Raw genomic sequence first — 72,089 nt, 5'->3', positions numbered from 1 at the left:
TATGCTAATTAAATAACGAAAAGTAAATTATTGAAGCAATTTCTCAATTTCTATAGCAATTATTGTTGCATACATGTTTTCCCAAGCAATTTAGAATATTAAAAAAAATCAAATATATATAAATCAGTTATAAAATATATAGCTACAATTATCTGGCAAGGCAAATTCGATCTTGAGTTACAAATAGATTATTGAAATATGCTTCTTACCATCTCTTACTATCTATCTTACATAATTCACGTGGGGCAAAAGACAGGCTTTATTGCAGATATGCATTGGCTGCGTTTGTAAATAGCAATTTGTTCGAACGTCAACATCATGTTAATAAATTTCAAGCGTTGATCCTCCAGACCAAGTTTATATTTCTTGATTTGTAGTGATCTCTCTATGCTTTAATTGTCTTAATTTATTAATTTGTGACTTTAAGGTTGATGCTGAGTGGTGAGTACTATAAATAGCGATTCACATAATGATATAAAGCAATCAGCTAAACAACAAGCATTCCCTGCTTTGTAAGCTGTAAGCCAAAAATGTCTTCCTCTAGTCCCATATCTCAAAAAAGGCGTTCCATCGCTAATTTTAGTCCCAATAGTTGGGATTATCATTTGTTTGCCATTACCCCTGCTCCTGTCCTGGTAATTACACTCTTCAACACCCTTTGATTTCTTGTGCTTTTACAATTTTTTTTTCATGTTTTTAAGCATTCAGTATGAGTTAAAGTTGAGATTAGTTTGACTTTAGATAGAATTAGAGTAGAAGAAAGATAAATAGATTATAAATATTTTTTATTAATATCCGTTTTGCTATAAATAAAAAGTATTCTTGAAGCTATCTCTCGTTAATTTTCATGTTACAGAATGGAGAGTTGGATATCGAACAACGACTACAACATTTGAAGAACCAAGTTCGAAAGTTGATACTCACTCAAGTTGAGGATCTTACTGAAAAATTGAACTTCATTGACAATATTAAACGCTTAGGGGTATCGTATCATTTTGAAAATGAGATTGGGGAGATAATGGAGAATATGAGTGAGAATCATCCTCCTTTTGAGGGCAAAGATCTTCACACTACTTCCCTCTGGTTTCGCTTGCTTAGGCAAGAAGGTTATCATGTGCCATCTGGTATGCTTATTTGTGCCACATGTATTTTATGTAAGTTCTTAATACACGCTATATATTAGGCCTTCTTGTTTTCTAAAAGTGAGACTACATATATATATTTATGCAGATGTATTTGATCAATTCAAAGATGAAAATGGTGATTTTAAGAAGTCAATGATTGAAGATGTGGTTGGAATGTTGAGCTTATATGAGGCTGCACATTTTGCCATTCATGGAGAAGATTTTCTTGACAAAGCTTTACACTATTCTACTTATAACTTGAAGTCAAGACTAAGCAACTTGAGCCCTACCCTTGAACGGAAAGTAATCCATGCATTGAACTACCCTATTCGAAGAGGCATGCCTAGATTCGAGTCCAGATATTACATTCCTATGTATTCATCAGAGGCTTCTCCAAATGATCCTCTATTAGAATTAGCCATCATTGACTTTAATGTTGTACAAGCATTGCACAAGAAGGAGCTAAACCAAATCATTGAGTAAGACCAATTTATTGATGAGTTGCTTCTATAAAGTCATCTGTTATTCTATAAGAAAAAGATTAACATTTATTTGTATTACAGGTGGTGGAAAAAGTTAGACTTCCTGACGAATGTGCCATATGCTAGGGACCGAGTTGTTGAAGGCTACTTTTGGGTATTGGGTGTATATTTTGAGCCTCAGTTCATGCTTGGAAGGACAATTATGACCAAATTAGGCACCTTAATGGCAGTGGTTGATGATACATATGATGCATATGGCACAATTGAAGAACTTGAACTATTTACACAAGCAATCGGCAGGTTAAATAATTCTAAGAATGATATTGACTAATAATTTATGTGTGTGTGTGTATGACCACTCTCGTTATTTTCTTGTATACTCGATCTAGGATATGCATAATTTTAAAATTAGCATTCTGCAGTTTTTGTTATTATATTATGAAAATATATAGATTTCCAAATAATGCTTTTATCATTTATAGTTAGCTGACAAAACAAATATTGTCACTTCAAATTGATTCCCAGATGGGATGCTAGTTCTCTAAAGCCCCTTCCACAATGCATGAAAGTCGTATTACAGGCTGTATTTGATCTATTTAATGTGATGGAGTTATTGACTATTGAAGCTGGAAAATCATGCTTTGTTCCATATGTTAAACGAGCAGTATGATTCTTTTCCCTAATATGCATTACATTTTTCAAATTTTGAATAAACTTAATTTGTAGGTTTGCTTAACTAATGTCTTTATTATGCTTATAGTTTCAACAATTCTGTGAAGCTAATCTAGTTGAATCCAAATGGCACCACCATGGTTACATCCCAACATATGAAGAGTACATTGAAAATGGAATTGTGACATGTGGTTGTCCTTTGCTCTTGACGACTTGCTTACTTGGCCTTGAGAATTCGGTAAACAGAGATGCATTTGATTGGATTTCTCAAGTACCCAAAATGGTCAGAGCATCATCAATTATCTTCAGAGTGGTAAATGACATGGGCTCTCACAAGGTATGATATTGCCTTTAAACTATTCTTTGATATGCATCCAGTGTTTTAAACTATCTGTATTAGCATTTTCACCCCTAAAAATAATTAAAACATAGCATTTTTTACCTTGACATTAAAAAACCACAAGTGTCTATTAGTTAAATACTCACAAAAATGGGGCCCACAAGGCAATGAGTACTAACAAACATTTGTAGATATTTAACGTCAAGGTAAAAAATGCTACGTTTTAATTATTCTATGGGTGAAAATGTTACGGCAAATAGTTTATGGCATTAGATACTCCTTGAAAAATAGTTCATGGGCAAAAATGCATCTTTACTCTTAATATTTCAATGTAAATAACATAACATTGTGAAGAAACTCCTAAAGTATTTTTCTAAGCACTAAGTTTATGGTTTTGGTTTGGCAGTTTGAGAAAACAAGATTACATATTGCCTCTACAGTAAAATGTTTGATGAATCAACATGGGATTTTAGAGCTAGAGGCCTATAAACTGTTGCAAGAGGAATTAGAAGATGCATGGAAAGATATTAATGAAGAATACTTGAAGGCAAAATTTATTCCAAAGGTTGTGCTTCAATGTGTTGTGAATTTCACAAATATTGTAGAGCTGCTATATGAAAACTTTTCAGATAAATATACCCATGGAGAACTATTAAAAGATCATATCAGAGCACTAGTCATCGATCCTATTGGCAATTAACAACACAAGTTAATGCTTCAGACATATGCAATGGCTTTCAAATACTAAAGTCTATGTGATGGATTGACAAGTGGAAAAGTTTGTGTGTTGTGTTTATATATTAATAGAGGAGTGAATCATGTTAATGTTGTTTTGTATTGATTAATGTTCTTTTACCTTGCTTGCTTCCTTTTACTTTTTCTTACATTGTATAACAATTATGCTTGTGCATTCAAAATAGTTAGTAGAAGTACTGTTCATGTTTTATAACACATGGGAGGTGTTTTTATTGATAGTTAATGAACTATTGGTTTATGGAAACACTATCATATAGCCTTTTGGAAAAGAGTCAAACCATTTTATGTTTTGTAATATTAAAAACATTGCACCAGATAAAACATTTCTTAAATATTAAAAAACAGCAAACTTTATAATTATACAGGTCACAACAAATAATAATTTAGACTTTCTAATGGAGAGGTGCCATATGTTAGGACCAAGTTAATGAATGGCTATTGGATATAAATTATGAGCCTCAATATATAATTTGAATTTCTTAAACTATTATAACATAGTAGACTTCATAATTATACAAGTCACAACAAATAATAAATTAGACTTTCTCATGGAGAGGTGCCATGTGTTAGGACCAAGTTGTTGAATGGCTATTGGATGTAAATTATAAGCCTCAATATATAATTTGAGGGACAATTATTGGAAAGTTATTTCCTATTAGAGAAAACTCTATTTTTGGTACCCATACTTTACTCGAGTTTTGGTATAGGTCCATGCACTTTTCTCAGTGTTCTAGGTCCCTAAACTTTTCTCCTTCTGCAACGTTGATTCCTACATTTTCATAAGAATGATAAAATGGCAGAAACTATATTAATAATTCTGACATGTCAATTAACACTTTTAATTTCGTACCTATAGATCAAATTGATGCTAATATAGATTTTTTAATGAGAAAAAATCATAAGATAAAATAAAAAAAAGGTTGACTTAGACTTTTAAATGATTAGAACAATGCCTAAGTTAAAAAGACCTAGGCCCACATTTTCTAAGACACAACAACCCCACTACAATTGGGACCTAAAGACCCCATGATAATGGCACCGAAAAAGAGCCTTGGAGGACACTAGAAAAGAGCATTCTATGATGCTAGAATAGTCACCTTTGATGGATGACCATCAGGCGATGTTGTGCCAAGTAAATGTTTGAAAAGTTGAAGTTCATGGATTTAAGTCATTCTCAACATTTGATTCATACTCCTAATTTTTCAGTGCTTCCAAATCTTGAGCAATTAATTCTTGAAACGGTGTGTAAAACTTGTTAAGGTTCATCCATCCTTAGGACAACATAAGAAAATTACTATGATGAATTTCAAAGATTGCAAAAGTCTTAAAGCTCTATTTAATACAGTAGAAATGGATTCTTTGAGAAAATTGATTCTTTCTTGCTACTCAAAATTTATAAAGCTTCCTGAATTAGGGAAAACATAGAGTACTTACCAATACTTGAGTTGAAATTTTACAAAAATCTTATGCGCCTTTCAGGTTCTGTTAGTAACCTAAAGTCCCCCAAAAGTTTCAATATAGATGGCTGTTCAAAATTTTAATCATTGCCAGACAATTTGGATGAAAATGAAAGTATAGAAGAGTTAGATTTAAGTGGAACTGCTATAATATCAATACCTTCATCCATTGTTGGTTTGAAACATTTGAGTAAACTATAGGTAGATAGATGCGATGGACTGCTATAACATCAATACCTTCATCCATTGATGATTAATAGTGGGGGTTGGCTGAAAACAATGATTCTTGGTGTAGGGATTAATGAGAGAGGTTTTGTGGGACAAAGAAAGAGTTTTAAAGGTTTCAAGGCATAATGATTTAAAAAAGTAAAGGCAACTAAAAATTATTTAAAGGAAACTATATAGTGGTTATTTATTTCAAATAACTGCTATATAGAAATTATTTATGAACAACAACTGTATAATCTATGTAATTAACAAATTTTGAAAGTCTATATGACAGTTACTTAAAGTAACCACTATATAGTTTCAGAGACTATATAGCAGTTGTTTACAAACAATCATTATATAGTCTCTACAAAAAAATAAAATAAAAAATAATAAAACTATATAAGGGGGATTTATATTAACTGCTATATAGAGCTAGAAACTATATAGCAATCATTATAAATAACTATTATATAGTCTTTCAAGTTAAATCTCACCTCATCTACATAATGGTTTTTGAAATAACTATTGTATAAGGGCATTATGTACATTGTTTTTTTAGCAGTGATGTTACCATGCTTGTATTATCAATTCTTTTGGTCAATGAGACAAGTAGTTAATTAGGAATGGTTGTTTGTCACTTTAGTCCCAATATCTAGGAGTATCATTTGTTTGCATTTACATCTGCTCCTATCATTGTAATTACACTCTTCAACACCCTTTCATTTCTTGCGCTTTCAATATTTTCTTTTTGTTTTTAACCTTTCTATATGATTCAAAGTTGAGATAAAATTAGAGTAGAAGAAAGATAAATGAATTATAAATATCTTAATTTAATATCATTTTTCACTATAAATAAAAAATATTCTTGAAGTTATCTCTTTTATTCCTTTTTGGGGAAAAGATATCTCTCATTGTATAATTTTCATGGTACATAATGGAGAGTTGGAAATCCAACAATGACTACAACTTATGAAAAACCAAGTTCAAAAGTTTATACTTGCTCAAGTTGAGGATCTTACAGAGAAATTGAGTTTGATCGATAATATTAAACATTTGAGTGTGTCTTATCTTTTTGAAAGTGAGATAGGAGAAATAATAGAGAATATGCATGAAAAACCTCCTCCTTTTCAAGGAAAGAATCTTCAAATCATTTCCCTCTAGTTTCATTTGCTTAGGCAACAAGGTTATCATGCGCCATCTAGTATGTTTAGTAGCACTATTTATATTTTATGCAAGTTCTTAAAGTTAGAATATATAAATGTGTGTGTGCGTGCGTGCGTGTGCGCAAAGATGTATTTTATCAATCACTATAAAAAAAATTGACTTTTAGTGATGACTTGAAAGAGAAAAAGTTGCCACTGAAAGTTTTCAATGATGACAACAGGTTGTCATAATATCATCACCTCTTATCACTTATTCTATTTGTGGAGACAATAAAAGTCGCCGTTTGTAACAACCTAGAAATTTAATTAAATATCATTTTATAAATAAATAAATTTAACTATCATATGTCTAATTATTATAAACAAGTAGTGTTATTGTTTAAAATATCAATTTAATTATAAAATATTTGAAAAAAGAGACTCATTACCACATTACATGGCATTCCAAATTTAAAAAAAAAATCAAACATTAGATTTTTGAATGAATTTATCACTTCACATAGGGTATGTGTTAGTCAATTCAGTTAGGTTTGAGATTAATTGACCAAAACCAATTAACCAAATTGGCCTAAATAGTTGGATTGAATCAAACCAAATATTACTTGATAACAAAAATTGATGTAAAATAATATAGTTTGGTTTAATTCTTTACTTTGGCTCACTAGCATTAAATAATACCTTAATCTTATCTTAACATAATTTCATTATTTTAAAGTTACAATTTAACCATAAAATATATTAAATGAAAACTCATTATGTTATTTTATATATTCATTATAAAATTACAATAATACAACAAAATTAATGTCTTAAAAAGTTGAATATTAGATTAAATATGATAAAAATACATATTTATTATAACTTAAATTTTTAAGAAATTATAATATATTTTAAAATATGTTACAATCAATGACAACTTTAAAAAGTCACTACTGATTGTCAACTTTTAGTGGCTACTTTTTATGTCGTCACTAAAACTTAGACCTTCAATGGCGGCATGCACTTGTTGCCGCTGAAAGTTTAACAATCAGTGATGACTATATATTGCCGTCGCAAAAAGTTAAATTTTCAATGGTGATTTTTATTGTCGCTACAGATTGATTATTTTCAGCGGCGATGTTTTAGAGTCGCCGCTGAAAGTCACCGCTGAAAGTGATTTTTTTTGTAGTGAATTTAGGTATGAAAATGGTGATTTTAAGTAGTCATCAATTGAATATATGATTGGAATGCTGAGCTTACATGAGGCTGCACATTTTGGCATCCATGGAGAAGTTCTTGACAAAGCTATACACTTTACTACTTATCATTTGAAGTCAAGGTGAAGCAACTTGAGCCCTACCCTTGAATGAAAAGTAATTCATGCATTGAACTACCCTATTCGTAAAGGTATACCTAGGGTGGAGTCCAAATATTACATACCTATGTATTTAGCATAGGCTTCTCCAAGTGATCCTTTGTTATAGTTAGCCATCATTGACTTTAATGTTGTACAAGTACTACACAAGGAGGAGCTAAACCAAGCCATTGAGTAAGAACAATTTATTGATGAGCTGTTTTTATATAATCAGACATCATATTAAAGAAAAAACTTAACTTATTTTATTTGCATTGTAGGTGGTGGAAAATGTTAGACTTTCAAACCAAGGTGCAATATGCTAGGAATTGAGTCATTGAAGGATATTTTGGCCATTAGGTGTATGTTTGGAGATTCAATTTATAATTGGTAAGACAATTTGTGGGCAAATTACTTGCTATTCTTTCCTCAGTTGATGATACATATGATGCATATGGCATAATTGAAGAACTCGACCTATTTGCACAAGCAATCTATACAAACACTAAAATTTTGCAATCAAGTATATTTGCAAACACCAAAATTTCGCAATCTCTTGAAAATAATTAGTAAAACAATTTTTAAACTCCAATCTTAATATGACTATCAAGAGTTAATAAAATATTTCTATCTTACCAACAAAACCATCAATTTATCTTTGTAAATTTCAAGTCCAACACTATTTTATCCAAATTCTATACTCAAATTAGCTCTCTTAAGCACAACTCAAGTGAACGAAATAATCTAAATGGTCATCAAGCACTTAAAAGCATTAAGCATAGGATAAAATAAACACATATATATTATTAACTACCAAAAAAGAGGAATATTCAAGTCTTAATCTATACAAAGGTTCAAAATAATCCTAGAACAAGAGAACTAGCTACTCATGTTCAGAAAAGAGCCATAAATGTCACAATGTACAGCATCCATATCAGAAACAAAGAGAGAAAAGGGAAGAGAAGACGAAAAATAGAAGGAAATCTACTTGAATCTCTTCAAATCTTCAATCCTTGGCCAAATTTCCTTTAAAAACCCTTAACCCTAGCAGAGAAAGCCTCCAAAAACACTTTCAAAATCGCAGCTCCCTCTTCAAAGTGCAACAATTTCACATATATAACCCTAGCTTCAAGTCTAGTTCAAAAACGCATAGCTTCAGTAAACGGCTTTTGGCTATAGCAAAAAGCTCTTGGTTAGGATCTCTAGGCTGCAACCAATTCTTCCTCAGCTACAACCAAAATGTGTCAGTCAGGATCTCTTGATTATAGCCAATTCTTCTTTGGCTATAGCCAAAATGCATAAGTAGTATTCTATCTCTGGCTTTCGACTGAGGCCGAAAGTGCTTGGGCTAAGGCTTAATTCTTCACTCTTTGTCTTGACTTTTTCTTAATATAATAACTTCATAACTCCTTCTTTAATCCTCAAATAGTGCTCCAATAACCTAAAAAGGCAAGAAATTTTATGAATCTAAGATTAATTATACCAAGATAAAGAATTATGCACAATTTACACCAAGATTTTGTGATTTAAACCCAATTGTGAGATATGGCACATTTTCCTATTATATGTACCAAAAGTATGCACAATTTCATTAAAAAGCATATGAAATTGTAGGAAAATGTATTAAGATGACATAAATTTTTATAGGTTATCACACTCCCAAACTTAGATTTTTACTCATTCTCGAGTAAAACAACAAGTAAAACAGCTAAATTAATAGATTATCCATCTAACAAGCATGCATGATTTTGTCCTCATCAGTTGTCCAAGCAAGTATTCCAAGTTAGAAGAAAGTAGAATATCAATGAATGCATGATTTATAAAATTAAATCTAGCTTTTCAACAATTTTGAAGTTTAAGTGTGTGAATAGAGTCAAGACATATTTATCATGCAATTGTTAAAATCAACAATATCAATTCAACTTGTATAAAGCAATTTCAATCAATGGGATTTCCACATCTCTACTTCTCCCAATCTCTCAACCCACAAGTTATCTCACTGGATTTAAAAATTAAAGGGACTTTATGAGTTTGTAATATGGCCAGAAGTAAAGGTAATTGAAAGAATAGGATCAAGAACTAAATCAAATATTTTGAGATAAATGCCCTTAAACTCTTCCTCCTTGAAAAAAACAAAATTTTCTTCAACTACACATATACCCTCCCCCAAACTTAAACTAAATTGATCTTCTACACCAAGCTTTATTGAATTCAAATTGCACAACTCTCTATTTTGTTTATATGTTTTTGTATGTATATATATATATATATATATCTTTTTTTCAATAATAGCTTGGATTACAAAAGCCCCACAATTTCATCCACATAATCCATACCTAACTAAGAATAGTGTAATTTGCTGACCACATCCAATCCAAATCACCCATAACAAATATCCATTTATCTCAAAGCCAAGGTAATTCATGGTTTTTCGGGCTTATAAGGTTTGGATTTCATAGGATAGCCAAAAAAATTTATTAAATTATTTTTTTAGGCTCAAATTATGGGTTCAAAAGGATAAAATCAACTTAGGTTAGCTTGAAAGGCTCAAATGCATTTAAAGATAGCCCTAATCATTTTTCAAAATCGAGTTAAACTAATAAAAGGTTTTGAGAAAGTTCAAAGCAAACTATGAAATCCATTAGTCAAAATAGTATTATACAGATTAACTTGTTGCAATTTCCTTGAACAACAATATTCAAAATAAAATTGACTCTATTGTGTGAAAACATTTCTTCAAAGATGTTGAAAGCCAAGATTTAATAATGTGAATCATGCAAACCTTAATATTAACCACAACTTCCTACACGAATACTCATTAAACAACTTTTCAATCATTGGTCAAATATGCAATTCAACATATAATCTATCAATTCAGCTCCACACTAATGAAATTAACAAGTAAAAATACAAGTTTGCAAAACTGAAATTCATGCCAAATTAGCCAAAATAATGCTATAACAAAAATCTATACTAATATGAGCATCCCTCACCCCCAAACTTAAAATAAACAATGTCCTTACTGTTTTAGAGAAAAATGAGGGTCATCTCTTAATCAATCATCAAGCTCCAAAAATTAAATATTGATTGTAAGAGAGGACAAAAAATTTTTGTGTCTTAACTTGTACAAAAATGTTCATAGTATAGCAACCAAAGCAAATTTATATAATAGCCCAACAAGTTGTCAACAATTAAACCACATACTAGGCTATCTCAAAAAGACAAGCAACACAATTTAGAAAATTCTAAAGGTGCCTAAATACCAAGCAATAACAAGGTTAGACAGGCCATCAATAGCTTTTAAATTAGAATCCATTATCAAAATAACCTAAAATTTCTACCATGTACAGCTAAGTCTTAAATCACAAAAGTACTACAAATAAACTAGAAACAAAACATAAGGTCAATTATCAAGATCATGGCTACCTGGCTCTTCCATCTGCACTCCATCCAGTACTACTGCTCCTTATTAAGGTCTAAAATTAGATGGTGCCTAAGGAATTTGAAGATGTTGGGTAATCAGATAGATACTATGTAAAGCTTCAGTCATGCTTTGTTGTATCATCAATTGCAATGAAGTGAGCACCCCTATTTGTGGAGGCTATGGAACCTTAGGCTTTGCTTGTAGCAATTGTTTGTCCATAACTACATCAGCAGCAGCAGGCAATAGTGGCCGTGGTATAGGAGCATTCCTTTGTTTAATACTCTTATAGTTAAAAGGTGCAACAGGAATGAGTGGATAGTCACCAACTTTATCACGCACCCCATTTTCCTTACAAAAAGTAGTTATTAGATGAGGAATTACAATATCACATGAGTGATCAATAATTGTAGTGCGTAAAGATTGATACATAAGATGCCTAAATCAACTAGTTCCTTTCCCATCAATAAATAATCAATAAGGCCTTTTCTCTAGCTAACTCACTCCTTTTGGTTGATAGCTAAATGTAATTCTTAACAAAATGAAGCCAAATCTTAGCTTCAACAGTGAAGCACTTTCTATCCAAGTACCTTTAACCACCATAAGGTATTAGCCATTCCACTCAACCCTCATAGTCAAGCTTTCTTGCAACCTCATCATAAGGTATCTTGTCCTCATGCTTAAGGTAGTAGGTGTATTTGCAATTTAGGCACTTAGGCAAGTTCACATACTTACAAAACTTAGCAATTGTGAAATCCAACTCAACATTCTACATAGTACACCTTAAGGAATCTCCAATACAAGCTTATAAAATTCTTGTACCACAGTCAAATTTGCATTTTGCTTTGGACCAAAGACCTTGCCTAAATGGTAGATATTAATTGCAATGCTATAAAAATCAAACTTGTCAGTGGCTGAAAATTCTCTCTCTTAGAAGGGTTTCCTCTGAGCAACTTGTGCCTTCACATCAGAGGATGTCGATGGAGTTGGTTGCGTAGATGAAGAAGCACTAGAGTGCTTAGGAGCCATGAAATCTGCAAAAGAAAAGGGAAAACAACCAAACACACTAAGCAACAAACAAAAAGGACAAAAAGGGAAAGAAAATATCTAAAAACAAAAACTATCTAAAAACAAACTAAAAGAGGTGAAAGGATCCTCTAAACTTAGACAACTCTAAACCTCTAGCAAGCTCAATTCTAATTCTTAATAGAAACAACAACTTTTATGCTCACAATATAGTATCATCACCTTTTAAAAACTACACCATTATTTAGACTCAATGCCAAATCTGTTTACCAATTTCCTAAATACAGTAGTAACAACATTAACCTATTCCTAAATGATGACCATTTAAATTTATACAGCCCACTCTCAAAGTTCTCAAACCATAGCACACTCAACAATCCAATAAAAATCTCTCATTTATTAAAAAAACAATCATCAGTAATTGCTTCAATTGAGAGATGTAATATATATTAGATCAGCAAATAATCACCATCATAAAGGTAGGCCCAAATCCTACTTAGAACAATTCCCAAAATGCATTTGTAATTAAATCATAAAAGCACAAAGCAGCTCCTTCGCAAGATATTAACTGCTAAATTTTCAAATTCTAAGTCCATGCCAGATCAGAAAATCAGCACAACAACCTAATTCCAGTGACCAAAATCTGCTTTAAAATCCAAATTGTTCACTTATACCCCTATTCAGTAACATCATCACATCAAAAATTTATTTAACAAGTTATCTCAAATGAAATTTAATCTAGTCCTCATTTTCAAAGACCACTCTCAATTGAAAAAAAAAACATTTATCAACCTAGCCTCTCTAATCAGCAACCTCAAGCTCAGAAATTCTAGCTATTATTTAGTCTTATTCTTATGCTAAACAAATCATAACAAAGTAATACCTTAAAAGCACAAGAACGAAGGAGCATATAGCTAGAAGAGAGGAGGAAGTCACAGATAGTAAACTCGAGCAATTAGCAGCAAACTCGAGCAATAGATGACCATGAGCTAGGCTTAGAGACTCACAGTCTTAGAATGCAAGGGTGGATGTAAGGCTGTTTGATGGTAATGAGTGCTTGGGTTCAATAATTCATAGCCTAGAAGGCTTGGTAGGCAATATTAGGAATGAGTCCCATGAACCTAAAAAGAAGGGCAAGCATACTCGGAGCTTAGGGTACAGGGTAGATCAATAGTATGAGAGTGACAGTGTGTGCAAAGAGGAGAGATAAGCTCGAGAGTTGCTTGTGGGTCAGATGAGGGAAAAGGTGAGGCTTATGGTGAGGAAGAGGGAGGTGAATGTGGCAAGATGGAGAGATGGTGTTTGGGATGAAGCTCTTAGTAAGGCTCACATAGGTCAAAGGTGAGGGTTTTAGGGGGAACAGACAGTGATGAGGGTATATGTGTGCAAACTCTAGAGATAGAGATGGGAAAGGTGAGGTATGGATTGTCAGCTAAGTAAAAAGAAAGAGAATGGAATAAAAGATGGGTGTAGGGTTACTCAACAAAGAGCCGAAGTAATCTAAATTTTTTCTTTTCACGTAGCACCTCTTGGTTGTGGCCAAGAAATAATTGGCCGTAGCCAAGAGATCCAAGCCTGCTATGGCTAATTATTTCTTGGTCGTAGCTTAAACCTCTCAACTAAGAGTCTTGGCTACAACCAATTCTTCTTTAGCTACAGCCAAAGGTTTGGCTGTAGCTAAAATTTCTTGGCTGCAAGTTAAAATTTGTTAGATTCCCATATTAGTAACTTAAGCCAACGTGGATCCCTACTATGCTAAAATAAAATCCAACACTACTCAATATGCCATTCCATACTAAAATTTCATTGAATGGCCATTAGTAACCATTCAAAAATATTCAATAACATTGATACTCAATCAAATTCATGTCAAATTCCTTGAATCAAGATCAAGCTTACATGAAAATTTTTAGCTGTCAATCCTTTACACAAAATACTCTAGATTAGCCCCAAATCCACTTAATATAATGATATGTAAGATTTTATTGCATTCACTTCATAAGCAACTTCGTACCATCAAATAAATCTAATAATGACATAACTCAATTAATAAGCAACTCTATATCAAATGCATAAGAGTCAATGAGTGCAAGTCATATCCCATTTTCTTTTCACAACTCCAATATCAAATTTAAAATGCAACACAGTCTAAATAGAAAAATAGACTTAGAATGAGATCACTTCCTTGAAAATGTATAATTCCATAAAACTTCATGATTTTTCTCCAGACACCCTTAACATGTATTTTTCCTTTATTTAGGGACATTTCTCCACCTACAAAACACAAGATCAAACATAACTCTACTAAAAAAATACAAAAATCAAACTAAACACAAAAGGCAAGTTTAAGAGCTTGGGTTGCCTCCCAAGAGCACTTGATTTATAGTCTTTCAGCCTGACTCTTTAATTTCTCAAGATGCATCAGACAATTAAATAGTAGATGTTTGACGATCCACTTCACTACCCTAATAGTACTTGAGTCGCTAGCCATTCACTTTGAATTTTTCACCATCTTGACCTTCTAATTCAATAGCTCCGCTAGTGAATGCTTGGACTGCAATAAATGGACCCAACTACCTAGACTTCAACTTTCTAGGAGATAACCTCAACTTCAAATTGAAGAGTAAGACTTGTTTTCCAGCTTCAAATTTCCTTGGAATGATCTTCTTATCATGCAACATCTTAGTCTTCTCCTCGTAGAGCTTTAAACTCTCATAGGCTTGCATGCAAAATTCTTCAAGCTCATTTAATTGTAGAAGTCTTTTCTCAACACTAGCTTTGGAGTCAAAATTTAGCTTCTTCATAGGCTAATAGGCCTTATGCTCTAATTCTATCGATAAATGACAAGCTTTCTTAAATACCAATTGGTAGGAAGACATGCCAATAGGAGTTTTATATGCCGTGTGATAGGCCTACAAGGTATCATCTAGCTTCAATAACTAATCCTTTCTAGTCTCTTAAATAGTCTTCTCTAGCATAGATTTAATTTCTCTATTTGAAATTTCAACTTGGCCATTAGATTATAGATGATAACTAATGTTACCTTACGTTTCACCCCATACTTCTTCAATAGAACTTGAAATTGATTGTTGCAAAAATAAGTTCCTCCATCACTCATAATAGCTCTTGGGGCTCCAAATCTCATGAAAACGTGTTTCTTTAAGAATTTTAACATGATTTGGGCATCATTTTTCACACAAGTAGCAACTTCCACCCACTTAGAGATATAATCAATAGTCACCAAGATATATTCACTGCTAAATGACTTAGAAAATGGTCTCATGAACTCTATCCCCTACATATCAAAGAGTTCAACCTCTAGCATGTTGTTAAGAGGCATCTCATTCCTCTTAGAGATGTTACTAATTCTTTGATAGTGTTCACATTCGAGCACAAAAGTATAAGCATCCTTAAACAAAGTTGGCCAATAAAAATCACATTAAAGGACCTTGTGTGTAGTCTTCTCTCCTCTAAAATGTCTTCCATACTCAGAAGAGTATACTATAAAGTATGTCATGTTACTTACACTCTAGCACACATCACCTTATCAACTAATCACAACATTGCCGAAAAAGATAAGGCTCATCCCATACATAATGCTTTACTTTAGATAAGAATTTCTTCTTTTAATGGGGTTTGAGGTCATGAGGAAGAGCATGGCATACCAAGTAATTTATAAAATCAATATACCAAGGTGCCTCATTGCACTTTACAGTAAAAAGTTGTTCATTCAAAAATTCTTCATTAATTCCTCCGTTAGCTTCTTGTTGAGTATTAGTACGCAACCACGACAAGTGGTTTGCCACTTGATTTTTAATTTCCTTAACAATCTCTAAATCAAACTCTTATAGCAATAACACCTATCAAATTAGACGAGCCTTTAAGTCTTTCTTACTAAAAAGATACTTCAAAGCCAAATGATCTATGTAAATAGTCACCTTAATGCCCATAATGTAAGCTTGAAATTTCTCACATGCAAAGACTACTATTAACAACTCCTTTTCTGTAGTGGTATAATTAAGTTGAGCACCATCAAGCATTTGACTAGCATAGTAAATGGATGCAACACTTTATCCTTATTTTGCCTAACTACTGTAACAACCATATAGTCACTAGCATCACACATGATGATAAAAGGTAAACTCCAATCTTAAGCCACAAGAATTGGCATAGAGATAAGCCTCTTTTTCAGTTCTTCAAAGGCTTCTAGACATTTCTTATCAAACTTGAATTCAACTTCCTTCTCAAGTAAGTTGCACAATGGCTAGGCTATTTTTAAGAAATCCTTAATGAACTAGTGATAGAATCCCACATGTCCAAGAAAACTTCTAATTCCCTTAACATTTGATGGCAAAGGTAGTTGCTCAACTACTGATATCTTGGCTTTATCTACTTCAAGACCTTTTTTTGACACCTGATGGTCGAGAACGATACCTTCTTGCACCATAAAATGGAATTTTTTCCAATTCAAGGTCAAATTGTTCTCCTCACATCTTTGCAAGACTACTTACAAATTGTCCAAACACATATCAAAGGAAGAACCAAAGATAGAAAAATCATCCATGAATACCTCAATGGTCCTCTCAATCATGTCAAAGAAAATGGACATCATACAACATTGAAATGTTGCTAGAGCATTGATCAAGCTAAAAGCCATACGTTTAAATGTAAAAATCTCATATGGGCAAGTAAAGGTGATCTTCTCTTGATCCTCTGGAGCAATAACAATTTGATTATAACTAAAATATCCATCCAAGAAATAGAACAATTCCCTGTTACAGTGCATGTAGGGATCAACTCATTATGGGTGTTAGCTACTACAATCATACCACCTTTTTTGGGGACACACTGGACTAGGCTCACCCAAGAACTATCAGAAATAGAATATACAATCCTAGCAAAAAGCCACTTCAAAATTTTCTTTTTCACTACTTTCATTACCAGATTCAATCTTCTTTGATGGTCAATCAAAGTCTTGTACTCATTATCCAAGAAAATCTTGTGCATACATATAAAAGGGCTTATACCCTTAGTGTCAGTTATGGTCTATCCAATAGCCTTTTTGTGCTCTTTTAGAACTCTTAACAATTTTTCCTCTTGTAAATTGGTTAAGATACATGATACAATTACCAACAACAAATTTTTCTTCCCAAGATACACATACTTGAGGTGTGGAGGCAGTAACTTCAATTCAAGTATTGAAGGCTCCTCAATAGAGGGCTTAAGTAGAGATGCCAGATTAGTCGATACATCTAGAGGCTCTATTAGACTAAATTGCTTAGGTGGAAAAGAGTCCACATCAAATATCCCTATGTAATCATCTTCCTCCATTTCTATAATGTTCTTCTGTCCTAATATTAGAGCTTCCAAAGGGTCTTTAACCAAGTGACCATTAAAGTTTTCATATATCACCTCATTAAGAATTCTTATGTAACAGCATTAAGAAGATTCATTTAGAAACTTCATTTCCTTGCTCATTTTAAACACCACTTGTTCTTCATTTAATCTTAATGTAATCTCACCCTTTTCAACATCTATGATGATTTAGGTAGTAGCTAAGAACAGTCTCCCCAAAATGATATAAATTTCCTAATTAACATCACAATCTAGGATAATGAAGTCTGCTTGAAAGATAAACCAATCTACCTTTATTATCATAACTTCAATAATCCCTTTAAGATGAGAAATGCTTCAATCAGCAAGAAGAAGCATCATTGTTACTGGTCTTGCCTCCCCCAAGCACAACTTGTTGAAAATGGCCAAAGGCATCAAATTTACACTTGCGCCTAAGTCACACAAGGCCTTCCTATTAAAGTGCTTCCCAATATTACATGGGATGTAAAAACTACCTGGATCTTTAGCTTGGGTAGAAGCTTTCTTTGTATGATGGCGTTGCAATCTTTGATCAATGCTACAGTTTCAAATTTACTAAACTGCCTCTTCTTATATAAAATATCTTTTAAGAACTTGGCATATTTGGGCATCTGCTCGATGGCTTTAGCAAAAAAGATGTTAATATGAAGCTACTTAAATATAGTTAGAAACTTCTTAAAGTGAGCATCGTCCTCCTTTACCTCTTCTTAGATAAAATATCTTTTAAGAACTTGGTGTATTTGGGCATCTACTCAATGGCTTCAGCAAAAAAGATGTTAATATGAAGCTACTTAAATATGGTCAGAAACTTCTTAAATTTAGCATTTTCCTCCTTTGCCTTGAATCTTTGAGGGAATGAAAGTGGGGGTATTGTAGTAGGAGAAGTAATTAATTTTCTCTTCTTTTCTTCTTTCTTTAATTCAACCTTTACATGTTCTTTTTCTTCTTCATCATAAGAAGCTAAAACTCCTTCTTCCCCTTTTTTCTTCTTATCCCTTTTTCGTTTCTTGTTGTCATCATCTTTACATACCATTTCTTCATCCACCTCCTCACTATCATCAAAATTGGCCTCACTGTGACTAGCCACTCTTAGGTCTATCACATTTGGTAGAGTCTTATGATTTCTTAAGTGTATAGCATTGCATTCTTCTTTACCTTCCCTCTTTGGATTAGGGATGGTGTCACTTTGTAAGCCTCCTCTATTTAAGGCATTCAAATGTACAACAACCTGACCCATTTATACTTCAAGGCTGTTAATGGCTATATCATGCAAAGCTAGAGTAGTTTTATTCTCAACTTGATCTACATCTTGATTCTTCAAAATTTGAGGTAACATTTGCTCCATTTTAAAATCACCTTCTCTTAATTTTTATGGTGCTTTAAAATCAAAAGGAATAATCAATCTAGGTCCAGAGGAGGATGTAGGATTTAAACTCTATCCTTGACTTCATGTGAAGTTTAGGTGATTTCTCCACCCTGGATTATAAGTCTGTGAGTATGGATTGTGTTGAGGAAGTCTTCATACATTATTCATGTAGCTCACTATTTTAAAAGTGTAGGGGTAATGATCAGACACATGTCCTTCACCACAATGCTCAAAGCTTAAAATGAAGCTTGTAGTGTATTTACTCCTGATGAACTTTCTCTTTTCATTTGAAGCTTAAGATTATATATCAAATCTTCAATTTATCACCTCTAATTGAGAAGTAATCACCTTAGAGGAGCTAGATTCATGCGAACCTCCCCTAGCATATCTCCTCTTATGAGTTTGTTACATGGTGCTAGAAGCAATGTCTTTATATAAGTTGTACAACTCATTAACCTTCATTTTGCCAATTCTACTATTAGAAGCATTATAGCCACTATTGCATCATCTAACCCATTCCAAAAAGCTTCTATAAGGACATACTTCTTTTACTCATGATTAGGACAACTTCTCACCAACTCCTTGAATTGTTTCTAAGCTTCATAAAAAAGTTCCCTCGATTGTTGTTTAAAATTGAGAAGCTCACCTCTCAATGTTTCTCTTCTACTAATCAGAATGAACTTGCCTTGAACTTAGCTACCAAATCATCCCATGTTTCAATTGAGTGCTCAGGAAGAGAATTCAACCAAGCTCTTGCTTTTTTCTTCAAAGATATTAGGAATAACTGCAATCTCAATGCATCACACCATTTTGCTTGAAATTCTCACACACCTCCACGAATCTTGCGAGATTATTATTGCGGTCTTCTTTAGCATTGCCCCCAAAATGTCCTTACATTAGTATTATTTAGATCATGACTTGCTTAACCTCAAAGTTTCTAACTTGAATTTTTGATAACTGAATGCTAGAATGATAAGATTGTTCTTCCCAGTCAAGAAAGTCATCCAAAGTGAATATATCATTCTCATCTTGATCAGCCCCCTCCATATTGTTACCAAGAGGAGGAATGTCTTCTCTAAATTTAAGAACAGCTTCCTCACTTGTTTGACCTTCTTCTTTAACCACTCCTTCAAGAACAACTTCAAGTTCACTAGGAAATAGTCCTTGCATGCATTAAGAAAGTACCTACAAGTTGAAACTAAAGGAACAATATCAAACTTATCAATAAAATTTTAAAAATATAAAATATGTAATAACTAACTAAATTACCTATACCTATGAAAATGTTAAACTAAAAGCTCAAGCGTAACCTACTAACATAATAGCAAAAATTAACCAACACAAAACAATCTAAATTGGATTTAGGCATTACCACAAGTGTATGAGTCGTTACAAGTGTAGAATATTCTAAAATTATCATTCCCACAAGGATTTAGGCAAATGAAGGTTAAAATTCACTATTAAGCTTTAAGATAGGTTGAGCAAAATTAAGAGTATGTTTGCGTAAAAGTAATGAAAATTGAATTAAAATTGTTTTAAAGCAATTAAAACTTGTTGAAATCTTGACTTTCAGAGGTAAGGATCTAAGATTATCTCTCTCCTTTATATTTCATCAAACTTAAATTAATTCCTCTCAAATACATTTTCAATGAAAATAAGTGTTAGTCTAAGATTCTAATTTACTTAAAAAAGCTTTCTCAAGTTAAAATCAAGTATATTTGAAAACACTAAAATTTCATAGTCTCTTAAAAATAATTAGTGAAAATAATTTTTAAGCTCCAATCTTAATATGACTATGAAGGGTTAATAAAATATCTCTATTTTACCAATAAAACCATCCGTTTATCTTTGTAAATTTCAAATCCAACACTATTTTATCCAAGTTCTACACCTAAATTTAGCTCTTTCAAGCACAACTCAAGTGAACAAAACAATCTAAATGGTGATCAAGCACTTAAAAACATTAAGCATAGGATAAAATAAACACATGCATCATTAACTACTAAAAGAGAGGAATATTCAAGTCTTAATCCATACAAAGGTTCAAAATAATCCTAGAACAAGAGAACTAGCTACTCATGTTCAACAAAGAGCCATAAATGTCACAATGTACAACATCCATATCAAAAACAAAGAGAGAAAAGGGAAGAGAAGAAGAAAAATAAAAGGAAATCCACTTGAATATCTTCAAATCTTCAATCCTTGGCCAAATCTCCTTCAAAAACCCTTAACCCTAGTAGAGAAAGCCTCCAAAAACACTTTCAAAATTGCAGCTCCCTCTTCAAAGTGCAAGAATTTCATATATGTAACCCTAGCTTCAAGTCTGATTCAAAAACACATAGCTTCAATAAACGGCTTTTGGCTGTGGCCAATTCTTCCTTGGTTGGGGCCAAAACCTCTTAGTCAGGACCTCTCAGATGCAACAAAAACATGTCAGTCAAGATCTCATGATTGCAACCAAAACGCATAAGTAGTATTCTATCTCTGGCTTTCAGCTGAGGCTGAAAGTGCTTAGGCTAAGGCTTAATTCTTCACTCTTTGTCTTGACTTTTTCTTAATGTAATAACTTCATAACTCCTTTTTTACTCCTCAAATAATGCTCTAATAACCTAAGAAGGCAAGAAATTTTGTGAATCTAAAATTAATTATACCAAGATAAAGAATTATGCATAATTTACACCAAGATCTTGTCATTTAAACCCAAGTGTGAGATATGCAAATTTTCCTATTATATGTATCAAAAGTATGCACAATTTCATCAAATAGCATATGAAATTGTAGGAAAATGCACTGAGATGACATAAATTTCTATAGGTTATCAATTGGATTTCCCATGTTCCCAAAATTGTAAGAGTATCATCTATTATTGTTAGAGTGATAAATGACATGAGTTCTCATGAGGTTCAATGTAGTTAGCAGGAAGAGTTAATATGCAAGTCCTTATAATTTTTCTCAATTTTAAATTAGATCTCTGTAATTTATTTCATTTTAATCAAGCACTTATAGTTTGATCTATTAAATTTGTTGATCCTTGAAGGTTAAATTTAATAATGAATTATTAAATTTTCCAAGCAAAAAAACTTTTGGAGTTCATAAACAATTTAATTTAATAATTTTAGCCAAAATAAAAAGAACTTTGTTTAAATTTTTATTGATTTTTCAATAAAAATTCTATAAGCACACAAAATATTTAAAGACAACCTAATTATATAAATTTTGAGTTATAAAAATTATGTAATTAATTATAAAGTTATATAATCATTTAATGAAAATATAAAAGTTCTCAATTTTAAGGGGTTAAAAAATTTAACTGATCAAATTATAAGGACTCAATTAAAATAAACTAAACTGTAGTGACCTAATTCATAATTGAGAAGAATTGTACATATATTTTCCCTAATTAACATTTCAAATTTTAGATAATGTAACATTAGGAAGAAATACCTAAAATGTTTTCTAAGCATTGAGTTTTTGGTTTTGTTTAGTAGTTTGAGAAAAAAAGATTACATGTTGCCTTTGCAGTAGAATGTTTGGTGCATTAACATGAGTTTTCAGAAATAGAGGACTACAAAATTTTGGAAAAGGAATTAGGAGATTCATGGAAAGATATTAATGAAGAATACTTGAAGGCAGAATTTGTTCCAAAGATTATGCTTCAATGTGTTGTGAATTTCACAAGTGTTCCAAAATTCGTGTATGGAAACTTTTCAGACAAATATACAAATGCTGAACTGTTAAAAGACCATGTTTTAGCTCTAGTCATGGATCCCAGTGGCAATTAACAACACAAGTTAATGCTCATGGATTACAAACAGCGAACCTATGCGATGAATCGATCAACAAGTGGAAAAGTTTGTGTGGTGTGTATCATTACAAGTGTGAACCATATTAATGTTGTTTAAGATTTCTTACTTTCTTGGATTGTGTAGTAACGTAGTTATGCTTGTGTTTGCATAATTGTAAGTAGAAGCAGTACTTATGTTTGATAACATATGTGAAGTGATGTTTTTGTTGATAGCTAAATAACTATTGGTATGTGGCAATACTTGGTAGCCTTTTAGAAAGGGATCAAATTAAACCATTTTATGTCTTGTGATACCGAAAACCTTGCACCAAATAAATTATTGCTTAAAATATTATAACACAGTAAATAATAAGCTAGAACTTCTAATGAAGCTGTGGTATGGTAGAGATCAAGTCGTTGAATACTTCTTTTAGCCATTGGGTGTATATTATGAGACTCAATATATAATTGGAAGAAAAATAACTGGCAAATTGATTTTTCATCTGCATCACACCTAATTCTAATTTTAATTTTATTTTTCTACGAGACCATACGCAATATTGTCATCTAAAATCTGTGCCCCTGAAAAAACAAAACAGTAATTTTGGGGCAAGTCGCCATCCCAACGGTTGTGTTAGATTTGTTTGGATATAATGGAACGTCAGCATATAGACCTGACAAGTTCATCTTACTTGTGGGGTAGTCCTCAATCTATCATCCTTGTACTTTGCTTGTGTCAATATATAGTCATGAAAAAAAAATACTATAACGTTATTATTATAATATAAATTTTATGATAATGCTGCATACATGTCAACTTATTTATAGTTTATTAAATCACATTAACGTTCTCATAAAAAATCACATTAATATTCATAAGTATAATTTTTATAAGGTTTAAAGTGTATTTTTGCCTCTAACTATTCCTCAAAGAGCACCCAGTATCCTAAACTATTTGTTATAGTAATTTTGCTTCTAAAGTAAATAAAATGCATCATATTTCTACTTGACATTAAATACCCTAACTCCTTGACATTGATCATTAAAAGTGTTAACTAGGACTTAAGTTTGATTGAAAATGTAGATTTCACCCTTAAAGTAATTATACTTTGGATAGTGCAAATTTAATATTAAAATTATAAAAAATTTAATATTAAATTTGAATCATCCACATTAAATCTTCACTGTTGATATTGGTGATCATAGTTAGTAAAAAATTTATAATTTTATATTTTAATTAATATAAAATAAAAATAAAATTTAAAATATTTAATTAGGACCATCTAGATTTAATTTGTTATGGGTGTATGTAGTAGAGGGTGGAAGGAGGGGAAGGAAATGGAGCAATTTGGGGTTTTTTAGAAGGGAGAGAAGAGAGAAAATTATAACTAAATTACTTGTTATTTTAAAAAAATTTCATCTATCATTGACATTAAAAATTATGCTTTATCTTCCCCTCTCTCTCATAATTAAATAAATTTTATCACCTTACAAAAATTAATATATATATATATATATATACATATATATATAATTTTTATTGTCTAAAATTTTAATATTTTTTCATTAGATACACAAATAAAATATAATATTAATGTATTTATTCTTCAAAACAAATGTTATTAATATAAGTTCATATCCTTAAAATAATAAAGTTACTAAAATATAATATAACTATTTTTAATAATAAATGACAGCAAAAAAATTAAACACTGTAAAAATTTAAATATAAGATGCCACAAAAGATGATGGTTAAAGAAAAATACATCATATATTAGAGAGACGGATGATGGTTAGGCCATAAATGATGAGCATTTAAACACCCGTAATTTATTCTTAGACCTTAAAATGACAAGTGTTTAAAATGCCCATCATTTAAAGGTGAAAAACCTTTCAATTTCTTAATTTAAAAAAATAAAAAAAGAAATTAACCTTTAAATAGCGGGTGTTATAAACACCCATCATTTAAAGGTCTGAGAATAAATGACAGGTGTTTAAACACATGTCATTTACGGCCTTCCAACATTTCATTTTTTGAAATTTAAGAAAATATAAAAAATTAAACTTCAAATGATAGGTGTTTTAAACAAAACACCTATCATTTAAAGTCCTGCCAATATATGACGGGTGTTTAAAACACCCCTCATATATTAGGGAATAAATGACAAGAATTAAAATGCCTATCATTTATTCTATTTTATTAAGTAGTTTCGTCTTCATTTTTCATTCCTCCCTGTTCGTTTTCACGTATCCTCTCTTTACTTGCACATGAAATCGATAAAAATCTCTCAATCTTCCTTCATTATTATCGTTGACCATCACTGTCGTCTCTGACGTGAAGGCACCACCACCTACGCCATTGGTTGTCGTGTCATTTTCTTCCTCTTTAGGTTTCAATCCTCTCTTTTTCAAGGTACATGGGTGTGTGATTTCTATGATTTTTCTTCATTTTCTTCCAATATCCTTAGGTTTCTAGGTTATGGGATTGATTTATTTAATGTTATGGATTGTTTTATTAGTTGATTTTTCTTGTTGAAGTTTCTACTAATTTGTTGCCCATTTTGGTATTGTGGGGTGTCAAAAATTGTTAATATTTGATGTGTTATTGACTTAAGAATGGTAGTAGATGATATAGTTAGCCTTATGATGATTGTTAAAATGAAAATGAGTGATCAAAATGGGATATTTATGATGATTATATTTTTCTATGAATTTTGACTGATTTATTTCAATAATTTTTAATTTAAATTTCATGTCTTATTTGATCAGAGTAGTTTTATCATTCAAAACTATATATTGAAATGTACTAGTATGCCAATTTTCATTACAATTGGAGTTGATTTAGGTGACTGAAACTGACACACGGTTTCTTTAAAAATCATTGATATTTTATTGAAATTTTTACATTCGCTAAAGAATGATTTTTTTCTTGGCTTGGAATTGCTAGTATAGGATATTTGTAACCTGAAAATGATCAATGAGACAAAACACATTAATTGAAAATTATGTTTATGGTGTTTTTCTTTTTTCTATGATTTTTAACAAATTTTAGATATAATTTTATAATAATTAGAGTTAAGTAAATAGTATTTGAATAGTGTAAAAGAGTTTATGAGGTTTGCTCTTGAGCATGTAAAATACCCTAGAAGAATAATGTATCCTTATGTAAGATGTGATCTTTTAAAGCAAATTAGTGCATCTGAGTTGGAAGACCATTTAGTGTGCCATAGAATTGATAAAAATTACAAGTGTTGGTATAAGCATGGAAAGATTAGAGACGATAAGTGTACTAGTAATTGGGAGTATAAAGAAAGCTTTAAATCAAATAATTATAACACAAATACTTATAAGAGTGATTGTTTTGAAGAAATGGCCAATGCAATTGAAAAGGAACTTAAGAATTGTCTTGAAATGTTAGAATTCACAAAGTTGTCAGCAGTGTTGAAATTGTACAACTTGAAAGTGAGCAATGGATGGAGTGATAAGAGCTTTACAAAAAATCTTACACTTATAAAACAACTTCTACCTATGAATAACGAGCTTGCAAGGACTATGTATGAGGTAAAATAAATGCTACACTCAATTGGCATGAGTTATGAGAAAATACACACCTGTCCTAATGATTATATATTATTTAGAAATGAATATGCATCATTAATGAAATGTCTAAAATGTAATACCTTGCACTACAAAAAGAACGAGAAGAGTCGAGAGAAGGCCTTATGGTACTTTTCCATTGTACCTACATTTAGACGGCTATATAGTAGTGTAAAGGATGCAAAAATTTTGACATGGCATGCGGATGAATTGATCAAAGATGGGAAGCTTCAACATCCAGTTGACTCTTCTCAATGGAAAAAAATTGATCTCAATTACCTTGACTTTAGAGTAAGAGATAGAAACCTTTAGCTTGTATTATTTACTGATGGAATGAATTCACACGGGCTTCAAAGTAGCACTCACAGGATATGGCTAGTTATTTTAGTAATTTACAACTTATCTCCATAGTTATGTATGAAGGAAAATATATGATGCTATCCATTCTAATTTTGGGGCCAAAACAGCCAGTGAATGACATAGACATATATTTACCTCCTTTAATTAAAGATTTGAAATTGTTGTGGGAGCACAGTATTGAAGTATATGATAGATATAAAGAAAGGTTCAATTTAAGAGCATTGTTGTTTGGCACAATTAATAATTTTCCTGCATATGGTAATTTTTCAAGGTATAGTATCAAAGGAAAACTTAGATGTCCTATTTATGAAGAGGGCACACATTTAGTGAGATTAGAATATGGGATGAAGACTGTCTATCTCATATATAACAGATAGTTGCATCCTAATGATTATTATTGACACTTGAAAAAAAACTTTCAATAGGAATTCAGAAGAAACAAAGGTCCTTTTGCCACTGATTGGTAAGCAACATTTTGATAAAGTGAAGAATTTGAATATTGAGTTTGACAAACCTTTTACAAAGCATCTTGGGACATGTGGGTGGAAGAAAAAGTCTATTTTCTTACCTACCATATTAGCAATCCTTATATGTTAGATATTTTCTTGATGTCATGCACATTGAGAAAAATGTGTATGATAGTTTAATTGGTATATTACTTCATATTCTGGGAAAGGCCAAAGATAGCATCAAAGCAAGACTTGATATGACTTCTATGGGGATAAGGGAAGAGTTGGCTCCGTAAGAGAAGGAAAGTTGCACATGTCTTCATGTAGTAACTCATACACTGTCTAGAAAAGGAAAAAAAAAAAAGGGCTTGTTGTGAGTCACTTGATATTGTTAAAGTTCCAAAAGGGTACTCTTCAAACATTAAGGGCCTTGTGTCATTAAAGGATTTGAGTTGAAGGTTTTAAAACCACATGATTGCCATGTGTTGATAGAAAATTTTATTCCAGTGGCTATATGTTCTATTTTACCTGATATAGTTTGAGCTATGATTATAAAATTGTGTTTCTTCTTCAAGTCTATATGTAGTAAAGTGATTAACCTAACAAAATTGCCAAGATTACAAAGCCGAATTGTGTTAATTTTGTATGAACTTGAAATGTATTTTCTTCCTGCATTCTTTGATATAATAGTGCACCTTACTATTCACCTAGTTAGAAAGATACCAATGTGTAGCTCAGTTTTCTTAAGATGGATGTACCCATTTAAGCATTACATGAAAATAATAAAAGGATTTGTGAAAAAATAGAGTTGGCCTGAAAGTTATATCGATGAATGATACATTTGTGAGAAGATAGTTGAATTTTATACTAAGTAATTATCAAATGTCAACCATATTGGTCTTCCAACTTCTCAGCATAATGGTAGAATTGATAGAGAAGGAATTATAGGCAATAAAGTAGTTACAATATCTATACAATGGGAACAAGCACATTTATATGTACTACATAACTTTGTAGTGGTTGAGGAGTATGTAGAGATGCACATGGCTAAGCTTAAGCAGGATAACCCTAATAGATTGGAGATTTAGCATACAAACAAGCATAATAAGAGTTTTACAGTTTGGCTGAAATAACACATTCTTGAAAAGTTGACTGCCAATCTTGATTTAGTTTCTGAAAAATTAAAATGGTTGGCAAGAGGTTCAAATAAACAAGTTCTTTCCTTCATTGGCTATCTCATTGATGGGTACATATTTTATACTAAAAAGCAAGATGATCGGAACACAATGTAAAATAATGGTGTAACTCTTATAGCCTAAGCAATGCATATATCTAATTCTAAAGACAAAAATCCCTTGTATGTAAAAATGTCATACTTTGAGGTAATTGAGCATATTTGGGAGTTAGATTATATCAAAGTTCAAGTTCTAATTTTTAGTTGTAAGTGGATTGATCATAAAAATGGTCTTAAAGTTGATGACATAGGGTTCTTAATGGTAGATCTTAATAGAGAAGGTTATATAGATGAGCCTTTTATTTTGGCTTCACAAAATCAACAAGTGTTCTTTGTTCTTAATCTAGCTAAAGTAAATTGGTCTATCATTTTATTGAATAGTAAAATAAACAAAGATATGAATGATTTTATAGTTGAAGATGATCTATTTATGGGGACATCATTTAAAAGTTACTTCATTGAGGATGAAGCCTTTTATATGAGAAATAATCACAATAAAGATATTTGGATTCTAAAGAAAAGATGTCAAAGCATTTGAGTAAGAAGGAGAGCAAATATAAGGAACATATAAGAAAAAGAAAAAGAATAATTTAAACTTGTAGGTTACTTGTTTTGTGTGATTTAATTTTTTATTGTTATTTATTATGTGCTATATTTGTTTTATTGTGCGTTATAACTGAAACGATGTTAGTTCAACCAAGAAAAATTATATTTGGGAGCAAGTGGAGGTAAAATATTTTACTCACATCATTGTAGTTAATTGAAATTACTTGACCAAAAATCTAATTAATTGTCTTGGTTTACAGTCATCGTTTACAATTGATGCTAGTCAGATGAAATTTGTCATCTAACAAGCTGGAAAGGCAATATGGATATTTCAATATTTCGTGGGAGTGAAATACATTAAAAAATTAGGAGGAAACATTAGTGCTAAGGTCCCCGACTTGATAAAGGCATTAGTTTCACAAGAACAGTGGGATGAATTTGTTGCTCAATGTCTTGAGGGATAATTTCAATTAAGAATAATGAGATGAATTAACCTTTTATTATTGTCAATATATTTAATTTTATTCATATGATTCTATGTGTTTGGCATAAGAGTTGCACCATAAAAAGAAAGAGTTGCATGAGAAAGATATAAATTCTTACAAAAAAGGGCACATAAGATATGCAGGAATTGAGCAATAACTGGTATGTTAATATTTATACTATATAATTTTAGCTTATTTCATGGATATATGTACCATACTAACATTCAAATTTATTTAAATTCATAGATTGAGCGAGAAGGTTCAGAGGCAAGCTCAATTTCACGTCACAGATTCTTTATAGAAGGCTAAACCAATAAAGAAGGAAATTTTGTTGATGGATGCATTTAAGATCTTGCCGACAAGTGTGCAAGTACATTAACTTAACATTATCTTTATACTCAATCACTAATTTAACTTTCTTACTATATATTGTGCAGGCTGTGATTGAGAAAAGTGTCACACCTGATGATGATGTCTTGGACAAGGCATTGGGTAATCCCGAACACCTTGGTCGAGTTAGGGGATATGGCTTTGGTGCTTTGAAAAAATAAATATTCGGGTCATAGAAGAAGGAAAGTTTAACAAAAGATGTAGGTGCAAGGGCTGAGATTGCTACCTTGAAAGAGGAGCTATCTAGGCAACAGGACATGATTGAAGCTTTACTAAAGGACAAGGAGAGGCAGGAGGTAGAGTTTCATATTAGTCCTAGTAGAAAAGGTAGTTACAGTGTAATGTAGCCTATTAAAAATCTCCCTAAAGTAAAATATTATTAATGTATTTCACTTATATTTCACTATTTCTATTTTCCATAACTTTAATATAGTATATTACTTATTAATATAGGGTGAGAGCATATGTAAGTTATTAGCAAATAGCCCAAATTGTCATGTGGTTGCCATTGGTTGGGTGTTTAATTTGCTGAGAAACATGCTACATAATATGCCACTCCCTGCATTCTACATATGCTTTGCTATTGATATGCAAAAAGATTTGAACTACCCGCTATCTATTCTCCATTAAGGATGTAGGGATTGTTGGAGAGGTGATGGGTAGATTTATTGGATGGCAAGCTAGTCAAGTTAGAATTCCAAATCAAAAAAAAAATAGCAAAGATGCACAGTCCAAGAAAAAGATGATAACCCAATCTAGGCTCTCCTCAAAAAAGGAAGTTTCCCATAAAGCTGTGCCTAAACAAGAGCCTCAATTGCCAAACCAACACAAAAATTTACCCCAGGCATATGCAATAATTCATAGGTCTAATCCTCTAGTCTTGCAAATCCTGTTCGAGGCTGGTATATATGGCGAAGGCCAATATGATATGCTTTGCTTGATGTTATTGATGAAGTGCTTTAACATGACTTGACTAGTCTCATTGTTCTTAGCTTCTGCATACAGTAAATTTTTTTCCATATATAAATAGTTAATATTTTAAATATAAACTCATCCAACAACAACAACAACAAGCCTTTATCCCACTAGGTGGAGTCGGCTATATGGATTGCAAGACGCCATTGTGGTCTATCATTTATCAAACTTTTAGGAATATTATTAATTAAGAGATTGCATTCAACAACTTCCAAGAGTATTCTCTTAGGCCTTCCTCTACCCCTCTTAATCGGACTCAAAGTTATATGTTCTACTCTTCTCACTGGTGCCCCCCTTGGTCTTCTTTGTACATGCCTAAACCATCTCAAGCGATTTTCTATCATTTTTTTCTCAATAGGTGCTACCCTCACTTTTTCGCGCACGTGCTCATTTCGAATTTTATCTTTACATGTATGTCCGCACATCCATCGTAACATTTTTATCTCTGCTACTCCAACTTTATGCTCTTGCTGTCCCGTTAGAGCCCAGCATTCACTACTATATAACATTGTCGGTCTGATAGCAATGCGATAAAACTTTCCTTTAAGTTTATTAGGCACCTTACGGTCATAAATAACTCCTTTAGCTTTTCTCCAATTAAACCACCCAGCTTGAATCCTATGTGAAATATCTCCACTGATTTCGCCATCATTTTGAATAGTGGCTCCCAAATATCTAAACTTTTCCACTTGAGGTATAATTTGATCTCTCAATTTCACTTCTAAATTATTGGCAAATAGTCTCTTACCAAATTTACAATAAAATATTCTGTCTTACTCCTACCCAGACGGAAACCTTTCAACTCCAATATCCTCCTCCATAACTCAAGTTTGCAATTAACCTCTTCTCTTGTCTCTGCTATAAGAACTATATCATCCATGAAGAGCATACATTTAGGAATTTCTCCTTGAATATGTTCCGTCAAAACATTTAGGATCAAGTTGAACAGATAAGGACTTAGAGATGATCCCTGATGTAGTCCAATCTTTATAGGAAAATCCTTTGTTTGACCACTAGGCGTTCTTATACTAGTTTTTACCCCCTCATACATATCTTGTATGGCTTTAATATAAGCAATCCGTACTCCCTTTTTTTTCAACACTTTCCAAAGCACTTCTCTTGGTATACGATCATAAGCTTTTTCTAAATCAATAAAAACCATGTGTAAATCTTTATCTTTACAATGATACTTTTTCATTAATCCCCTTAGTAGATAAATCGCCTCTGTAGTTGATCTACCTGGTATAAAACCAAACTGATTCTCAGAAATACTTGTCTCCAATCTCAACCTGTGCTCAATTACTTTCTCCCACAATTTCATTGTGTGGCTCATGAGTTTAATCCCTCTATAGTTAGTACAATTCTGAATATCTCCTTTATTTTTATAAATAGGAATTAATGTACTTCTCCTCCCCTCATCAGGCATTTTTTTGGACCGTAAGATCACATTAAATAACTTAGTTAACCATATCACCCCTTCTTCACCTAAACATTTCAACGCTTTGATAGATATATAATCAGGTTCGTTGGCTCTATCATTTGCCATTTTCTTAAGAGCTTCCTTTACCTCCTTATCACGTATTCTTTGATAGAATGACAAATTTTGTTCTCCTTCACCAGTTACTAAATCCTCCAAGTTGTTAGATGAACCCTTTCCATCATTGAAAAGTTTGGAAAAGTAAGTCTCCCATCTATTTTTAATTTCATCATCTGTAACTAAAATTCTTCCCTCTTCATCCTTAATACACCTTACCTATAAATATAAACTAATCCATTTGTAATATTTATAATAGGTGCTCATGTGAAAAATTTATGGTCCTTTTTGATCTACAAACAAAGTTCATCTTCGCTAGTCCTCATGAAGTGGTTGCACATGCCTTAATTAAAAGCAACAAAATTTTAGAACAAGGCATTAAGTAAAAATTTCAAAGCAAGGGCTTGAAAGGGAACGTTATTCAGAATATCATACTATCCAAGGTAATGTACTTCTCACTTATCTTAATATTTTTTTTATTTTTAATTTAATCAATTAATTATAATTTTGCAGCACTTGTTAATACTATTAAGGACCATTAGATATTGATCACCGTCGAACCATTCGACAACACTCTAAAGATATATTATCTCAATTCTCTTGGAAGCAACCAGGGAATAGACAAATTTTATTTGAATTGATTAATACGTAAGTGCACAAAGTATTTCACATATTTATTTGTTTATTTAAATTCCATACTAATGTATTTTTTACTGTTTTATTAGGGCGATTGTGTTATACCATACTAATACAAAACAATCAATTCCAAGGTCCTTTACAAATTTTGATGTAGCCTACACTTAGAATATAATAAAGGTAATTGGAATCATTTATTAAATTGAAATGTAATGTATTAATACATATTCATCTATTCTTTAATTTTTAGTGTCCAATACAAAAGAAAAATAGCTTGGATTATGGCTTTTGCATCATAAGGTTCATGAAGGACATCATTATCCATAGTGGGAGCATAATTCCTAAGATAGTATGTCAACAATATTAACTTTTAAATTAAAAAAATAACATATTAAAATTAATTTATGGTAGATCATTTATATATTGCAGTACTATGACGATTCTTATATTGAAAAATTCGGGAGTGCAGAAATAAATGAGATAATTGAAAAATAGTGTCAATACATTTTTCAAGTATGGACATCATACAAGGAAGTTCAATAAAACTCCCTCGAAGATGCAGCTAGGATGTTTACATTTTTAATAGGTAGTTTATTTTTTGAAATAGTTTACTTTATATAATTATATTTGTTTACTTGATATAGATTAGTTAAGAGATGTTTATTGATTAATTTTGAAATTAAATACAATAAATTTCATTGATATTCAAATTTGGAATAATTGTCTGCTTCTATTTTGATTTATTTTTTTGGCAAGGGGTTGGTATAAAAACAGCTCCCATATTTAAAAAAAACATATAATAAATGATGGTTATCTAAATAACTTTCATTTATATGACAATATATGATGGCTAAATAATTTACCCGTCATTTATTGTGACTTTAAATGATGAGTAAATGATTTACCCGTCATTTAAAAAATGGAAAATTGCATTCTAGGATTTACCATACTTTAAATGATGGGTAAATCATTTACCTATCATTTAAAGTCACAATAAATAATGGGTAAATTATTTACCCGTCATATATTGTCATATAATGTGGCTTTAGATGATGAGTAAATAATTTACTCGTCATGTATTGTCTCATATGGCTCAACCTTAGCTTTTGTCAAAATTTTATTTTAAATAATGGTTTTGTAATTGTTATTTATTGAGAGGCTTTAAATATCAGTTACAGAAATGAAGTATATTAACTATCATTTATGGGCTAAAATAACCTTCATTTATTATTATGATTATTTCTTTTGTAGTACTGAAAAATCAACTTACAATTGACAAGAGTAGGATTGTCAACTTATTATTGCTTCCCCTTCCCTCCTTTCTCAAACCAAACAGACTCATCAAAATCCCTCCCATCCCCTCCCCTCTCTAAAATTTGACTAGACAAGACCATGAATTGGTTCCCAGTTATTTGGTCAAACTAGCCGGTTCAATTTTAGACTTAGAAAGCAACAACACGTAAACATCGTTCTTCCACCACACTTCGTTACAAAACATTATTATAACTTATATGTGCTAATCCAAAGCAAACATAGATACATGCATGTGTGTGTATTAACTTCTAGAATTGCTATCTGTGTTGTCCCAAAATTGCTTGCTCCCGCTGTTCAATTCTATGATATGTAAACATTATATGGCATTGATGATATTAACATTCTTAGACCTCGGAAGGTTTTAGTATTAGCACACATGAACACATACGTGTGCACATAAACCTACACATACACAAAGGATAATTTCAACATTAAAGAATATAAACAAATATTAAGTTAACAATTTGGAGAAACCTACACATATCATTTTGATGTTGGAATTAGACCTCTCCAATACCTTTTAGTTGGGAGCAAAAGATTTTATTACAAAAAAATTATAATAAAATATGAATTTAGATCTGGATGAAAACGAGATTCGTATATTTTTTTGCATCCAAATGGGGAATTTGATTCTGATTCAAATACAAATACAAATCCAAATCATCATATATTCAAACGCAACATTAATATTTTTTACATAACTATCGACACAAGAAAGATGATGATAGATTAACAATTTTTTGATCCAAACGGGGGATTTGGTTCTAATTCAAATTTAAATCCACATCCTCATGTGTTCAAATGCAACATTAATGTTTTTTTTTTTTCGTAACTACAGATGCACAAGCAAGATGGTGATAGATTAACGACTACCCAACAAGTGACATCAACTTGTATGGACTATATTCAAGGCACGAATGGAGACTTGCCCCACAATTTAATCATTTTTGTTGTATTGGGGGCGCGGACGATTTTAGTTGACATTATTGCATGTAGTGACATCAAACAATAAAATTAGGTGTGGTCCATATGTGCCATAATGTGTAGGATCTCATGATGTGTCATAAAAAAATTACATCATAAGGAGATTTAACTTGATCTCACGATGCTTCAACGCCATATATGCAACCGACACCATACTTAATAATGATAGGATAAGATTTTTGTTATTGTTGTAAAGCAATTTAGCTAGGGACTGTAGAGTCATGTATCATTCAAGGACAAAAATAAATGATGCTCTTAATAATTAGGTCCTGCTTGATTTCTATTTTTTAAAAACTATTTTGTTTTTAAAAATAAAAAATTTATTTATTAAGTGTTTTAGATTTAAATGTTTTTAAACTTTCTCCATTTTTTATATTTTTATCTCCCAGTTGCTTTGCTCTTTGAGCCCGAAAAGCCTCTTCATAATCATAGAAAAACTCTAGAAAATGTTGCGTTTCGAGTCTCATTAAAATTTTTATCATTTTTCTCCCTTGCAAGCTTTTTTTTTTTTTAAATCAACCTTCGTCTTGCATTCCTCTAAGACAAGATTGCAATAAATAAATATAAAATATCTGAGAAGCCTCATAGATAATTTTTTTTCCTACACTTTGTTCTGAAATACTGCTAACTCTTCTATCATGACTGACTTGTATTTATTTATATAAATAGGGCACATCTTGTATTGTACTATATATAGTAGTTACTGTAAAATACTTTGTAATAACTATTATATAGTTTGAAAATTGTACTATATATTAGTTATTTGAAGATAACCGCCACTATATAGCGGTTATCTTCAAATAATCAATACATATTTTAATTTAAAAAAAAAATTGGAGGCAACATTTCTAAACAACCCTTGCATTATAGAAATATAGAAACAAATTCTAGCAACAAATCTAGCAATAAAATTCATTTGGTAAGACTTGCATCAGGCATCTTCAAAGTATTGTAAGATAAAATGACATAATTTATTTAGTTAGTTGACTAAATTAATGAAACTAAACAAATGAATAGGGCAACAAGTTTCAAGTTTCCACGAATATACAAGCCAAGAGGTATAGTAATCATAGGATCCCAACTTCCAAAATCTCCCCAACATGATTTCTAAGCCTATGGTATATGAAATATATCTGTTCAGCAAAAATAAAAAAGGGCGTGTTGCAAGGCATGCTAGAGACGTAAGATCTTAAAAGGATGGAAGAACTTGACTTCGATTCAAATGTGAGGAACTTAGGGTCTTTTATCATTGTTCACCCGAATGTAAGAATGCAAAGTGAAGAAAAATATTGTAGATGCAAGGAAGTAGAGATATATTAATTGAAGAAAGAGGTGACAAGTTATGTCTACTGTACAATAAAAAAAATAAAGACTAAAACTACATGATAAAAGGAAAAATAAAATAATGTAGCAAACGCAAAATCTAAGAATTTGACTAGTAGTTTTTTGATGCTAATAATTATCCTTGTTGAGAAAATGCTCCTCTTTTTATAGATGATCTTGGCTTGACCCAAGCCCCATGATTGCCACTTTTCTTGAATTTAGGAAGGACTTTCTCTATCATGGCCATTTTCCTAACTTTCATAATTCAAGCATTATGGGTGGAGTGTAAAGATAATGACTTAGACCTAGTCTTGACTTAATAGCTAAGGCATCATGATTATTAATTTTTAATTATTTTAAGGCCAATTAAGTTGAGTTGAGCCTGAGCTTCTAAATTCATAATTTCGATGCAAATAATATCATCCTGCAAAACATACAAGACTATCAATCTTATTGAAAGACATGCAAATTTCTTCAAATAATTTATATGTATTTGCAACTATTTTTCCCTTTGAGTTTCAACAACTTTGCTTATGCTCTGGATGAGCATGAATAGAGGTTGGAAACAAATTTCTTCAAGTAACTTAAGGTATTTGAAAATAACTAGATGAGAAGATGATGGAAGCTAAAACTAAAGGTTGAAACGCGAGAATTGATAAAGGATGGAAGTAATGATCATGGGATTGAGACTAAAATGCTTGAACGAGCTTCAGCAACTTCAGTTGGATGAGCAAGAGTAAGAGCATATCGTGATGGCACTTCAAATCTGGAAGGCACCGAAAACTTCAACAGACAACGACACGTGGATGCTTTAGATTTGGATGAATTCAGAAGCCTTGGCAAATTAAATGACTAACCTTTTTCCAGGTGTAAAATTTTTTAAGTGTGGAAAGTCCTATTTCCAATTTATATAATGACTAAATTGGAGCAAAGAAAGATTGCAATAATGGAGGGAGGGAAATACCAACCTTAGAACAAATGGAAGAGAAAGCATGAAGAGCAATAATGGAGGGGATTAGCAGATGTTGACAGCCCACAGCACACAAAACCTACACTTATTTTCGGGGCATGATACATAAGAAACCTAGGCTTTGAAATATTGACTCAAAACTTAGAAGTATAAGATACATATTGAAAATTTAAAAAAATTAAAATTAAAATATAATATCTTGATTATTTATAGATACGCATCTAAAGTTTTGGCATGTATAAGTATCAGATACAATACCGACATAGATACATTAATTAATTTCAACTATCATCCTTCAAAATTGCAATACATGAATGTCAAATATATAAGAAGCCTCATAGATATTGTTTTTTTATGAGAATCTTCATTTTTTTTATGACGGTTTGGATTTAGTGGCTATAGGCACTGGGTGCATGTATTATCTGAGCCATTGAAATCCATGTCAATGGTTCAAATGAACTTATTTATTCATTAATCTTAAGTGAATAATGAATTTAGAACCATTGATCTAAATTTCAACAGTTTATATTATATAGACACTGATGGTACAGGCACTCATTACCTATACTGTGTATAGTTACCAAATTTAAATCCTTTATTTTGCTTTGTTTTGTCTATTATGCAAGTAACAAATAGATTTATGAAATAAACTCTTACCATGTCTTACTAATTTTGTCTCACATAATTCACCCTGACATTCTGGTTACAACTATTTTGGGTAAAGAACTACATATGATATCATTGTAAATGCCTTTGTTTCATCATCAGCTCCTCAAGACTATCTCTCACACCCTGAAAATAGAGGGTAACTAACATGGGAGCGAGTCATTTCACACATTCCCGTAGGCCTCAAAATGAAAATTCATTATGTTTTCTTTAAAAATTAATCAGATTATATGAAAATTTTAATACCTTTAACACTAATTGTCATAGCAAAGCTTTAATTTTTTTTTATTATTAAAAATTTTGGCAGAACCTCCCCTGTAAATGTGATCTCTCAAAAATTCTACAACACAAAAAATTTATAGAATAAAATAATAGTCAAGAGCTTAGCTCCTACCAGTTGGCAAACAGTATATAAACCAAAATAAAGTCCTAGCAACAATTTACGTAGAGTAACCAATCTTTCTTCTAAATTAAAATAGATAAAACTTAAATATTTACATTAAAAAGTAACGGTATTAAACAAAATTTTCACCTAATACAGCTGTATTGCCTTTCAAAGGTCAATAGTAAGATCAACGTTAGATAATGAATCTGAAACCAAAATAAATTTTCCAACAAATAGCATCCCAATGATAGAATTTAAAATAATAAATTCAATCAATTTTGTAAATTAGTTGCAAGGATGAGAAGTCAATATAATGTACTCAATAACTTTATAAATCTCAAGTATAACCATCAAAATTAGATTAAACTGAAAACATTGGAAACACTTTATATCATCATGGTAGAAGAAAAATAATTTATACATATGTGGCTCAAAATAACATACTAACAACTGAAACCATTAAAATTTTAAATATAAACATTTGTCCAAATTTAGAATTGTGAGGACTTAACAAAACAAGTAACAAATGTAAATACACATTCCACGAGGGTAAGTAACCAAATACAGCTTGAGCTATAAAACAAATGTGAACACACAGTCCACGAGGGTAAATAATCAAATGTGACTCAAAGTCACAAAAACAAAACACCAGTACAAAGCCCACAAATAACAAACATGAGAGCAAAGCCTACAAAATAAACTAGCTAGTTATTAACCACAGGGTGCCACAGGCTAATGGAACTACTGTTAGCAGTAATGTTTTGTCTAAAGTCTTCTTAGAAATCACGTTTTAAACATGCAAAAGAAATAATTATTTTTAAAATAAAATTTTCATTCTCAATATGAAACTCGCATGAGTTGTTTCAAATATATAAAATTTGCCAAATTAATACATCAAAGTGAATATGTAAACTTGCATTAATTGTGTAACTAAAAAATTCTAAAATTCAATAAACAAAGATTCCTTCATCAATATTAGAAATATATTTCTTAATAAAAAATAAATGCACATATCATAATGTAATTGTCCTTCATAATTGTTCCAAAATTTCTAAAACTAACATAATTCATAAAAATAAAATATTTTAATAAAAGATTATTAATAAATAATTAAATGGGATGCTATTCACTTACACATTGGAGTTCCAAATTCTCAAAGATATTCTTCATTAATTCTTGTTGGGATCCTATTCTTCCACATACCCTATAAGGATATAAATAGATGCAATTTTAATAAATTCTTAATTTATTACACAATCTCAACCAACCATCACCATTTAGAATTTCAAAATCAAAATTCAAGCTTTAGAGTTAGTCTAAGTATTATCATTCATATCATTCAAAATCAAAATTCAAGCTTTAGAGTTAGTCTAAGTATTATCATTCATATCACTAGTTCCTCCAATTTGTTTTAATCATGCCAATCCATTTTCTTGGAACAAAAATTTCTCTCAATCTTTGCACCAAATACCTTACTTCTACCTTTTTAATTTAAAACATCCAACAATTTACCAATAACCAAACAAGTTCCAAGTATTCCAATAGCTACATGCAATCTCATAATCAAATTCCTTTACAAATCTACAGGTTAATTCCTAAATTAATCATTTCCATAAATATTCAAAAGTCAAGTTCAATTTCCTCTTACAAGCCTTTCAACAAACATCTCATAGGCACCAATATTCAAGTTCTATATCTAAGCTATTCTCTTCCAATTTCACCTCAATAAATTCTTTGCATCAACCATTTCAAACAAAATTCATTTAACTCTAAAATTGTGACCCATATGTATATCACTATCAAGCTTTAAGTCAAATTTTCAGCCCAAATTTGAATCTTCTTCTTCCTACAATGCATGGGTAGAAGCAAAATTCTATTGAAGAACTCTATAATTTTAGTCATCAACTCACACTCCCTCTCACACGGCTCAACAAAGAAAGAAAACTAAAAAATCCTCACCTTAACCACCAATAACAACAAAAGAGGGAGATTAAGAGACTGCCAACTGAATAGCGAGAGAAGATGAGATCTCTAGCTGAGCAAGGAAAAAGGGAAGACAAAGCATAGCTCGAAAGAGAGGAAACAGGACGGAATCAGCGTTAGTTTTAGCTCATGACCAGCACCACCAATTATGGCGACCTGATTTCTTCCACCCATTAGCAATACGTGAATGTAGTTTATGAGAACAAAACAATAACCAGAATTGAGTAGAGAGAAGAAGCATCATAAGAAGAACATAGTAGGAAAAAAAAACTCAACAATAGCACAAGCAAAATAATCCCGTAATCTATACCTCAACCCAATAAAACACTGTGAGCTCAAATAAGGGAGAAGGAAGAGATTTTGGCCAATATTCAACAATGAAAAATGAGCTCCAACTCTAGCTAGCTGCAACAAATTGACGGTAAATGCTCAAGCTAGTGACAGTTGAAAATGAAAAGAAAGGAAGCTGAGACACAGAGGAAGATACTAATAATTATGCTTGTGTCTACATAATTGATACTTAAAGAATTATTAGTTTGTTGCAATACTAGTGTAGCCTCTTGGAAAAGGACCAGACCATTTTATGTCATGCAATGGCACCAGATGAAAATGTAGAAACACACAGTTTCATTTGCTGTGCAAAATTAACCTATAAAACTTGTGTTTCTAGACTAGAGGAGCCACCTTTCAGGTGCTGCAACTAGAGAAAAACCCTAGGAGAGCAAGAGGAGAGGTTGTGAAGCTTGGGGTCAAGAAGAAGTAGAGCAAATCTTCATTCTACCTCAGTTTTTTAGTGTTTTCTCTTCTTTTTGTCCTTTTTGCTAATCAATTCAAATTTTTCCTCTGCTATTACAGTTTTCATTTTAACTATGTAGAGATAAATCTTCTAATTCTAGAAGACTATGAACCTATTTGTGTAAATAACCTTAGATTTACCATTTAGTTGTTGAGAAATGAAGTTTTGATTACTTGTTCTTGAGCTATTTTGTTCTTGTTTAGTTATTGACCACTATTAGGTGAGATTTGGACATTTGAGTTAAATCTTAAAGGAGGAGACTCAAATTGGACCTTGCAAACTAATAGCCTAGGATTAGTTTAACTAATTTGCCATTAGAACAAGAATGTATCTAATGGACATAAGTAATCCTCATGGGTTAGGTTCTATAATGCAATTAATTAATTAAGATAATAATTTATTTTAATTGAATTAATTAGGATCCTTAGTAGTCGAAAGATACTTTGGGTTAATTTATATTTCCGGATTATCAAAACTAAATTTTAAGACAATTAATGTGGTAATGAGAGGGTTAGGAAGCAAATAGAGAATTAGGACTCTAGAACACTCTTCTCTTGGTTGACTTGAGTTGTTTGTGAATTGAAAGTTATTTTAATTGATTACTTTTAATATTTTCATTTTAATTGTTGTAAAATCAATCTCTAGTTTTATTAGCTTAAGGTGAATGAATTTGAAATTTTAATGCCTAATCACCATTTTAATCAATTCCTTGAGGGATCGACCTTGATTTACCACTAGCTTCAATTGTAACCCATACACTTATGGTGTCTCTTAAATTTTTGTGGGCATTAAAACTCATATCCCATAAGCTTGATTGATCAGGAATAAACCAAAATATCGATATATGTAAGTTAAATATAGTAATAAAGTTTGCAAAGTTTTAAATGTTTTGTAAAAATTTTGACAAAGCCTCCCCTATAATTTGGACCTCTTGAAATTTTCATGACAACAATAGAACCTGCCAACCAACCCAACAAGGAGACTAGCTCCATTTCAGCAATTTACATAATAATTAAATAAGACTAAGACTTAACTATGGTATATGTGGAGGACTAAGTTATGATTACAAAATATAATACATGGTTTTACCAAAATAATAATCACAATGTGCCCCCTCTTTTCTAAAAAAGCAAAGCTTCTCAATGATCTACTAAAAGTGTAAAGTCAGTTACACTATCTAAGACCAAAGTAATTATTGGTGAGTAGCATTCCAATTATATACGTGCATATAAATATATGAAGATATTAACGAATAAATTTAATTTAAAAATTTTGAAATAATGAAACATGAACTTAAACTAATAATAATAATAGACAACAAGTTTTCTCAATGATACAATCATGAATTTGAACAATGTTAATGAAACAAAGTAATTTATCAAAATTTATAATGTTCATAAAATATAAAAATTTCAAGAAACAGTAGGTAGAATGCTTTTAAAGATATAATATAAAAATAATGAATTTTAAGTTTTGATCTAGGAGGGCTTTATCAAAACAAATAACAAGCGTGGATACACAGTCCACGAGGATAAGTAATCAATCAAGCACGGCAGGAGCCACAGATCAAGCGCAGGCATGAAGCCCGTGAAAACAAGTGTGAATATAATGCTCATGAATAACTGTCTCTTCATTCCATGTGCGTTGGCCTGCACAGAGAGCTAGCATCTCCTATAAGCATCCTGCTAGCTAGGTGTACTATAGCATGCCAAGGGCTAACGGAACTACTGATAGCATCTAGTATTTTAAACTCAATCTCTCTCATTAAAATCAAGTGTGTATGGAAAAAGAACAATAGTTTCAAAATTCTCACTTTCAAATATTATTCAACTATTATTTTCCATGGCCCAACATTATCATCATTTCCTTCACACATAAATCATTGTTAATAAAAATTTTATATCAATGTGGTATTAAATAATTAAACTGCTTATGAGAAATAATACTATTAATATGAAAATAGGATTAACAAGAATATGTAAACAATTTATAAAACAATAGTAATAATATTTAAATAAAAAAAATTTTTATAAATACTTTACTGAATATATATTCGGAATGCCACTCACTTACCTAAAAGTCTCCAAGAATTTTAAAGTTTGATCTTCTCAATTTCTCGCTTACCTCAATAGTACCCCAAATAATCTAGCACACAAACCAACTATCTTAATGTCACTATAATTTTCCTTCTTGTAATAGGCAAGGAAAATTTATTTTCAAGCTCTTCAATTACCCTTTAAATTATCAATCAAATACCTCTTTGAAAAAAATTCCTCTAATTTCTCTCTTCAACCTTCATTATAGAAAATAATTATTTCCTATAATAATTTAATCAACAACCATCCACTCTCAAAAATTCAAATTATTACATATTAATTTTGTAATCAAATTTTCTTTTCAACTTTCAAAATAAGTTTATAGATCAATAACACCTATACAAAATATAGTTCTCACAATAACTAATAAAATTTCAGCAAAATACCAAAATTAAACAAAGTTTTTCTAATATGCATTTCATCAAATACCCTGTGGTCATTAATCTTTAAACTAATACCAACATCTTCCACATCAATTTCACTTTCCAAAAATTTATCAGCATCAAATAATCAGAACAAGTTCAACCAAAACTAAAATCCATACCATCATCATCTTGTTCTTTATACAAATACTTCAGCCTAAATCAGTTTCTCTTTTTACGTTCAAGCATATATGACAGCACAAAGCAAGAGAAATTTCTTGCAGCAACAACCATTGCAGCACGCACAAGAGAAGAGTTTGCAACCTTATTCACTTAATTACCCACACATGCTCAACAAAATCACAAAGAATAATGGTTTGAAGCCTCACTTTTACAACAGCTATGACAGGGCAGAGAAGAAGAAGAGCAGGATTGCCAGCCAGCCATGGAAAAAATTGAGCTCATCACACATATTTACAAGACGTGCAGCTGCTGAAGAAGAAAGGAAATTGAAGAGCACTCACACACACATGCTGGCTCGGACCAGTGATGAAGCAGAGGGCAACGACAGAGAAAGAAAAATACAGCAACTTACCAACTACAATGGACGAACGAAGATGGAGAAGAGCACAGCAGTGAGGACGACACAGACCGATGGTGAGGACTGATGAGCGAGGAAACATGACCGAGAAGGAGGAGGATGAAGAGTTCGACAGTGAATAAGGAAGAAGAGCACAACGTTGGTGGAGAAGTAAGAAGCGATAATGCTCTGTTTTCTTTCCTCACTACAGATGTAAAAATCCGATCAAAGAAGCGTTGGAAAAATTACAAAATAAAACACAAAGAAAATTACCAGGGAGGGCACAAGGGAAAATTACAAAAATGGACAAAAATGTTTTTCTATAATTTGAAACCAAATAAAATCAAATTTTTGCTAGGTAGAATTCAAACTCTTGATCTTCAAAAAAATATTTTCTAATATAAGTTCTACCAAACTCCCACTTTCTACTTGCTATCATTACAAAAAAAAGGTGATAATAGTGATGAATTTTCGCCACGGCTTTCCTTAAATCATGGTTAATTTAATTTTCTGAAAGAAAAAATAGCAAGTAGCAGGTACTGACACTAATAAAAATCACGCTTTTATGATTTCATAAAAACGTAGCTCTGAGTCATTTTTTTTGCAAAAATGTGGCTCAAAAGCCTTATAAATTCTCTTGCCCCCTACAGGCCTGTTTCTTCTTCTTGTTTTTTTTTTTTTTTTGAAATCATTATTTGTAATGAACTAATGAATATTTGTTTCTTTTGTTTTCTTTATATTTAACTTTGTTAAAACTTTGATGAAAAATGTTTTATTAAATTTTTTTTCAATTATAATATTCTCCTTATGAGTATGATAATGTATAAATAATATATAAATTATTTTTTTGTCAGGAATAATATATAAATTATTTCTGTTAATATTAACAGCATAATTTTCATAATCTTATACTTAAATTTTGTTTAACAAATAAAATTTTTTATCACAAATATAAGATACTTATTATTATATAAATATTGCTTGGTTAAAATTAGTACTATAAAAAATTAGCATAACAAAATATATTTAATTATATAATGATGATTATGTTAGAGTAATTTATTCACAATCACTATTTCTGTACAGTATAAAATAAAATAATTTTTTTAATTATTAAGACTAATTAATTTGTTAGAAATTAATTAATGAGTTATAATTAATATCATGAATTTTATTAATTTGTTAATAATACAATAATTTTTTTGTTAGGATGATTTAATTATTTTTAATTATTAATAAAAATATTTTATTTTATTGATGTAAAATAAAAATAAAATAATTAAATTAAATTATTTTTAAAAATTGATAATGGCTCATGTCGAGCCACGTTTTTGTAATTTTTACAAAAATGTGGCTTTGAGCCACTTTTTTTACAAAAACGTGGCTTTTGTACAAAAAAAAAATGGCTTGTAAAGCCACGTTTTTTAGGAAAAATGTGGCTTCATCTGTTTTTATATATACTCTCGTCTGCTTTCTTTTGTTGATCGCCTTTCATTTATTCCTCATCATATCTCATCTTCTCAGGTTCTCTGATATCTTCCGACTCTGATTTATTTTTTTTATGTAAGTTATTTATCATTTTATTAATTTTTTGATTTCGTTTCTTATTTTATAATTAAATTTTTTATTTTATTTATTTTTTATTCTATCTGTCTTTTTCATTTTTTCATTTGTTTTAAATTTTCTAATTATATTTTTTTCTATTTTATAGGTTGTGAAATCTAATATATTAATAAGATATTTAAAATATCAATTAAAAATATTTTATAAATAGAAAAAAATATATACATCAATCAATAACAAAAATAATTTGAATAATTTGAATTAATAATCTAATTAAAAAATAATTAAAATTTAATTATTGAAAACAATTTAAAAATTAAATTGTGTGAAATATTTTTTTCAAAATATGATGAAAAATAATAATTTAATATAATAATTTTTAGTATTTAAATATTTCAAAAGCTTGTGAAAAAGATTTAAATTTTCAGAAGAAATTCATCAAATTTTATTTAATGAAATAAGTCAGTAGCCACATTTAACGTGGCTTTAATATAATGAATATTTAATCAATATTAATTTTTTTAAAAGATCATTTTGTTAATGAATATTAAATAACAAAACTTTAAGGTGTCCAGTGTTTTTAGAAAAAAAGTTCAAGGATAAATTATCACTAAAAGACATGTCACGTCAGCATAAAATAGCAAAGTTAACGAATTGCTAATGGAGGGGAATTTTTTATCCTTTAAAAATGGTATAGATGAAAAAATCCCACTTATTAATATAAGGTGCTCAACACTCTTAGAAAGAAAGAATAAGAAAAAAAAATACTTTAATCCTAAAATATTATAACAAAGCAAACTCCACAATTATATGTTAGAGAATCAGTCCATAAACGAAGGCCCAAGACATCCAAGCCCAATGTGTCTATGTCCAAGTCACTGAGTTAGGCTTGGGGTTTATTTAACCTCTCTGTATATTACCGCCGCTAGTGGTCTGTAATAGTTTCTTGGTCATTCTTTTATTTGTTGTATTGTCTTTATCTCACTGGACCAGGTGTCCACCTTCTATATTATTTATTCTTGTGTACAATTCCCAGTGAGAGTATGGAGGAACCTTATTCAATATTATTCTTGAAAGTTGCCTTGATAGTTTGAATCTCAGACCTCTCTCTGATGTGAGCAATGCTGTATGGCTCACCTTGCTATCAGGTCTGACAATTACTCTTATAGTCATGGCAATAAGGGCACTTGGCATGGCCATGGTTGCAATAGAGGTAGCAGGGGTCGAGGATGAGGAGGTAGAAACAAAAATGGCAATGACAACAATAGAAATGGAGGTAACGGCAACAAAGTGTAATGTAAACTCTGCCACAAATTTAGACATGAAAGGATTGATATCTGGCATCTATATGATAGGAATTTCATCTATGTTGACTCCTCCAACAATGATTCTGGTCCAGCTCCTATTTGGCCTCTTGCTCGGGAGACTTAATTGTGATATGGGCACCCATGCTATGGGAAATTAATACACGTACATTTACAATATTAATTAATTAAGAAACACTACTACACATAGAAAAGGCTTTGCATGTTTCTATCATATAGGGCATAAATTTGATTGACTTAGAAAATTGTCTTATCCAAATCACATTATTTAATGACATGGATAAGATTAATGAGGTCACTCCTTTAAAAAGAGACATCCAAGTTACTTTTAAGTATAGAAGGAATGTGATTTACCTAAACTAGTTCCCATTTCATAAAAGTGATGTTGTATGTGTATTTTTTTAATATATATTTTGTATTTTTTCATAGCCAAATTAAACTTGTCAAATTATTCTAACAACAACATCCCTACACAGTCATAGTGTCCAACAAACAACATCAGCATTACAAGCATACTAATGTAACACCAAAACCATTATCACATATTCAAGTATTCAATATTTACAATTAAAAGTCCAACAAACTATTACAGTTGTAATGATTTTAAATTTTAAATTTAATACAAAATTTTTTTTGAATGGATATTTTATTTAAATAAGTTTTATATTAAGTGAAAAGTGATAGCTTGGTGACACTTATGCTAGTAATTTTTTTGAAGATTCAGAGTTTGAATTTTATCTAAATTGTTACAGCTGGTTATTGTTAAAGAAAGAGGAAATTGAATTAGTTGTTGTTTAAAGTAGTGAGGGAAGAAGTTTGTTGAATGATAGTATATACAAGAAATATGAGATAAATGACTGTGCAATAATAGTGGCGCACAAAGCCAAGGGTTTTCCTTCCTTTATATAAGGAGGGCACTAAACCCTAGGATACAGCATTACAACTGAAAACCTACCAAGAATAAACAAGTGGGCCTAGCACATTAAGTCTGTTAAATTATACAGAGGCCTTAACGGGCTGGGATAGAGAAAGCATATTGGGCTTTAAGTCACTTGTCCTAACAATATATATATATATATATATATTGTTAGAATTTCTAGTTGAAGTTTCTAAATTTAGTTGTTGCCAAGTGTAATTTAAATGGTTGATTGGGATTTAATTTAAGATGTTTTGTGTTCTTGATGATGCTTAAGTAATGCATGGAAATTTGATTTAGGAATTAAATGATGATGATTAGAAGTTGGAATGGATGGAAATTGGTTATGTGGTGAACAAATGGGAATCCTCCCAAAAGGTTTGTTTAAATACTTAAGAGGAGGGTAAAGTTGATTCATATAGTTAAATTTAAGTTTATTAATAAAAAAGGAGAAATTTATATTTTAGTTTAAAAGTTTATATTGTTGATGAGAAAATTCTAAAAAATTACATTTGACCATAAAAGCGTGGTTAGTCAATTTAAAATTAAAATTCCCATTCTTGAATTAGATTTAGAAATTACTTAATAAATAATTTTAGAAATATGATTTAATTGTCAAAAAATTAAGGACATCATTAGAATTAAAGTAAAAAGTTAAGATAAACAAGCTTTAGAATTCTTGAGAATCTCTTAAGTCGTGAGTGTGTCCCAATTAATTTCTTTTAAAAGATCTTTATTTAATATACTTTGTTTAATTTAAAGTCTTTGCTATTATTTTATTTATGAATTATATAGTTCTCTCTACTTATCCTATTTTTATTCAATTTGTTTATTATTAAACATATTCTATTTTATTAAAAAGTTATGCTATTGGATTCAATATGTAATGAATCAATTATTTATTAAAATAATCCTATTTTTAAATTTTATAATTGATTTGAAATATGTTAATACGGTGATTTGTGCATAGAAAAAAATGTTAAAAAGGGAAGTTAATAGTTTGAACATTATATTTTGAAAAGAATGATTTTTAAAATGGATATTTAGATCTATGCACACTTGATTTTTATTAATGGGACTAAGTTTAAAATATTAGATGCTAATAACAGTTTTGTTAACCCTTGGCACATCACGGTCCATTTAGCTAGCAGGATGTTTATAGGAGGTGTTAGCCTCGTGCGCAAGCCAATGCACGTGAAATAGAGGAATGAATATTCATGAGCATCGTACTCACACTTATTTAGTGGGCCTCATGCCTGCCCTTGTTTTTTTTGTAGACTTTGTGCCTGCACTAATTTTTGTGGAGCCACGCTCATTATTAGTTCTGATAAAGCTCTTCTAAAGTGAATCCCAAAATTTATTGTTTTTATATCGATCTCTTTAAAAAAAACATTATTTTGATTATATTTTTATATTATATAGTTAATAAGACTTTTGATTAGCCTATAATGTTCCAACATCATTGATTGATTCTTTTGATATCCTAATGTGCGAACTTGTTATCGGATATGGATTTAAGGCATGCACTTTAATATTTTATTGGTTTTATTCAAATAAACTTCTTAGATATTATTGGTACTTGTTTCTATTTATATTTTCAATTGTGATGTTATTCACCAAAAAATTTCTTTGATCTCAGATATTGTAACTAACCCAAATTTACCCATCCAAACGCAACCTAAAAGTTTATTTTATTTTGAGATAAAATAAACAACTTAACCACCTCTCATTACTAAATAGCTAGATATGTCGTATAATAGAGAACAGAGGAGTAGATGTATATAAAAATGTTTGCATTTATATAAAATGGCTAGTAAATATATTTTCCAGACACGGGTTGTTTACTAAAATATATATGTATTTATGTATAATAAAGAGGGCTATTTTGGTAAAAATAAATTAAAATCAAATGATTTAACAGAAATTTAACTATTGGATGACGAATGGGAATGAAATATTGAAAATAGTTGAATGAAGGTTTCTATAATAAAATTTATAATTTTAATGGAGGTTTTTGCAGGTTCTTTCTAAAATAAAATAGTGATTTTTGTAATTAATATAAATCAAAGGGGAGATCATTTTGTTTTACTTTATATTTTATCTTGTTCAATTGCGTGACATTTCACACTAGATCATGAAGGCTACTCCTTTTTAATTCTTTATTTTTATTTGGAGAAGCTGTGTTTAGGAAATTATCAAGGGTAGGATTATCAATTTGTCGATTAGTATATTGGTTAGTCGCTTCCAACAATCATTTGCCTTGATTTAAGGTGCCTTGTTAATTCTATGAATGCCAGTTAATTAATCTAAAAATATGATATATTGTTCATCAAAAAAAATATTTTTATAAAAGAAATATTTTTTTTAATTGTATCAGAAGATCTTAGCTTGAGCCCTCAGGCCTCAACCCCAGCCTCACTTTACAATTATCATTTCAATAAATATTAACTTTTTCTATTTAAATATTAAATAATACATGAGTGTGTGTGTGTGTGTGTGTGTGTGTGTGTTGAATTTTTAAGAATAACTAGATTTACCTGCGTACATAGCAAATGATTTAGAGAGAATGGCAGCAGTGAGGGTCTCCAGAGGAGAAAAAATAGCAGTGAGAGCTACAAACAATTGAAAGTTCCTCTACACATAGCTACAAGTTTATCAATTCACTTATGCATAGATGAAACTTCAGTTATTTTGGACCGTCACTGCTATTTTTCTTTATCTGATATTCTCCCAATGATTTATCTCTTCATTTTAAAAAAAGGAGTAAAGAGTTTATGGTGGGAAAAATGACAGTTAGTCCCACAGTATTAATGACAATTAAGTGCCTAGCAAATTTGTTTGAAAGAATAAGTTAAAAATATTGATCCAAATTATTACAAATACATGAGTTTCAATTTTAAATAAGTATTTAAATATGAAATATTACTTTTAGATCGCAACATAACTATTTGAATTGATATTTATAATTTATTTTGTAGAAAATTTTATTGGAGACTTAACTGTTGTTAATTTATTTCTTTGAGACCTAATTGTTATTTTCCTGTTGTGGTGTTTGAAAAAAAAAAAGTTTATGGTAAATAAGATATTATACTTTATCAGTGAAATAATGGAATAATTGATGACAACAGGTTATTACTTCATTGGATGCACATGGTGATTATAGTTTATTAGTGAACTGGCCCTATAGGCCAAATATATTTTATTTGGCAAACTCATGTGCATTGGCCACGTTCCATTTATCAATATTGTTGACTGTTTAACTTATTACATGGTTTGAATCTTATGCATTAGACAGGTCCTATCAAAGTTGTTCATTGTTTAACTTACATAGCCTGACATGTCGTTAAAAAATTTGAAAAAGGTGTGAATTATTTTACAATCACCTAACAAATTTTTTAATTGATGTAACATGGAAAAAAAAAAGCTGGTTTACAGTTTAATCTGAGATTATTTTATAAGGGACAGAGGAAATAATTGCAAAATTAATAATTTTAAAGATAGACCCTATAATTGCTTCAACTTAAATATATCGTACAATATCTATATTTTCGTCTCTTATACTCTTAGGGTTTTATCTATAAGATAGAAAGAGAGTATTTTTTTAATCATATTTATAGAGAACTTTTATGATTTTTATGTCCATATTTACCTTATTGTCCCCATTAAGTGCTATAGTATTTTATTTTTAAAGTATCTAAAAATGTTATTTTTAAACAAAATTAATGAGATTTAAAATTTTTCCTTTTTCTGATAAGATATTATAAAAGTGACTTATAAATAAAATAAAAAAAAGTGTAAAATCCCTCTTATTTAATATTATAGATAAGAACTCCCTTAGAGATGTCTGATAGATATTATAAATATTTTTGAATATTTCAAAAGGAATTATTATAAATTAATAATATTAACTATTATTTAAGTCTGTTTATTATTTTATAACATATAATTTAAACAATATTATTATTTGAAACCATTTTTTAATTGTGATTAAAATAGTTTTGTTGCCCAACATTATGAGATCTACTTATAAAAAGCAATGCTTGCCTCAGGTTTAGTCAGAGCCTTAGTACTCTTAGCTTTTCTGTACTCTTCTATCATACTAATTCATTGTGCGGTTACCTAAGTGTATTTTATGAATTTCTATTGTTTTGTGTATCTATTTTTAGTAGGAAGAGTCTGCTTAATTCTAAGGAGCTGCCACACGATCAACCCGGTATGGCAGAATAGCTTTAAGGATAATGTCCTTGGGCACAACTCAAGCTATGTTTTCACCAGCTATTGCCAACAATGTCGCCCTTCCATGATGTTATTGATAATATCCCAAGGAAAAAGAAAGTTCCTATCACTAAAGAAGGAAAATTCCATCACTAAATAGATTTAGGGCATAATTTGCTACAAAATCAGTTCGTTGTAAAACTTATCACTAATTAGTGTAGGGTAACATAAGTGGCATAATGGAATCACATTTAAAGACTATCTATAATAGGACTAGGGAATATTGCCCATAATATATGATGATGGTGGTAATGAGTAAAAATAAAAAAGGCAAAATTTTTAGGTACTTAACTTTATATAATTTTATCCAATCAAATTAAAATAAATAAAGTTTAATTTTTTAATAATATTAATAATGAGAGTTTGTTATAAAATAAATAATATATAAAAGATACACATGTTTTTGTTTAATTGGAAACAAGGATTTTAACTATATACTCCTTTCGGATCACAATATAAGTTACTCCCTCCAATTCAAAATAAAAATAGTTTTTTAAAAATAACTCAGATACCAATAAAGTCTTTATTCTTTTAAAAATATGTTGTTTTCTCTTTTTACATTTAGTCCGAATAATTAATACACTTCATGACGTGTGACAGATAAATTTATATAATGATCTAAGTTAACAAATAAAAGGGTAAAATGGAAAGAAAATTTGCACTTATGGGTTGCTTATATTTTAAACCAAGATTAGCTAAGGAAAATGCTTATGTTTTGAACTGGATGGAGTATTATTAACAAATTTATGCTCTTTAAGAAAGGCTAGTTAAGATTTCAAAATTTTTTTTTTTGCATTGAGTATAATAAATATAACACTTGATTTATTCAATTACCCTCATTACTTATTTAATAAAATAATGGTGTAATTGAAAAAATATAAAAAAAATTATTCAATGATCTATATTTGGGCTAAACAAAATTTTCCAAAAAATAACCTATATTATAGTTTGGAGGGTGTAAGTTTTTTTTTTTCAAAATAAAAATTGCTAATGCTTGCTATTTATATTTTAAAATATGACCGCTCCCAGTGTCAGGATAAGGCAGGGGATCCTACACAGTTTCTTTGGTAGAGAATTCTGAAGTGTTTATTATTAATAAATTTCGAACGCTTATCCTCCAATTTCAAACTTGTATGTTGTGATCTATCCATTCTCTTTATCGCCAATAATAATAATAATAATAATAATAAAAGATCTATCCACTCTCGCCAATAAAATCAATATAAAACCGCAAACTGATACCACATTAAAAGAAGAAGAAGGAGAAGAAGCAAAGTTGAATATTATATAGTATTATTCAACAACTGTAGCTTTTTTTAAGTTATGGATTTATTCCAATATTTTGAAAACTTGCAGTTTTTAAAAAATAGAGTATAATATATATATATATATATATATAAGTAATTAGTTAGAGGATGTGCTTTCATTAGTTAGTAGGTTTTATAGTTAGTTCGGAGCACTAGAGAATAATACTTTGGATAAAACATGTTATATTAAAAAGTAAGTAGGAGGTTGAAACAGCAAGTCTTCAAAAATTAATGCCTACTCTCATTTTCTTGAAGCTCTTTCACTACTACAAAATGCCCCCTTACTTGACGGTTATTTTAGAAATTATTTGACGGTTTTTAACAGTTAAATAATGAGGCGCCATATATTTATTTGACGGTTAAAAACCGTCAAATATTTTAAAGATTACTTGACGGTTATTTCAAAATAACCGTTAAATAATCACTTAAACATTTACATATACTGCAGCAATATACTTAACGGTTATTTTAAATAACTGTCAAGTATTTAGTAATATTTGACAGATATTTTGTAACAAGCGTCAAATATGCTTTTGCAAATTCTGTGTGCCAAATACTTGACGGTTATTTCATAATAACCGTCAAGTATTCGTACATACTTGACGGTTATTTTGAAGTAACCGTCAAGTAAACTTATACTTGGCGTTTCTTTCTAAACAACCGTCAAGTATTTATGATGTGTTTTTTCCCCCCTACAAATACAAAGCAATCAAATATATATACCAGCCAGCCAACAATAAAAAAACAATTGAATCATTATTTATATTGAAATTACAATCTAAATATCTTTAATTTATCTTATATCTACCTATACTCTAAACCCGATGCCATAAAAAAATCTATAACTTTACCTACTTTACAAGTTTAAATTTCAAAATTAATTGGCCTCAGACATAAAATTGACCAAAAAATAAATGTGTACATCAAAACTAATTAGGCCTAACCACTGCTGCTATCCACATGTTAAACACAGCCTGAGCTACCTCTTCAAGGGTTTCCTCTATATGTGCAGCTGCATACTGAATACAGTAGGCATCCTCGAAGTACTGTATGCAAAGAGTTACAACAAATTCAAGTTAATAGCTATCTAACAAAAGTTGTTAAAATTTATAATTTAAGTATCATTATATTTAATATATACCTTGTTAGGTAATGTGGTAGGGGCATGGGTGATAATGTCCTTCAAGAATCTCATCAAGCAATAGCCACAGTCATTGCTCTGATCTGGCTGGAGTGGACACTGTGCAAAAAAAATTACATATCAATAAAATAATAGTTAAAAGGCCACGGTTTATTAATTAAAAACTTAGTCCATTAGGTTTACCTTAACTGTGACCCATATCTCACAAGAGTCCAATACCCTTAAGTTAGGGGACAAGGTCTTGTTGGTCACAGTTCGATACAAGACCACAGCTCTAAGAAGAAAATAAAGAATAAATGTTAGAAATTCAATATATATGGATATTAAAATAACAATTAATAAAAATTTAACTTACTTATTAAAAAGTTATTACTTATTAAATAACAATCTCGACTCAAGGCCGTCAGGAATCACAAATGAGGTATAAAGGTGGCTTAAGTAAAAAAAACCAGGTTAATACACACACGTGCACACATACATATATATAATTTAAGTAATTAATTGAGCATCATCGAAGAAATACCTCATGTAGAAGCTCATCAGACTAGTACTGGCCATTTCATGCTTGAGAATTTCATTCAAAATTTCATCCCGAACAACTTCAAACAAGCCCGGTCTTCCATACAGCCTATCATCAAAACTAATGATATCCCCAATCGCAACTTGACGAGCCATCCTCGTAGCCATCGCATATGTCTTAAGAGAGGCACGGTATTTGTATTCTACAGTTGGCACCGATGCTACTGGATATTGCGAAACTGTGGCTGACTCTTTGGTATGGCCTGACTTACCTTTTAGCTTGCTCTTCCCTTTCAGCTGCACAACAAAAAAGTTAGATATTTATAATTATATTATAAAATTATAAATAATTATTTAAACCGTATCTTTTTCTTTGGAGGCAATGGGTCCTTTGCTAGCTTTGGTGTTACCGCTATTACAAGGTGGCTAGGCTATGCAACGAAGCTCCCTACTACTTCCCCTACCGTCTGTGCCTCATCAGTAGGAACAGGCAATGGATAGTTGGGGTCGATGGCAATAAGTAGAGAAACTCTAACACAGTTGGGCGAGAGGGGATGATTATGGATTATGTCCCCGAGAATGTTGTACACATGCCCTGTTACAATTACTCTACGTTCAGGAGTGTCTGCCAAACAATTGCAATCGTTCTCGCCCTAATTAAACAAACAATGACAATCAGTTTCTAAAATAAAAATAATTAGACAAATTCATAAGGTAAAACATATTACCTCAGGTAGTTTTTCTGAGGGGACTGTGCAGCTATCTTTCTGACTAGGGTTAATCTCACCCAAAGTCCTCCCAAGGACTTGCCCTTTCAACAACATGTCAATTAATGCTGCCTGGGCTAGTAGTTGCTGCTTCATAACGGCTTGCTCTTCTCTCAGCTCTTGGACCTCAGACGAAGAAGCTGATGTTTTCTTTTTTATCTTGCCAAAATATTACTTCTTCGTGACTCCGAAGCCAACACCCCTGACACAACCAGGGTGGTCAGTAGTTCCCAATGCCCTAGCCAAGATATCCTCATCCTCAGGAAGGTTGCCCTGTGAGACTTCCTGAGAGATGGAATCCTGTGTAGAGTAAATATGTTTAGTTTGAATATTCATAATTAATTATTAAGTAGTAGTTAAATATAATACTTACAATCTTTTCAGTAACCTCTTTCACGCGGGGGTTGTCAATAATTCCTTCTTTTTTAGTGCGTGCCAATGCCCAGAGCTTATGGCGGGATATGGTAACCTCTGATCCCTCCTCCTCTAATTGTTTCTGCTCAATGCCTGCATACCCCAACCTCCCTGCTCTATAAGGATATTCGTTCTTCGCTACTCTCTCCTTATTCTGTGTACTTAATTCCTTGACGAGTTAATAACAAAAATTTTTGTTAGTACATACACATATAATCAATAAATAACACCAAACTTGAAATTTAAGAAACATTAATACCTTGAATTCCTTCTCATGCCGTGAGGCAACAAAAGCATCCCAATCCTCTTGTTTTACCAAAGGCTGTAATAAGGGAGGAACTCGAGCTACAAATTCAGCATCAGGATCTTTCAAATATTTCTGTGTGACAAAATATCTGAAAGACCGTAGTGCCCTCCCAGCCTTTTGTAGGACAAAATCTTGCCTACTCTCATCAATGTCAAATCCTGACTACAAAATAAAATAAACAACATATCAGATGCATTAATTTTAAAAATAGTTTATACCAAAATATACTTAGTAAAATGTAACTTACTGCTATAGTATCCCAAATAAGAGCCTTCGTGGCCTCATCTACTTTGCGCCATGATTTTACTGTGATAGGCACAGTAGTCTTTGCCACCACCCCAATATAACTTATGAATTTTGAGGATTTAATTGCTTGCCCTTTCTTGTTCCATTGCACATCAATTTTTTTTCCTGCAGCTCTTGTTTTTGTCACCTCTTCCATTATCATTAGGCCTCGTTGAATGTTATTGTACTCCTGCTCTAGCTTTTTCTGTGTACTCGGAACCTCAGTCGAATTTGTAGCTAGAATTAATGGAGGGGTATCAACAGACTCGCTATCAGAAGCCATTTATCTGTAAAGGAAGACAATTAAATCAAACATTAAATAACTTAAACAAAATTCACATAATTAATTCAAACATTAATCAACTTAAATAAAAAGAACACAATTAATCAACTTAAATAAAATGCACACAATTAATTCAAACATTAATTAACTTAAATAAAAAGAACACAATCAATCAACTTAAATAAAAAGTTTTATCATTCAAGTTCTCATATAACTTAATTATACTCAATCAAGTTACCCAACAATAATTGATATAAAAATTTTATCCCAACAATCTATTTTGTCCTATAAATTCAATATAACTCAATCATATCTAATCAAGTTATCCAACAACAAAATTAATCACCATCATCAGAACAAGGGAAGCAAATTTTCAACAAATTCATAAAATGCCCAACAGTAAATTAATTTTCATATAATCTTAAATTTAATTTCAAAACTAACAAAGAACTGAAAACAAAAGCCTATATACATTCAATCACAAATCGTAGTTCCAATGAACAAAAAATTCATATTCCAATTGCTAATTCCAATCAACTCTCTAATTACAATCAATTGATAACAATATCACAAGGAAGAAGGTTAAGCTAACTTACTTAAGAGAGGCAGAGCACGAGGACGAAGAAGAAGAGCAGGGGAAGGAGGAATGAAGACAACTCGCATTTTGCACTGTTGAGAAGCAAGTAGGGGAATTTGAAGTCAAATTTACCCTAAACACTAAACCTAAAAATGAATTAAACAGATGAAGAAGAAATTAAACTCACATATGGAAGATGGAGAACGAACCCAAAACACCCGAAATCACGACTTGGATGAACGAACAACCCACAAACCCCAAAAAATGGAACCCACGAGCAAAACCCAAGAAGAATCGAGTCTAAATCTGTATTTTTGGGCAGTTTTAGTGACGAAAAATGATTTCTGAGCACTCTGGGTGTATTTTCAAAAATGTTCGAGTTGCAGAAATGTGAAAATGAAAGGTTCTGGAGCGTAAATTTAAAAGACAATACTTGACGGTTATTTCATAATAACCATCAAGTATTCATTATTTGACGCTTGTTATTAAATAACCGTCAAATAAAACTCAGACATACTTGACAGTTATTAGTAAACAAGCGTCAAGTAATTAACTTTGTTTATTTTTCCTTTTGAACCATATATTTGACGCTTTTTTACAAATAACCGTCAAGTCTTCCGAAATATACTTGACGGTTATTGTAAAACAAGAGTCAAATATATTTATAAAAAAATCAAATCTGGGATGCATATATATTTGACAGTTATGCCAATATAACCGTCAAATATATACTAAATACTTGACGGTTGTTTTGAAACAACCGTCAAGTATTTAGCGCCTTTTTTATTTGTCATTTTTCACTTATAACCGTCAAATATAAGCCGTCATATTTAGCTTATTCTGTTGTAGTGTTTCACTCATTCATCATGATTTCAAAGATAATCATTCTCTTTTCAAAGCAATCATAAAGATCATAGAACTTATTATGTAAGACTGGATGATCAGTTATAGAAAAGCAAATAATTGCACAAATTACATTGCACATCAACAACTTAGCGATAATCTTATTGTTAAGATTTTATTGTTAAGATTTTAGATGAACTACATTTAAGGTGTGGATATCTTTTTGAGTGTTGACATAACCTGATTTTTGTTTTCCCCATTCAAAAAAAAAAGTAAGTAGATGATTATCATAAAAGGAACTGTTTGGAGTAATGAAAACAAAGAAGAAAACCACAAATGAAAAATAAAATTAAGGGCTGGTGAGAGGGCAAGAAACTGGGATCGGCATTGGGCACCGCGTGCTCATATTTTTACTTTAATAAATATAAAATAAAAAATTTAAATTTAAACTGTTTAGATTTTATCAATGGTGAGTACTGTTGTACTTATCCTCTAATAAGCATCAAACACAGTTCAATTTTAATATTAATTTTTTTATAATTTTTATATATTTTTATTTTGATAAATATAATATTAAAAAATTAAAATCAATAGCAAAAATCATTTGAAATAAAATGAAAAGCCAGATCACCCAACATGAATCTGAGCACGCTGCACGCGGTGCCCGTGCTCATGAATCTGAGCACCGCCACCGAGTAAAGTAGAAGGCTTGAGGTTCTTAAAATATAAAACAACAAACAACAAACAATAAATAAAAATGTAAAATTAAGTGCTGAGAAACTAAGACCCGCATTCGGCACCGCCTGCTTATATTTTTACATATTTTTATTTTAATTAAATAAAAATAAAAAATAAAATTTTTAATTTAAATTATTTAGATCTTATCAATCAAAAGTGATGAGTAGCATGATATTTAGCCTCTAATAACCAATTAAATAAGCCAAATTTGATAAGAACATTTTTATTATTTTTATTTTGATAAATATTATATTAAAAACATTTAAAAATAATTTAAAATTAACTGTAAAGATCAACTTAATATTAAATTTGGCCATAATTGTCCTTCCAAGCATATATTAAGGCTCAAAATATAAATCCAATATCCAAAATTAGATTTCAACAACTCGGTCCCTAGCATATGGTACCTCCGTAAGAAATGCTAACTTTTTCTACCACCTACAATACAAATATTAAGCTCGTTCTTTTAGTATGATATGACTTTATAGAAGCAACTCATATCAATAAATTGGTCTTACTCAATGACATGGTTTAGCTCCTTCTTGTGTAGTTCCTGTACAATATTAGAGTCAATAATGGCTAATTCTAACAAAGGATCATTTGGAGAAGCCTTTTTCTAAATACAAAGGAATGTAATATTTGGACTCCAATCTAGGCATGCCTCTACGAAGAGGATAGTTCAATGCTTGAATTACATTTCATTCAAGGGTAGGGCTCAAGTTGCTTGGCCTTGATTTCAAGTGATAAGTAGTAAGTGTACGGCTTTGTCTAGAACATCTTCTCCATGGATATGGAAAAATGTGTAGCCTCATCATTCCAACCACATCCTCAATCAATGACTTCTTAAAATCACCATTTTCATCTTTGAACTGATCAAACACATCTGCATGCGTGTGTGCGTGGGGACTTACTTTCAAAAAACAAGAAAGCTTAATAGCATGTGCGTTAAGAACTTGCATAAAATACATATAGCACTACTAAAAATACCTGATGGCGCATAATAACCTTGTTGCCTGAGCAAACAAAACCAGAGGGAAATGGTGTGAAGATCTTTGCCCTAAAAAAGGAGGATGCTTATTCTCACACATATTCTCTATTATCTCTTCAATCTCACTTTCAAAATGATATGATACACCTAAATATTTAATATTGTCAATCAGGTTCAATTTCTCTGTAAGATCCTCATCTCGATCAAGTATCAACTTTCGAACTTGGTTCTTCAAATGCTGTAGCCGCTATTGGATTTCCAACTCTCCATTTTGTACCATGAGAATTAACGAAAGGTTTCTTTGTCCTAAAAGGAATAAAAAAAATATAACTTCAAGAATATTTTTTTATTTATAGCATAAACTGATATTAAATTAAAATATTTCTAATTTATATACACCTTCTTCTATTCTATGTCTATCTATCTAACATCAAACTAATTAATCTTTAACAAACATGAAGAAAATACTAGAAGCACAAGAAATCAGAGGGTTTTGAAGAGTGTAATTACCAGGACAGGTGGAGGAGCTAAGGTGAACAGATGACATACCCGAATAATAAGACTAAAATTGGCGATGGGGCGTGTATGTACTTTTAGTAGTGGGACCAGGGGAAGACATTTTTTTATTCAGAGCTTACAAAGTTAGGGGAGCTTATAGTAAAGCTTAGTTTTATATACCTTATGTGAATTGCTATTTATAATATTCACCATCAACTATAAAGTCACAAGCACATGAAGGAATTACAAGATGGAGATATCCCTACAAAGGAATGTGAACTTTAAACGGAGAATACACGTTTGAAATTTCTTAACTTGATGTTAATGTTTGAACAAACCGCTATTTACAAACACGCTATAAATGGGCCAAGCGATCTTTATGAGGAAGCATATCCTCTGCCCCTCATATGACGATGAAAAACAGTCATTTTCTTTTTCCACATATAAATCGTGCTTATTATCTTCTATTTTACCATTTCTTTTTACAAGAAAAACATATTGAATTGTACTTTTTTGACAAAGTAGGTGATATAACTTTATATATATGGTTTATGTATAATATTATATATATATATATATATATATGTATTTATCCTTGTTTGCCTTGTGTCATCTATTTGTAACTTGCATGATAGGCAAAACGAAGTAAAAGAAAATGACATAATCTTATGAGTTTCGAATTGTTGGTGGTGGTGGGATTTTGCAAGTGTGCCAGTGACCTTAGATATTTCACCTATCTAAAAAATAACCTAACTTTAGTTTAGATAATTATGACTATCTTGGGGTCTCTTATTGCAGTTTCCCCAAGTTGTAAGGATAAAAAATATAAGGAAATAATTGGGAAATAAGATTTGGAAAGAAATAAAGTTTAATAAAAGATTAGTGTATGAAATTGAAATTGAGATGAGCACTGGTCCTGGTCCTAGTTGAATCATGAATTAAATATGTTAAAGGACGAAATACAATTGTAGAAAATATAAGGGAAATTCAAAGGGGACTAAGCGAAAAAGAAAACTAGAGCCATATATATGGAAAACATGAAAAACTAGAGCTATTGATTTAAATCCTCTAAAGTTGATATCGGGAAATTTCAATGAAGTTTGCCCTTTTAAGCGGGAAAGAGAAAATTTTATAATAAAATAAGAAAAAAATAAGAAAATAAAAATTCACTAAAATTCATCAATCTAAAATTTAAAGGATTTAAATTTTATAGATGATCTTGACTAATTGCACGTGGTTAAGAACTTGCAAATGAAACTAGAGGGAAATGGTGTGAAGATCTTAGCCCTCAAAATGAGGATGTGGTTCTCATACATATTCTTTGTTATCTCTCTAATCTCACTTTCAAAATGATACAATGCCGCCAAACATTTGGTATTATCAATCAAGTTCAATTTTCCAGTATGATTCTCAACTCGATCAAGTATTAACTTTTGAACTTGTTGGTTCTTTAAATGTTGTGGTCGTTGTTAGATTTCTGACAAGAGGTGTCTTTTTCCCCAAAAGGAATAAAAGAGATAACTTCAAGAATATTTTTCATTTAACGTCAAACTAATTATCTCAACTTTCACTCATACAGAAAGGTTAAAAACATGAAGAGAGCAATGAAAGCACAAGAAATCAAAAGGTGTTGAAGAGTGTGATTACCAGGAGAGGAACAGGAGCAGAGGCGAACAAATGATACTTCCAGGTATTGGGACTAAAATTGGCAAAAGGACGCCTTTTTTGAGAAGTGGGAGTTGACGAAGACATTTTAGGTTTACAACTTACAGAGTAGCAGATGCTTATTCTTTAGCTTATAGCTAATTTATATCATTGTGTGCGATCGTTATTGATAATACACAGCATGAACTATGAAGTCACAAACTAACAAATCAAGGCAATTAGGGGATAGGGAGATCACCAGAACTTTTACTGGAGGATCAACGTTTGAAATTTCTTCATATGACTTTGATGTATGTTCGAACAAATTGTTATTTATGAACTATTTGAGGTAGATTTTTTGGGAGATGGTAAGAGTATATTTCAATAATCTATTTGCAAACTAAATATCTTATTAGCCTTCTCAGATATTTGACATTCATCTATTGCGATCTTATCCTAGAGGATGAACATGTTGGTGTCCATAGCTACAACCTGTTCCCTGATTGGTTTACATTGGGGTGGGAGGACTTTCCAGTTGGGTCTTCTAGCCGAAAAAACCATTCATTAATCTCTCTCTCACTCTTTTATTTTATTCTTGATACATGAAATAGAAATAAAAATATGATTTATACATTTATAAGTTTGCTTTATTAGTTTATAACATTATTTTGTCACTAATTTATACAGTATATATTTTGTTTTTTTAATCTTCTAAATTTGGAAAAACATGCAACAATTTGTTTGGACTGAATTTGTCACACTGGGACAAGAAGGAAATACGCAAAAGCCCAATTCGAAAGAAACTATAGTAGCCCAATAAGAATCAAGGCCCTGTGAATGTTTAAGTGAGACTGCGTTTCAGGGAGAAGCAACCTCGTCTCACGTATCACTCTGCCATGTTGAGGCACACCCAAATGACATTTAGAATAGCGCGGACAGTTATTACTGCTTCTGGCACCAAATTTCAAATTAGAAAGAGCAAGACAATGTGATGGAACATGGGATAACGACTAATTAACATATTTTATAATTTATTTAAGATATTAGAATTATTATTAAGGATTATAAATATATTTTTCATACAGGTTGTTTATTAAAATATATACTCTCTCCATTCAAAAATATAAGGTATTTTAATTGAATTTCACCCTCAATATCTACTTTCCAGCTCACTTTATCTTTCCATATTTATCTCTATTAAACACTCTATAATAAATATAAAGTCATTATCAATAGGGACACTTTTGAAAAAAAGGCAATAATCACATCTCGAAGACTAAAAAAGCCTCACATTTTTAAACATCCAACTCTTTAAAAAATACCTTATATTTTTTTAATGAAGGGAATAGGTATTTATGTATAATAAAGAGGGGTATTTGGTAAGAATAAATTAAATCAAATGATTTAATTTATGACACGTGAGATCAGGTCGCTTCTCCATGAAACGCGGTCTCACTTAAACATTCACAGGGCCTTGATTCTTATTGGACTACTATAGTCTCTTTCGAATTGCGCTTTCGCGTAGTTGCTTCTTGTCCCCGTGTGCCAAATTCAGTCCAAACAAATTGTTGCATGTTTTTCCAAGCAATTTAGAAGATTAAAAAACAAAATATATACTGAATAAATTAGTGATAAAATAACATTATAAACTAATAAAGCCAAAGTATAAAGGTATGAATCATATTTTTATTTCTATTTCATATATCAAGAATAAAATAAAAGAGTGAGAGAGAGAGATTAATGAATGGTGTTTTGGCTAGAAGACCCAACTGGAAAGTTCTCCCACCCCAATGTAAATCAATCAGGGAATAGGTTGTAGCCATGGACACCAACATGTTCGTCCTCTGGTATAAGATCGCAATACATGAATGTCAAATATCTGAGAAGGCTAATAAGATATTTAGTTTACAAATAGATTATTGAAATATACTCTTACCATCTCTCACAAAGTCTATCTCACATAGTTTACAAATAACAATTTGTTCGAACATACATCAACGTCATATGAAGAAATTTCAAACGTCGATCGTCCAGTGAAAGTTCTAGTGATCTCTCCATCCTCTAATTGCCTTAATTTGTTAATTTGTGACTTCATAGTTCATGCTGAGTATTGTTAAATAACAATCACATCAATGATATAAATTAGCTATAAGCTAAAGAATAAGCATCTGGTACTTTGTAAGTTGTAAACCTAAATGTCTTTGTCAACTCCCACTTCTCAAAAAAGGCATCCTTTTGCCAATTTTAGTCCCAATACCTGGAAGTATCATTTGTTCGCCTCTGCTCCTGCTCCCATCCTGGTAATCATACTCTTCAACACTTTTTGATTTCTTGTGCTTCAACACTCTCCTCACGTTTTAAGCTTTCTGTATGAGTGAAAGTTGAGATAATTAGTTTGACGTTAAATGAAACATATTCTTGAAGTTATCTCTTTTATTCCTTTTGGGGAAAAAGAAACCTCTTGTCAGAAATCTAACAACGACCACAACATTTGAAGAACCAACAAGCTCAAAAATTGATACTTGAACGAGTCTGAGAATCCTACTGGAAAATTGAGCTTGATTGATAAAACCAAATGTTTAGGGGCATTGTATCATTTTGAAAGTGAGATTGGAGAGATAAGAGAGAATGAGCATGAGAACACATCCTCGTTTTAAGGGCTAAGATCTTCACACCATTTCCTATACTTTCATAGAGTTTAGATTGATGAATATAGTGAATTTTTATTTTTTAATATTTTTTTCTTATTTTATTATTTTTTGTAAATATAAAATTTTCTCTTTCCTACTTAAAAAGGCAAACTTCACTGAAATTTTCGATATCAACTTTGAGGATTTAAATCAATAGCTCTATTTTTTCATGCTTTCCATATATATGGCTCTAGTTTTCTTTTTCGCTTAGTCCCCTTTGAATTTCCCTTATATTTCTACAATTGTATTTGATCCTTTAACATATTTAATTCATGATTTAACTAGGACCAGGACCAGTGCTTATCTCAATTTCAATTTCATGTACTAATCTTTTATTAAACTTTATTTCTTTCCAAATCTTATTTCCCAATTATTTCCTTCTATTTTTATCCTTACAACTTGGGGAAACTGCAATGAGACCCCAAGATAGTCATAATTATCTAAATTAAAGTTAGGTTATTTTTAGATAGGTGAGATATCTAAGGTCTCTGGCACACTTGCAAAATCCCACCACCCCAACAATTCGAAACTCAAAGCTATTGTCATTTTCTTTTACTTCGTTTTGCCTATCATGCAAGTTACAAATAGATGGCACAAGGCAAACATAGATATATATATATATATAATATATATGCAATATTATACATAAACCATATATATAAAGCTATATCACTTCTTTGTCAAAAAAGTACAATTCATATGTTTTTCTTGTAAAAAGAAATGGTATAAAATAGAAGCTAATAATCACGATCTATCTGTGGAAAAAAGAAAATGACTGTTTTTCATCGTCATATGAGGGGCAGAGGATATGCTTCCTCATTAAAAAAAAATAAGTTCAAAAAAATAAGCACGCGGTGCCGATCTGCGGATCCTAGTTTCTTGACCCCTCATCAGCTCTTAATTTTATATTTTTATTTGTTGTTTGTTGTTTTCTATTTTAGGAAACCTCGCGCCTTCTACTTTACTCGGTTGCGGTGCCCAGATTCATGACCGCGTGCAGCGTGCTCAGATTTATGTTGATCCTACTGGAAAATTGAGCTTGATTGATAAAACCAAATGTTTAGGGGCATTGTATCATTTGAAAGTGAGATTGGAGAGATAATAGAGAATGAGCATGAGAACCACATCCTCGTTTTAAGGGCTAAGATCTTCACACCATTTTCCTATACTTTCATAGAGTTTAGATTGATGAATTATAGTGAATTTTTTTATTTTTAATATTTTTTCTTATTTTATTATTTTTTTAAAATATAAAATTTTCTCTTTCCTACTTAAAAAGGCAAACTTCACTGAAATTTCGATATCAACTTTGAGGATTTAAATCAATAGCTCTATTTTTCATGCTTTCTATATATATGGCTCTAGTTTTCTTTTTCGCTTAGTCCCCTTTGAATTTCCCTTATATTTTCTACAATTGTATTTGATCCTTTAACATATTTAATTCATGATTTAACTAGGACCAGGACCAGTGCTTATCTCAATTTCAATTTCATGTACTAATCTTTATTAAACTTTATTTCTTTCCAAATCTTATTTCCCAATTATTTCCTTCTATTTTTATCCTTACAACTGGGGAAACTGCAATGAGACCCCAAGATAGTCATAATTATCTAAATTAAAGTTAGGTTATTTTTTAGATAGGTGAGATATCTAAGGTCTCTGGCACACTTGCAAAATCCCACCACCACCAACAATTCGAAACTCATAAGATTATGTCATTTTCTTTTACTTCGTTTTGCCTATCATGCAAGTTACAAATAGATGGCACAAGGCAAAACATAGATATATATATATATATATATATGCAATATTATACATAAACCATATATATAAAGCTATATCACTTTCTTTGTCAAAAAGTACAATTCAATATGTTTTTTTGTAAAAAGAAATGGTAAAATAGAAGCTAATAATCACGATCTATCTGTGGAAAAAGAAAATGACTGTTTTTCATCGTCATATGAGGGGCAGAGGATATGCTTCCTCATTAAAATAAAAATATGTCAAAAAATAAGCACGCGGTGCCGAATGCGGATCCTAGTTTCTTGACCCCTCATCAGCTCTTAATTTTATATTTTTATGTTGTTTGTTTGTTTTATATTTTAGGAACCTCGAGCCTTCTACTTTACTCGGTTGCGGTGCCCAGATTCATGACCGCGTGCAGCGTGCTCAGATTTATGTTGAGTGATCTGGCTTTTCATTTAATTTCAAATGATTTTGCTATCGATTTTAATTTTTTTAATATTATATTTATTAAAATAAAAATATATAAAAATTTTAAAAATTTTTATATTAAATTGGACTGTGTTTAATACTTATTAGAGGATAAATACAACAGTACTCACCATTGATAAAATCTGGACAGTTTAAATTAAAATTTTTTATTTTATATTCATTAAAATAAAAATATGAGCACGCGGTGCCAATGCCGATCCCAGCTTCTTGTCATTTGTAGTTTTTTTCTTTATTTTCATGACTCCAGCAAGTTCCTTTTATGATAGCCATCTACTTACTCTCCTTTTTTTCTTTTTCGGAATGGGGAAAAAACAAAAATCAAGTTATGTGAACACTCAAAAAGATATAAAAGTGCTGGTTTATCTAAAATTAAAATTACAAGACCATCACTAAATGTTTGATGTGCAATCTAGTTTGCGCAATTATTTACTTCTCTATATTATCCAATCTTACATAATAAATTCTCTAATCTTTATAATTTCTTTGGAAAGAGATTGATTATCATTGAAATTACAATAATAAGTGAAACAAGAGTAGGTATTAATTTTTGAAACTTGCTGTTCCAACCTCCTACTCATTTTTTAATATAACATGTTTTGACTGAAGTATTTTGTTTTCTATCTAGTGCTCCGAATTAACTATAAAACTTACCAAGTGATGAAAGCACATCCTCTACACTTATTTATATATTTTTATTTATTATACTCTATTTTTAAAAAAAACTGCAAGTTTTCAAAGCATTGGAATAAATCCATAACTTAAAAAAAACTACAGGTGTCGAATATACTATATAATATTCAACTTTGCCTCTTCCTTCTTTTTTTTTTTTTTAAATGTGGTATCAGTTGCGGTTTTATATTGATTTTATTGGCAAGAGTGGATAGATCTTTTATTATTTTATTATTATGGCGATGAAGAGACTGGATACATCACAGATAATAAAATTTATAATTTTAATGGAGGTGTTTGTAGGTTCTTTCTAAAATAAAATAGTGATTTTTGTAATTAATATAAGAAAAGGGAGATCATTTTGTTTTAATTTTATATTTTATTTTGCTCAATTGCGTGACATTTCACACTAGATCATGAAGGCTACTCCTTTTTAATTCTTTATTTTTATTTGGAGAAGCTGTGTTTAGGAAATTACCAAGAGTAGGATTATCATTTATCGATTAGTATATTGGTCAGTCGCTTCCCGCAATCATTTGCCTTGATTTAAGGTGCCTTGTTAATTCTATGAATGCCAGTTAATTAATCTACAAATATGATATATTGTTCCTAAAAAAATATTTTTTATAAGAAATATTTTTTTAATTGTATCAGAAGAGCTTAGCTTGAGCCCTCAGACCTCAACCCCTGCCTCACTTTACAATTATCACTTCAATAAATATTAACTTTTTATCTTTAAATATTAAATAATACATGAATATGTGTGTGCATTGAATTTTTAAGAATAACTAGATTTACCCCCGTAACATGGCAAATGATTTAGAGAGAATGGTAGTGAGGGTCTATAGAGGAGAAAAATAGCAGTGAGAGGTACAACAATTGAAAGTTCCTCTATGCATAGCTGGGATGAACCTTCTGTTATTTTGGACCCTCTCTATGGATAGCTCCAAATGATTTATCAATTCACTTATGCATGAATGAAACTTCAGTTATTTTGAATGCTCACTGTTATTTTTCTTTATCTGGGATTCTACCAATGATTTATCTCTTTATTTTTTAAAAAAAGAAGTAAGGAGTTTATGGTGGAAGAATGATAGCTGGATCCCAAAATATTAAATTAATGACAGTTAAGTGTCTAGCAATTTTGTTTTGAAACAATAAGTTGAAAATATTGATCCAAATTATTATAAATTTAAGAGTTTTAATTGTAAATAAGTATTTAAATATCAAATATAACTTTCAGATCGTAATAGAATTTTTATTTGTAACTATTTGAATTGATATTTATAATTTATTTTGTAAAAAATTTTGTTGGAGACTTAACTATTATTAATTCATTCCTCTAGAACTTAATTGTCATTTTCCTGTTTATGGTGTCCCAAAAAAAAGGTTTATGGTGAATAAGATATTATACTTTATCAATGAAATAATGGAATAATTGATGTCAAGACGATATTACTTCATTGGATGCTCATGGTGATTATAGTTTATTAGTGAACTGGCCCTATAGGCCAATTATTTTTTATTTGGCAAGTCATGCATTAGCGATGTCCTATCTATCAGTGTTGTTGATTGTTTAACTTATTACATGGTTTGAATCTTATGCATTAGACAGGTCCTATCAAGGTTGTTGATTGTTTGACTTACATGGCCAGACATGTCATTAAAAAATTTGAAAAAGGTGTGAATTATTTTAGAATCACCTAACAAATATTTTAATTGATGTAACATGGACAAAAAAAACAAGCTGGGTTACAGTTTAATATAAGATTATTTTATAAGGATAGAGGAAATACTTGCAAAATTAGTAATTTTCAAGATAGACTCTACCAATTGCTTCAATTTAAATATATCGTGCAATATCTATATTTACATCTCTCTTATATAACTCTTAGGCTTTTATCTATATCATAGAATAAAACTATTCATTTTAGCATATTTTTATAGAGCACTTTTATTATTTTTTATGCCCATATTTTTCCTATTGTCCCTATTAAATACTATAGTATTTTATTTTTAAAGTATCTAAAATAGTATTTTTAAACAAAATTAATAAAATTTAATTTTTTTAATGGGACATTATAAAAAGTGGCTTATAAATAAAATAAAAATAAAAGTATATAACCCCTCTTGTTAATATTATAGATGAGAGCTCCCTTGGAAATGTCGCCCTTCCATGATGTTATTGATAGTACCCCAGGAAAAAAAAAAATTCCTGTCACTGAAGAAGAAAACTCCATCACTAAATAGATTTAGGGCAGAATTTGCTGCAAAATCAGTTCGTTGTAAACATTATCACTAATTAGTGTAGGGTAACATAAGTGGCATAATGGAATCACATTTAAAGACTATCTATAATAGGACTAGGGAATATTGCCCATAATATATGATGATGATGGTAATGAGTAAAAATAAAAAAGGAAAAATTTAAGTACTTAACTTTATATACTTTTATCGAATCAAATCAAATAAATAAATTTTAATTTGCTAATAATATTAATAATGAGAGTTTTTTATAAACTAATAATATAATAAAATACACATGTTTTTGTTTAATTGGAAACAAGGATTTTAACTATATACTCTTTTCGAACCACAATATAAATTACCCCCTCTGATTCAAAATAAAAACAGTTTTTTTAAAAAAAATTTGGATACCAATAAAGTCTTTATTTTTAAAAAAATATATTTCTTTTTTTACATTTAGTCCCAATTACTAATACATTTCATGACGTGTGAGAAATAAATTTATACAATGATCTAAGTTAATAAATAGGGAGGTAAAAATGGAAGAAAATTTGCACATTTGGGTTGCTTATATTAGACCAAGAATCACTATGAAAAATGCTTATGTTTTGGACTAGATGGAGTATTATTAACTAATTTATGTTCTTTAAAGAAAAGCCAGTTAAGATTTCAATTTTGAAAAAAAAAATTCATTTTTTTTTGCCGTTAGCATAATAATATATAACACTTGATTTATTCAAATACCCTCATTAATTATTTAATAAAATAATGGTGCAATTAAAATAAATGAAAAAATTATTCAATGTTCTATATTGGGCTAAACAAAATTTCTAGAAAATAACTTACTCCCTCTATTAAAGTATGTGAAGTATTTTTTGAAAAGTTAGATTTTAAAAATATAAAATATTTTTAGTATTTTGAGGTGTAATTATTGCCTTTTTTTTTTTAAGTGTCCTATTAATAGTGACTCTATATTTATTATAGAGTGTTTAATATAATAAAATATGAAAAGATATGGTTAATTTAAAAATAGTAACTATTTTATTGAGAAGTAAAATTTAATTAAAAATGTGTTATATTTTGAATTGGAGGGGGTATATTATAGTTTGGAGTGTGTAAGTTTTTTTTAAAAAATAAAATTGCTATGCTTGCTATTTATATTTTAAAATATGACCGCTCTCGTTGCCAGGATAAGGCAGGGGACCCCTGCACAGTTTCTTTGATAGACAATGATGAGTGTTTATTATTAATAAATTTCGAACGCTTATCCTCCATTTCAAACGTGAATGTCGTGATCTATCCATTCTCTTTATCGCCAACATAATAAAATAATAAAAAAGATCTATCCACACTTGCCAATAAATCAATATAAAACCGCAAACTGATACCACATTTTTTTTTTAAAAAAGGAAGAAGCAAAGTTGAATATTATATAGTATTATTCAACAACTGTAGTTTTTTTTTTTTTAAGTTATGGATTTATTCCAATGTTTTGAATCTTGCAGTTTTTTTAAAATAGAGTATAATAAATAAAAAATATATATAAGTAATCAGTTAGAGGATGTGCTTTCATCCTTGGTAAGTTTATCGTTAGTTCGGCTCACTAGATAGAACAAATACTAATACTTCGGTCAAAGCATGTTATATTAAAAAGTGAGTAGGAGGTTGGACAGCAAGTTTTCAAAA

At 30.6% G+C, this 72,089-nt stretch overlaps 2 protein-coding genes and 1 long non-coding RNA gene across 8 annotated transcripts; 1 reads left to right on the top strand and 2 right to left on the bottom strand.

Annotated features, from left to right (window-relative positions):
- The first annotated feature begins 502 nt into the window (after positions 1–502).
- LOC129317141 ((-)-germacrene D synthase-like) lies at positions 503–3,396 on the top strand. Of its 2 annotated transcripts, none has more exons than XM_054961500.1 (7): positions 503–635; positions 857–1,124; positions 1,231–1,603; positions 1,688–1,906; positions 2,132–2,270; positions 2,367–2,615; positions 3,025–3,396. In XM_054961500.1, the coding sequence occupies exons 1-7, from the start codon at positions 531–533 to the stop codon at positions 3,316–3,318; spliced, it is 1,647 nt and encodes a 548-aa protein (XP_054817475.1). In that variant the 5' UTR covers positions 503–530; the 3' UTR covers positions 3,319–3,396. The 2 variants fall into 2 exon arrangements, with proteins under 2 accessions (XP_054817475.1, XP_054817474.1); XM_054961499.1 differs by having other exon boundaries at positions 1,204–1,603.
- Positions 3,397–35,942: 32,546 nt separating this feature from the next.
- On the bottom strand, positions 35,943–44,358 carry LOC129317996 (uncharacterized). 5 transcript variants are annotated; one of them, XR_008595141.1, is made up of 5 exons: positions 43,982–44,358; positions 39,490–39,559; positions 37,962–38,096; positions 37,303–37,383; positions 35,943–37,117 (listed from the first exon to the last, which is right to left on the bottom strand). It is a non-coding gene; the product is annotated as an uncharacterized LOC129317996 (long non-coding RNA). The 5 variants fall into 5 exon arrangements; XR_008595144.1 differs by having other exon boundaries at positions 35,943–37,383; positions 43,982–44,084; positions 44,188–44,358; XR_008595140.1 differs by having other exon boundaries at positions 35,943–37,383.
- Positions 44,359–56,156: 11,798 nt separating this feature from the next.
- LOC129317413 (uncharacterized) lies at positions 56,157–57,274 on the bottom strand. Its single transcript, XM_054961742.1, has 4 exons — positions 56,954–57,274; positions 56,659–56,868; positions 56,359–56,568; positions 56,157–56,285 (listed from the first exon to the last, which is right to left on the bottom strand). The coding sequence occupies exons 1-4, from the start codon at positions 57,272–57,274 to the stop codon at positions 56,157–56,159; spliced, it is 870 nt and encodes a 289-aa protein (XP_054817717.1).
- Positions 57,275–72,089: the final 14,815 nt, after the last annotated feature.

The sequence above is a fragment of the Prosopis cineraria genome, unplaced genomic scaffold (assembly GCF_029017545.1).
Source record: "Prosopis cineraria cultivar Desert tree isolate PC_DT_omini unplaced genomic scaffold, ASM2901754v1 PC8, whole genome shotgun sequence".
Taxonomy (NCBI): Eukaryota; Viridiplantae; Streptophyta; class Magnoliopsida; order Fabales; family Fabaceae; genus Prosopis; species Prosopis cineraria.
The sequence above is the reverse complement of the archived record's forward strand: the minus strand, read 5'-3'. Positions and strand labels throughout refer to the sequence as shown.

Coding starts and splice junctions, on each gene's coding strand:
- LOC129317141 (XM_054961499.1), top strand. CDS start 531: ATGTCTTCCTCTAGTCCCATATCTCAAAAAAGGCGTTCCATCGCTAAT. Junction 1,125..1,203: donor AGGTTATCATGTGCCATCTG/GTATGCTTATTT, acceptor GTTTTCTAAAAG/TGAGACTACATATATATATT. Junction 1,907..2,131: donor TTTACACAAGCAATCGGCAG/GTTAAATAATTC, acceptor ATTGATTCCCAG/ATGGGATGCTAGTTCTCTAA.
- LOC129317413 (XM_054961742.1), bottom strand. CDS start 57,274: ATGGCTTCTGATAGCGAGTCTGTTGATACCCCTCCATTAATTCTAGCT. Junction 56,869..56,953: donor TTATTTGGGATACTATAGCA/GTAAGTTACATT, acceptor TTTATTTTGTAG/TCAGGATTTGACATTGATGA. Junction 56,569..56,658: donor GGCATGAGAAGGAATTCAAG/GTATTAATGTTT, acceptor TAACTCGTCAAG/GAATTAAGTACACAGAATAA.